At 39.1% G+C, this 72,089-nt stretch overlaps 1 protein-coding gene across 3 annotated transcripts; it reads left to right on the top strand.

The window, feature by feature from the left end:
• Positions 1-25,340: 25,340 nt before the first annotated feature.
• LOC134751970 (calponin homology domain-containing protein DDB_G0272472) lies at positions 25,341-58,408 on the top strand. Of its 3 annotated transcripts, XM_063687491.1 has the most exons (15): positions 25,348-26,641; positions 35,145-35,296; positions 40,945-41,079; positions 42,513-42,655; positions 43,280-43,441; positions 44,160-44,396; positions 45,452-45,652; positions 47,602-47,779; positions 48,847-49,011; positions 49,572-49,697; positions 51,400-51,502; positions 55,887-56,018; positions 56,312-56,443; positions 56,627-56,751; positions 57,824-58,408. In XM_063687491.1, exons 1-15 carry the CDS (start codon positions 25,404-25,406, stop codon positions 58,012-58,014), a joined length of 3,420 nt encoding a protein of 1,139 aa, XP_063543561.1. In that variant the 5' UTR covers positions 25,348-25,403; the 3' UTR covers positions 58,015-58,408. The 3 variants fall into 3 exon arrangements, with proteins under 3 accessions (XP_063543562.1, XP_063543563.1, XP_063543561.1); XM_063687492.1 differs by lacking the exons at positions 55,887-56,018; positions 56,312-56,443; positions 56,627-56,751; positions 57,824-58,408 and adding an exon at positions 54,408-55,366 and having other exon boundaries at positions 25,341-26,641; XM_063687493.1 differs by lacking the exons at positions 56,312-56,443; positions 56,627-56,751; positions 57,824-58,408 and having other exon boundaries at positions 25,342-26,641; positions 55,506-55,949.
• Positions 58,409-72,089: the final 13,681 nt, after the last annotated feature.

Raw genomic sequence — 72,089 nt, 5'->3', positions numbered from 1 at the left:
TAAAACTAAAAATAAATATTTTTAAAAATACGATAAAATGTATTTAGATATGGATAAATGATTTTTTTTTATTTGCATTAATTATTTTAATGATATTGACCCATGTTCTTTCACTGATATGCGTTAAAATTGTTAAATAACAAACGAAACCGTCAACGCCATCTATACGACAGTTGGCCAAAGCTAGTAGCGCCCTCTGAACGAGAATCAAATTTTCTTGATTTACGAGGCACGTTTTTTCCTTAGACTGTATCCATCTATTACGGAGTTATATCTATCTTTGACGCTTCTACGAGGTCTATTGCTCATGAATGAACTAGTATTAAGCCCTGCCGAAAATCATTTGATGAAAGGTATAGTTATAGGCAAAATGGAATTTAATTACAGCAATCAATTTCACATCGAATGAATCCCAATCTATTAGCAGTCGATTTTATCATCGCACATAACAGGTACCGTTATTGGTAATCAAAATCATAGGCCACATGTAAATCGGGTAACTGTCCAAACTAGTTGGCAAGTCGGTCGGCCGACCGGTCGGCATAGTATGTATACATGTATGTAGATTACTCTTGTTTTCAGAAAAAACTTAGGTAGTTACATATGTAACTAAAGTTTTGTCCCATTTTTCTCTCTCATATTTAAAACGGTAAGTCACGAAGTAGGTCACTGGTTCAAATCCTGAGTTATGGATGTTTTCTATATATTTAACATGTATAAAACAAAGTCGCTTCCTGCTGTCTGTCTGTCCCTATATATGCTTAGATCTTTAAAACTATGCAACGGATTTTGATGCGGTAGTTACATCAAATAAATATTATGACCCATGCGTACCAACTTAAAGTAAAGGTCCTTAACTGAAGTAATACTCGTATCTCCCGGCAAGCTCGGTTCTCCATACAAACGTAGTTCCGCTCTCATTTTAAAACGACTAGCTAGATTGCTCTGAAACTTTGTACTTACAATAGGATAAGGTATATCTATGTCTGTAATTAGTTTATGTAGCTTCAAATACCATAGTTAAAAAAATACACCGAATTTAAGTTTTTCATACAAAACTTGTGTCTGCTCTATTTCGTTTGTTTTATAAACTGGAGCTATATAAACTAATTACAGACCTAGATATACCTCATGTCATTGTATGTGCAAAGCTTCATTACAACCCAACACGTAGTTTTAAAATAAGAGCGGAACTACGTTTGTATGGAAAGGTGCCATTCGACCGAGCTTGCCGGGGACTCTTAAGAACTTCCCTAATACCGTTCTAATCGCCGCGCCGCATAATGAGGTGTTCGCACGTGTTCACTTATGTTTTTACACTTTCCTAAAAACTGGCATTCCTTATGTTAATGACGTCCAAAGCTAGTTTTGTGTTAACCGAACAGTTTGAGCGTTTTCACATTGTCCTATTCAATATCGGATATCGGATTCTATACGATTCGGAGAGAAGTAAAATGTATAAAATATGTTTTTCTGTTTTTATTTCTTCATATATTATAAGAAATCCTTATTGATTAAAAAAAAAATGCAAAAAGGCGAGACTTGATGCCATAGGGCACTCTAGCAGAATAGAATAGAATTTCTTTATTTGTCAGAATACGTGTATAAGATAAAATCCGCGTAGCACAGAGAGCCATGGAGCGCGCCATGCTCGGTATCAAGCTTCAAGATCGAGTAAGGAATGTCGAGATCCGTCGACGCACCAAGGTCGGGCGGGACATGTTGCTAGGCAGAGTGATGGCAGGTGGACTAAAATGTTAACGGAATGGTGGCCGCTTTCGAATGAAAGAAGCCCCTGGCGTCCATCGGCTCGTTGGGTGGACGACATCCGGAAGGTTGCGGGTCACTTCTGGATGAGATTGGCTCAGGACCGGGACAAGTGGCGTACTGGAAGAGAGGCCTATGCTCAGCAGTGGGCGATAAAGGGCTGATATGATGATGATGATGATGATGTGTATAAGATGACAACAGAAAAGGTTTACATGTATCAGTATTCAGTCGAGGACACGACATGCAAATAATTGACAATTTAATAATTTTAACATAAAATAAAAGAGTCCCGGGGAAGGACATAGGATAGTTTTTATGTCGGAAATCATCCCTAGAGAGTGAAAATGAGGGTGAAATTGAGAGATTTAACGAATTGTTAATGTAAGAGATGTAACGAAGGTTTTCACGGAAGACCAGCGCCGGGGACCTCATAGGTTCCTTGACATGAAGCTGAGTGGAGACCATTTCAGGAACGCTTTATAACCAGCAATCTATGTTAGCGTCATTAGTTAAGTTTAAATTAAGCGTTTTTGAATAAAGCATCTTCTATTTTATTCTATTCTAATTGCCTGATAATTGATGTCAAGCCATAATCTTATCCTCAAAGTGAATCATTGCTATTACACTTACTCTAGCTGCTGTTACTGATACCACGCAGAAGAAGTCGCGGGCAAAAACTAGTAAATATATAATATAAGTAATAGATGCTTCGGTTTTACAGGCAGGGAGATCCAAAATATTTTTCAAGCTCTATTTATTGACTAATTGTGACGTTTTCAACCAAAAGGTACCACATTGTTGCTTGTCGATAAGGTTGATTTCTAATTGAAGCTATATGCAAATAGCGCCTTACTGACAAGCGACAATAAGTACCCTTTTGGTTGAAAATGGCACAAATTAATTTCGTATGAAGCAGAAATGTCAACTCAACTTGACTCAACTGTCAATGTGTGATTTTTTCCACTTTTAATTTATCTCTATTTATGACAATTATGACTGTTACATTGTAGGTAGCCAATTTGTTTTGATCTAGCAATTGAATAATTTAAAATTATTTATCTCAAACTTTTTACACTACGCGAAGATAAAATATCAAATGTTCCCAAAGAGATACAAACTTCTCAATTTCTCATCAATTTAAAAAGGCCACTTCCTTCCATTTCACGGAATGACGAAAACGTGACACTTCTGAAAACCATTTGTTTATTTTCTTCTAACCGTCCGACTTCCAAAAATACAATCAGCAAACTTCTATAGATAAAATTGAACTTTATACATGAGAATTAAGATACAAAATCTATTAACCCTAATGGATTACACGTACCAGTTTAGGTACAAAAGAGCACAAAAGACAAATGAAACTCGTGGTTTAATGCCTTTTTAATCTGAACTGGATTTTCATTAAACTGTTTCAATTTCGAATATCGTGTGTTGAAGCTGCGTTTGAAATTGTATTTTATTTTTTATTAAATAAGGTTTGAAATGGAAAATAGTGTTTCCATTTCGATTTAAAATATCATTTGTCTTAAAGCCGCGTTTGAAATAGGACTTAATTTATTACTAGATAAGGTTTGAAATGGAAAGATAGTCTGTTCCGTTTCCTTTCTAGAATCTTTGAAGTGTTTCATCCTGTGGTTGTTTTATTTTTGTATTTTATTAGATCAATCAATGAAATTTTCCTGTGAATGGAAAGCGGAAATTCATTAAGGTAATAAAATTGCAGTATTTTAAAGGAATTATAATTTTATCCATTTCTGGAAGAACCCATTCGTATTAAAATGGGGAAATTTATAAAACGAGCTACCGAACACTTAACAACCAAGATGACAGCCGTAATTATGTACAGATGTAGTGCATTAATTGTTTTCCATCGTATTTTCTCGGAAAAGTTCGTATTTGTCATGCTACTTCAGTCAGCCTCAGTACAAGCAAATAGCCAAGACACGTTCGTACGTTTCCGCGCAAATACTTACGATGGAAAATAATTTTTCCCCTCACAAGCTCGGAAAGCCGTCTTTTATCCTTTAAAACAAGCGGGGAAAAACGCATTTTATCCACTAGTGAGGAAAGTAATTTGACCTTGGATGGAGCGTGTTTAAGTAGCTTTTGACAGATAACAAAACTTAAAACGCTCATAATAATGGTTCGTTCGATATTAATTATCAATTAATAAATGGTTTGAGAATTTAATAAAAAATATTTTCTAAGTATGTAAATTGTAATGTATGTTGTGATTTGTGATTATTTGGATGAATGTTTAATTTTAATTTTGTACAACTGTACTTTTTTGACTTTCATAGGTGCATTATGTTAATGCCTAAATTGAAATAAAGAAAATTAATTGAATTGAATTGAATTGAATACCAAATTTAGCTTTATTTAATGATTTTAAGTTCATTCATTCATAATTTAAGAGCATGGCTCTTGTCGGTGGAGTATGCGCCAGTTTTCTCGGTCCTCGGCCAGGTTCTTTAGGTCCCTGTAAGACACGACATTTGCTTTCGCTTTCAGTTGTTGTGTGTAGCTTGCTCGTGGTTTTCCGCGGCCTCTTCTCGCTTCTATCTTGCCTTCTAATATAGTGTTAAAGAAAGTGTCGTGTCTTATCAAGTGACCTATCATTCTGCCTCGTCTATTTTCTATAGTTCTCAGCAGGTTTCTCTTCTCTCCCACAATTCGAAGCACTTCCTCGTTCGTTTTTTTCTCCGTCCAACTTATTCTTTCCATTCTTCTCCACAACCACATCTCAAAAGCCTCTAATCGCTTCCTATCTTTCTGCCGCATTGTCCACGTCTCACACCCATACAAAGCGATGCTCCAGATGTATATCTTAATTAGGCGTTTTTTTGTACTCTTAGAGATCCTAGCCTTAAGCAAATGTTTTTTGGCGTTGAAAGCTGTTTTCGCCATTGCTATCCTTGATACTATTTCCCCTGTACATCTGGAGTCTTGTGTAATTAAGCTGCCTAAATATCTAAATTTGTTTACTTGTTCTATGTGTGTCCCTCTGATGTCAATTTGTTCCTTAACCGGGTGAGATTTTGAAGCAATAAGTGTTTTAGTTTTATTAGTGTTAATTTTGAGTCCAAATTGTGTAAAGATTAAATCCATCTGTTCCATTACTCTTTTTAATTGAGTTGAACTAGGGGCCAGTGCTGCTGCCCCCTGCTGCATCGAAAGGCAGATACAGGCCGAAAGGCAGATACAGGTCGAAAGGCAGATACAGGCAGAGAAAAACCTGGTTGCCCTTAACGCATCGGCGGAAGCAGCGGCTCGGAAAAGAGCCGAGCGTCTAATGAGTCGAGATCTTCCCGCTGGCAGCCAGTTTGGGGAGCAGACATTGGCTGCAATAGATAAAAAAGTGCAGGATGCCCTTAGTGCCATCATATACGTGACTAATACTTCGGGCCACTTGAAAGGCACTCACCAACAAAAACTCAAAGCCTCGGTGGAGGCTATTGGCGGGGCTTTCGCTGAGGTAAGATCTCGCACTGCCACGGAAGAGGTTGCCCGCCTAGAGGTAGCAAATGCCCAGCTTTCATGGCAGCTGGCAGAATTGCGCAAACAAGTGGACGAGATGCGAAACCAGCCTGCAGCGGTGGCTGAGGCCGACATTCGGCGAATTATGGAGGAAGTATCGCGCTCCACCCGCGATCAATTTAACAATTTGCTAGACGCCCGTCTTGAGGGCCTTGAGAGTCGGCTTCTGCCAGAACCTAGGCTGCGCCCTGCGTTAGCAGCCGACAAAAAAGCAGCGGAAGCTGTTCGTGCCGCACCGGATGAGGTAGGTCCTAGTACCTCGAACACGCAATCCCAGGTATCAGCAACACTAACGGCGGTCACTGGTCCTGCCCCTACCGACGGGAAGGCAAAAACAAACAAAAACGGCAAGAAAGGTAAGAAGGGCAAGCGTCCCAGTATGGCAGCGCAGGAAGCAGCCGCGGCTACACAGACACCTGCGGCACCCACCGTTCAACCGGATCCGGTGCCCGCTAAACAAAATTGGAGTACCATAGGGGGCAAGAAAAGTAAAAAGCCGACAGCACAGGCGGCAAATCGGTCCAGGGTACCCAGTAAGACGGCCCCGCGGAAAATTAAACTTAAGCCTCCCCGCACTGCCGCCATTACCCTGACGCTGAAACCGGAGGCAATGGAGAAAGGTGCAAAATATGATGCAGTCCTGGTCAAGGCCAAGGCTAATATCAAGCTGGAGGATTTCGGCATCTCCCAACTGCACTTCAAAATCACGGCAACAGGCGCTCGAATGCTAGAGATTCCCCCTAAAACCGAAAACGCCGTAAAGGCGGCAGATGACCTGGCCGCCAAACTCAGAGAAGTTCTTGGCACAGACGTGCAGGTTCAGCGGCCCGTCAAATGCGCGGAAATTCGAGTTACCGGACTGGACGACTCCGCAACCACCGAAGAGGTAATCGCAGCGTTGGCTGCAGAGGGGGACTGCGCCGTTGATACAATTAAGGCAGGCGTTATGTCACGTAGCCAAAATGGAAATGGATCACTCTGGCTAAGCTGTCCGGTAGCAGCAGCCAAGAAAGTGGTAGACGTAGGCCGTCTCAAAGTGGGATGGGTTTCAGCACGGGTGGTGCTACTGGAAGCCAGGCCTCTAAGGTGCTACCGTTGCCTGGAGGAAGGACACGTAGGCGCAAAATGTGACAGGGGCATAGACCGCAGTAGCATTTGTTTCCGCTGCGGAAAACCCGGACACAAGATTCGAGAATGCTCTGCTGCTGAAGCGCACTGCGCTGTCTGTGAGGCTGCTGGAAAACCGGCGACACACTCGCTAGGCAGCAAAGGTTGCTGTGGCGGGAAGCCCCAAAAGGGCAAAAAAGTAGGTAGAGGAACGACAGAAAATGGATCTTCTCGATCACAACCTCCTGATCGGTCCAACAACCAATCCCAAGCGGACGAGGCGGAACAGATGGACACCGGACAATAATAATATGGCTCTCAAGTGTCTGCAGGTGAACATCAACCATTGTGTCATGGCCCAAGACCTCTTGATGCAAACCATGGCAGAGTGGGATATAGGAGTAGCTATGGTCTCGGAGCCTTATTTTATTCCCAATCGGGACGACTGGGTCTCAGACCACGACAAATCAGTGGCCATCATAACATCCGCTACATCTGGATCCTTTGAGAACATCGTGAGGGGGAGAGGGTTCGTGCTTGCCGTCATAAGTGGCATTGCTTTCATCAGCGTGTACTTCCCACCCAGTCTCACGCTCGCTGAGTTCGAGCAGGTGATCTCACATGTCGGCGCTCTGGTCGGACAGATATCCCCTATACCTGTGCTGGTCGCCGGAGATTTTAACGCGAAATCCACGGCATGGGGATGTCGAGCAACAGACGTCAAAGGGGAAGTTCTCGAAGAGTGGGCTATATCACTAGGACTGGCTGTCCTCAACACCGGGTCGGAAAGCACGTGCGTGCGGCCACAAGGCGAGTCCATAGTGGACATAACTTTTGCATCAAACGCCATGGCACGCCGTGCTCAAAACTGGAAGGTGGTGGTGGATGCAGAGACGGCATCGGACCACCGATATATCCGGTTCGACGTCTCGACACATCCTGCCGCTGGGAGGGGAAACCGACCCGCTGCAGGGGACAGCCCAAGATGGTTAGTGTCAAAAATGGATAGAGAGCTTGCAAAAGAGGCGGCCATTGTCGAGTCCTGGAATGCCAGCACTGGCCTGGCGGAGGCAGCGCAGGTAGAACGAGAGGCCGAACATCTTAGCGCCGCATTGACTCGCGTATGTGACGCAGCAATGCCCAGGGCCAAACCCTTCAGTCCAAAGCGTCGTGTGTACTGGTGGCGACCAGAACTCCGCCAACTGCGGAACACTTGCGTGGCCGCGCGTCGCCAGTACACCAGGTACAGAAGAAGGCGGATCCGAAACCCAGCCGAGGAAGATGCTCTGTACGACACCTACAGGGCCACTCGTACAAACCTAAAGACGGCAATCGCACAGGCCAAGGAGGCAGCTTGGCAGGAGTGGCTAGATATGCTCAATAGGGATCCGTGGGGCAGGCCGTATCGAGCTGTAAGGCAAAAGCTCCGATCTTGGGCACCCCCATTAACAAGCAGCCTCCAACCAGAGCTCTTAAACCGAGTCGTGGGCGCTCTCTTCCCTGAAAGAGGTGAATTCGTGCCACCAGTTATGGCGCCGACCATGAGACCACGCCAAATGGTGACGGAAGTACCGCCGGTGACAGAGGTCGAAATGAGTGTGGCAGTCGTCAAGCTCCGCTCAAAAAAGACAGCCCCCGGGCCCGACGGCATACCTGGGCGTGCCTTGGCAGTCGCACTCAGTGAGCTGGAGGAAAGCGTCCGAGAGTTATTCACCTCGTGCTTGACTCAGGGGCGGTTCCCTGATAGGTGGAAAACAGGCAAGCTGGTGCTCCTCCGGAAGGAGGGACGCCCACCTGATCAGCCTTCGGCCTACCGCCCCATAGTGCTGCTCGACGAGACGAGCAAGCTCTTTGAGCGGATAATCGCGTCTCGTCTAGTCAGAAGCATGCAGCCGGGCTTGAGCGAATGCCAATATGGCTTTCGCCCGCAGCGCTCGACACTGGACGCGATTGCCCGCGTAAGGGAATTAGCAGAGGAGGAAGTCTCTCAGGGTGGGGTTGTGATGTCCGTATCACTGGACATCTCCAACGCATTTAACACTCTGCCCTGGGAGACAATAAAGGCGGCACTCAAATACCACAACGTGCCCGAATATTTACAAAGAATTGTAGCGGACTACTTTGCCGGACGCGTTGTGGTATTTCCAACAAAAGACGGCTGGGGGAGGCGGGAAATGACATGCGGTGTTCCACAGGGCTCGGTGCTAGGGCCGCTCCTGTGGAACATCGGTTATGACTGGGTACTACGCGGGCCCACATTGCGGGGAATCAGCGTTACGTGCTATGCTGACGACACCCTCGTGTCGGCCCGTGGCAGGACCCACAGAGAGGCCGCCTACATAGCCACAGCAGGAGTGGCATATGTGGTACATAGGATCCGTGCGCTGGGCCTAGAAGTGGCTCTACACAAATCCGAGGTCATCGTGTTCCATGGGCCTCGAAATAAACCACCAGAAGGGGCACATATCACTGTGGCAGGAACTTCCATCGCCGTCGGGTCAACGATGAAGTACCTGGGACTCGTTCTCGACGGCAGATGGAAGTTCGAGGAGCACTTCAAGAGCCTTTCTCCAAAACTGCTAGCTGCAGCCGGAGCGCTTGGGCGGATTCTGCCAAATCTGGGCGGTCCAGGAGGAGCCTGCAGGCGGCTTTATATGAGCGTGGTGCGCTCAATGGCGCTATACGGGGCGCCAATATGGGCGGACACCCTGAGAACTCGAAGTGCGGCCCTATTGCGCCGGCCGCAGCGGGCCATAGCTCTCAGGGTGGCTAGAGCATACCGCGATAACTCGCATGTAGCAGCCTGCCTGCTGGCTGGGAGCCCGCCCTGGGACCTTGAAGCCGGCGTTCAGGCCACGGTCTATTGGCGGGTGCTGGCAGCTAGGAGGAATGAAAACTGGCCCGCTCCCCAAGAAGTTCAACACTGGCGGGAAGAAGCACGAGATGTGCTCTTCGAAAAATGGTCGGAACGTCTGGAGATCCCGGGAGCTAGCCGGGACCTGGTGGCCGCTGTTCTGCCCGTTCTAAAAGAATGGGTGGAACGAAAGCACGGCACACCCTCCTTCCATCTCACACAGCTCCTGACGGGGCACGGCTGCTTCGGCTGGTACCTGTGTGAGAGGGTTGGAAGAGAGCCGACGACAGCGTGCCACCATTGTGACGGAGGAGCCGTGGACACGGCCCAACACACGCGCGAGGAGTGCCCTGCGTGGGCGGAGCCTCGCGCTGTCCTGTCCATGGCTGTAGGAAGAGACCTCTCACTGCCGGCGCTGATACGCCGTATGATCGGCAGTGAAGAGGCATGGGCGGCAGTGGCCACCTTTAGCGTCACCGTCCTGACGCAAAAGGAGGCCGCTGAACGAATGCGCGAGGACGACGCCAACTCGCTCCCTCAGCGCCGAAGGAGGCCAGGCAGGCGGCGAAGAGCCTTCGCAGCCCGAATGCTGCCACCCTAACAGAAACTGCGTGACAGAATCTGCGAGTGACAGAACCTGCGAGTGATGGGTCGGGAGCCCCATCACTCGCCTGAAGAGGTTTCCGAGCTGGAAGGCCCTCAAGTGTTCCGAGGTGCCTTCAGCGGAGTAGGCTGCTGGAGCAGCCCCAAATTGATGGGCCCGCAAGGGCAACGCCGGCGGGGTCTCGGAGGTCTGCAAAGTTGTTCCCGTAACCCCGCCCAAAAGCGAGCGTCGGAACACCCCAGGGGTTTTAGTCCGTGCGAGTCGGACATACCCACTCGGCCTCTCCCGGGCCGGGTGGGATCCCTAACGGATTTCCCCTGGGTTAAAAAAAAAAAAAAAAAAAAAAAAAAAAAAAAAAAAAAAAAAAAAAAAAAAAAAAAAGGGGCCAGTGCTGCTATGTCGTCCGCAAATCTAATAAATACTATTCTTTCCCCATTAAATTTGACTCCTCCTTCAGTTTCTTCTAAAATTTTTCTAATGGCACACTCTATAAATATATTAAAAATAAGGGGTGAGAGTGGACAACCCTGCCGCACACCTTGTTTTATCCTTGCTCTGCAACTTTCCTCTCCCACACTAATAATTGTCTCCTGTTCCTTATATAAGTTAAAAATTATTCTTCGGTCTCTGAAGTCTAAGCCTGCCTCCCTTAAAATTTCCATCATGTTCTTCCAATTGACCCTATCAAAGGCCTTTTCCAAGTCGATAAAGGCTATATGTGTGTTTTGGCCCAAGTCTATTCTCCTGTCAACAACCATTCTCAGCGCCAGTATGGCCTCTCTCGTGCCTTTTTTCTGTCGGAATCCATATTGGTCCGGTCCAAGGTACTCTTCCATAACTGGTCTAATTCTATTTTGAATAATTTTCAGCAATATTTTCGATGCCTGTGAGATTAAGCTTAGTGTCCTGTGTTCCTCACATTTTAATGTGTTGGGCTTTTTGGGCAATGTGATAGTTTTACTGACTTGGAAATCCTTTGGTATAACTCCTGTTTTGTATATGTCTTGTGTTATTGAAAAAATCTCTTGTTTAATGGGGTCACATTCTGCATACTTAATGAATTCAATGAATATGCCATCATCGCCTGCGGCTTTTCCATTTTGTATACCTATTAGCGCCTTGTCAAATTCTTCCCTTAGTATATCCGGACCCATTCTATCTTTATCAACTGCTATTTCAGGTTCTATATCTTCTACGTCTAAGCCCTGACCCGCATATAAGTTTTCTATATATCTCTTCCATCTATTTATAATATCTTTATTATTTAGAAGCATTTTCCCTCCCTCATCTAATACCACAGTACGCTTTGTTTTGTAATTCCTACTCATTTCTTTTATATTCTTATATGCTTTATCCGTATGTCCTCTATTCATGTAGTGTTCTATCAAATCACATTTTCTTTCTATGTCTTCTTCCTTTCTCTCCCTGCATTTGCTAGTTATTTTATTTGTAAGTTGCTTGTATTTTATTACACTATCATTATCAGTTTTACCCTTGTAATGTCTTCTTTCAACCATCATGTCTATAATATCTTTTGTTAGCCAATCTTTTCTTGGCACTAACTTTTCCTTTCCTAAGTATTGCTCGGCACTAGTCTTTATGATATCGGTAACCTTATTCCATTTATATTCTATGTCTATTGGTAAATTGTTTGTATTATTATATTCTATATCCTGTTCCTTAATTAATCTCAATTTGTATCCCAGTGTATTACTATATTGCACTCTTATGTCCGGGTCCTTAAGTCTAGTGAGATCAATATTTTTTCTCTTATTCTTTCTAATATTCTTTTTCTTTTCTATAAAATGTTTACTTATAAGTAGATTATGGTCGGAGTTTATATCGGCACCTGGCAAGGTCTTACAATACACTAAGCGGTTTCTATATTTTTGCTTCACAATTATGTAGTCTAACTGGTATCTATTGATGTCTCCCGGCATCTTCCAAGTATAGAGTCTCCGTTTCGGTTGCTTAAATAGCGTGTTAGCAAGTGATAGTTGGTTTTCTTTGCAGAATTGTACTAATCTTTCGCCTCTTGCATTTCTCTTCCCTAATCCAAAACCGCCTACTTCTTTCCCATCTATGCCTTCTCCAACCACTGCATTAAAATCCCCCATAATAATTAGATAATCTTTGTCATTGACCATATCTAATAATGAATCTAAATTATTATACATGTCCTCAATTTCACTTTCTGGATGGGATCCAGTCGGCATATATACTTGGAAAATTACAAGATTTTGCGGATGTGATTTTAGCTTGATTACTGTTATTCTATCGCTGTGATGAATAGTATTCTCCACTTCTCTTCCCCATTTTTTATTTAGTAGCAATGCCGTCCCATTCGATCCTTGTTTAGCTCCCGTGTATATTATTCTGTGGTTTCCACTCCAGTAATCGCCGCTTCCTCCCCACCTGACTTCACTTATTCCCAAAATATCTATTTTATGTCTATCCATTTCCATCTTGAGTTCTTCTATCTTACCTGGCGGTAGCATTGTCCTCACGTTCCATGTTCCTATTAGGCAAGGGTTTCGCATGATGACGACCGATTCAGCCTTGCGTCTGAACCTGCCGGACTCAGACCGCCACGGGATATTACGTCGTGGAAGCCCGTTGTCAAGGACCATACTATTTTCATTGACTGACATCATACTCTTTTTTATGGGAATTTAGTACGGTGGTTTCCCATTGCCTTCCGTACCACAGTACAGTGGCCGGTCTCCCGCCCACTGGTGTCCGGTCAGAAGCCCATCCAGATTCCATATCTTCGGCCTTCTGCCAGTACTAGAGCTGCTGTTGTCCGGCTCTAGGGGAATGCCTATTTGATGGCGGCATTGACTCGCCATGTCACACGGTTGTCTTAGGATCTTTGTGGTATTTTTAAGGTAGGCCTGGCCCCCCAAACCTCCCACCACATCCTGATAACCCTGATTTTAAGTTATAAACCTTAAATTCCATAAAAAACATTTGTTTTTTTAAATGATGTTGAATGTAATTCTAAACGCACAAGTTTAGTCGATGCAATTTCAAAACGCATCGTTAGAAATGTCAACATTGTCAACAAAAATTTTCTCACCGACTCGGACACGTAAAAATACACAACTTCCAGAGTTTTCTGTTATAATATCATATTATCGTAAAAAAATGAGTGATTCCAGTGATGAAGATGATCTAACGCCTGTGGATGTTGCACTTTCCTCGCTATAGTGAGGAGAAAAGTTTTGTGTTACACACGGGTACAAATGTATTTTACTTCTCGTGTGTTTAAACACTCGCTACGCTCAGGATTCTATTCTAGAACCACTCGCTTCGCTTGTGGTTCAACTATAGAATCCTTTCGCTTGCTCGTGTTTCAATTCCACACTCGCGGGTAAAATACATCTTTGCACCCTTGTATAACAAATAACTATTTGTTATACAAGGGTGCAAAGATCTATTTTACCTAAGAGGTTAGCAGTTTGAGCGACTGTCAACAGCTGCAGGGGGATCTGGACTCTTTATATCAGTACTACATTAGGAACCGTATAAATGTTAACATAACTAAATGCGCCCAGATCTCCTTTACTCGTAGTCCCTGCCGAATCAATTTTCAGTACAGTATAGGAGGTGAAGCTATAGAGCGAGTATATTCAGTGAAGGATCTTGGTGTGACCCTGGATTCAAAGTTAACATATGTTCAACATATCGACGATATTGTGAACCGTGCCTATAAGAACCTGGGGTTCGTGTTTCGCGTCTGTGGTGAATTTGAGGATGTCGGGTGCATCAAAGTAGTATACTATGCCTATGTCCGAAGCGTCCTTGAATACGCTAGCTGCGTTTGGTCTCCCCAGTATATAATTCATAAGGAAAAAATAGAAAAAATTCAGCGCTCCTTCTTGCGCCACCTAGGCTTCCGTATTAGGCAATGGGATACCGACTACGAGTCCAGATGTATTCGTCACCGCTTTTTGAGTCTCCAGAATAGAAGAGTATTATTAGACATCACTGCACTATATGATATACTCTCAGGTCGCATTGACAGTCCTTCTTTGCTGTCGGAGATCAATTTCTCAGTGCCATCTATTAGAACTCGTAATTCCGAGCGCTGCCTGTTTAGTCTACCCAGAGTTCATACCAACTATGCTCAAAATTCGCCCATAAATCGTATTCTAAAACTTTATAATAAACAATTTAGTAGTATCGACTTGTTCGACTGCACAAAACCAACTTTAAAAAAACGAGTTCAGTCACTGCTACTGAAATCTAAAAATAACGACAATTGACGAAATCTAACTAGGTAAATAATTACACAACTTAATCTTTCCGTCTTCCATTACACACTCAGTCACAGTCACATACACACACACATAATCACTCAAAACACACACGTACACATGTTATGCAAGCCATATCTAGTTTGTATAGAATGCTTTTTTACTCCCTTCTTTTTTTTTTGTGTTTCCACTTAGTTATTGCATGTTAACTGTACTTTTGTGGACATCTGTTATTGGCTATGTTTTCTGCTCACTATGATTTGTATTAATTTTTGTATTGCTGTTGATGCCCCAAATAAATAAAATAAAAAAATAAAAATATTTCACCTCAGCAGCTCGAACAAGCCTACTTTCGTCACTCGTCGTGAAACAAAGTAGCTTTTTAATTTAGTGAAGGCCATGAACTGCCCCTTCATACTTTTATTTAATTTTTTTTGTTTCTCTGTATTATTCTGTGTAATTCGAAATACATTTAAATTTAAACCTTTAATATGTTCTCACTACTGAGGTGAAAAATTATGTGTGCAACACGAGAGCGAAGTTATTTTACATTTCGTGTTTTTGAGTCCCTCGCTACGCTCAAGATTGTAACTTAGAATCACTCGCTTCGCTCGTGATTCAATTATAGAATCTTTTGCTTTCTCGGGACTCAAAATAAACACTCGCAAGGAAAACCAACTTTCCTCTCTTGTTGCACAAATAACTAATGCACCACATTACATCTGGACCTGGGTATTAGTTAAAATAAAATAAGCCTTTATTGCTGTTTAACACAATAATAATATAAGTTTTAAGTGGGTTACACTATATTTCTTTAATACTACACTATATGTGACGTTTACAATCAAAAGGTGTCGCTTACTGTAAGGACGAAAATTGCTTGTATCTTTATACGGAAAACCAGTCAGAGCGTCGTTATGGCAAGCGACAATGTGGTACCTTTTGCTTGAAAACGACACATATATATATTTGACCCAAATACCTTTCGCCAAATTTCACTTCCCAACAAACTTATCGCAATAGTTTTATTTTCCAAATGAGAGAGAACGGTACATTGCGTCAATATAGGACCGGTTCCATACATCAATTTTAACGGCCCGATTAACTAACTATTAACGGTTTGGTTCACATTAACGATTAGCATTGGCTATGTGACATATTAAATATTTCGGTAAAAATGTGTTTAAAAGTCTGAAAATTTTACCAATTGAATAAAACCAACTCTTACACTGAAAGTTATGTTTGCATTAAAGGCGTGCACCCTGCCTGTGAACCCGATGGTCCTGGGTTCGAATCCCGGTAAGGGCATTTATTTGAGTGGTGAACAAAAATATTTGTTCCTGAGTGTTTTCTATGTATTATAAGTATGTATTTATCTATATAAATATGTATTAGAGTTTTGAATGATTCACGGTTAGTTTCACTAGACTTATATTGACCGGGATATAGACTAACAAGTGTGAATGCGACCGATGGTAACGTTGAAAGCGAACGCACTGAACGCAGCCGACGCGCAAGAATGAGGGTAGACCGAGCGCGGTCTACACAACTTTGACACCCACCCGCTATCTTCAGTCACCAGTGAAGTGAACATGATGCATGTAACTGCGTCGAAATATCGGGAGCTCATAAATAATACAAAAGGTAATCACGGTCTATATCCCGGTCAATATAAGTATGTATATCGACGCCTAGCACCCATAGTACAAGCTTTGCTTAGTTTAGGGCTAGGTTGATCTGTGCAAGATGTCCCCTAATATTTATTTGTTTATTTATTCCACCGGTGTGCGGCACAACACAAGCATATTCAGTACAAAAATGCTTGTGCCGCACAGTGCCGCATACTGGTGGAATTCCGCCTTAACAGTAACAGAATACGAGAAGCGTTACATACCCAGAATGCTGCGCGAGGCCATTGAGATTAAGAAATATCCAAACTTTAATAGGGAAGATGGCTTTTCTCTACCACCAGCTTGGGATCCTGTAGTCCATCTGATAAAGGAGCAAGCGAGACATAGACTGTGAGACCTTAGTGTTGGATGATGCTGGACATTCTGATGTTTTGAAAAGATGTGTCCCGCCGAGTTTGTTGCCGGTCCCATATTGGGATACCCTCCTACAATTTAGGAGGGAATTAAATCTTCTCGGGTCCGTGGTGTAGGGTTGGAGCCGGCGTAGTTTTTATCGCGTATATATATATATATCTTTACTTGAAAATAATTGTAGTCTATAACTAGCCTTATGAACCGATTTTGCATGTACAACCAGCCTTAAAGTTTGTAGTCTATGATTGTTCATTATTTTAGTATGTGGGTATTTTTGCACTTTGTAATTTTTCCTCAGTCACCCGTTGACCACGAACGCTGTAAAGGGTTCGAAACGTCGGGATGTATTATAAATTCAATATACGCGATATAATCCGTTTTCATAGTTTTATTTCATGAGTAACAGAATGTTTTGTTACTAAGGTAAGTACTTACACAAAAAATGGGACTTGTGAAGTATGTGTTACCTACCCGTTAGACCGTTACCCGTTACAAACCTAACTTAAAGGTACTAATGACTTAAGTTCAGCTGGTGCTGGCCAGGGTGCAGGTAGGCCGAAAAGGAGATGGCGGGACGACTTTGACGCATTTTATCCGGATTGGCGAGAAACTACAAACAACAGGGTCGAGTGGAGGAAGCGAGGGGAGGCCTTTGCCCAGCAGAGAGACACTAAATTAGGCTAGTTAAAAAAAAAACTATAATTACTCAAAAGTTAAAACTAATCTCTCAACTATTAACCCGTTAACTATTTCTGTTAACTATTAATCTGCTAATTATTTACAAATAAATGATCAATCAATCAATCGATTTTTTTTCCAGTGTACAAATTACCAATTTGGGGCATTTTCTATGAAAAGGGACCTTATGACCTTACGCCGTACAGCGTCGCGCGACATTGTATTAATATCGGAGCATCGTTTATAATGGCGTAAGCGTCATCGACAATAAGGTCCCTTTTTATGGAAAATACCACATTTTACTTTTGCTCAAACCGGACCGCAACTCGGGACTGCTACGGCCGAGTCAGTGGGTTCAATTTGGCGCCGGTCCAGCGTTTAAATTAACATTTGATTTACGCGTTCGAGTGCGCGTTGCTCCAGACGAGTGCTCCCAAAATAATACTTTCCAGACAATATTAACAATGTATTTATTCACAGCTCTAATGTATTAAGTATTAGCTCTTTTAAAATGAAAGTTATACTATAACATAACATTAACATAAACACATAAACATACACATCTAACATTAACATAACATTTATATAACATTTTTCACTCAGCTTCTGTACGATGATAGTTGGTTGTGCGTTTTTATAACCTTATCTTATACCTATACTTATAAACGAGAAATTCTTGAATATATATATATATTTCGGCGATCTCGGAAACGGCTCTAACGATTTCGATGACATCTATTTTATGGGGGTTTTCAGGGACGAAAAATCGATCTAGGTCTTATCTCTGGAAAAACGCGCATTTTTGAGTTTTTATATGTTTTCCGAGCAAAGCTCGGTCTCCCAGATATTAACGCAAAATTGGCAAAATGTTTATTGAGATGACAGCTGTCACCGTGCCCAAGCTAAGTGAAAAATACTATAATTAGGTACCTATGACAGAGACTAGTAAATATTCAAGACGAATAACAAACACAACATATTAGGCACATTTGTTGTAGTTAGGTAGGTACCATTTGTTGCTGCTGATTGTTTATCAACGAAGCGGGCGGGCGGGATGATATGTTTTAGCCCTAGGACGTTTTAATTGCCAAGTACTTTTATTTAAGATAAGCCATGAAAACTCGGTTTTAAATGGATTTAACTCCCAATTCCATAAATAACAATCCCTTTAGGTACTTCAAATGTCAAATCATATCGAATATGAAAGTTAAAAAAAAGAGCGCCAAAATACATTGTCAGAAATGGGTACGTTACATCGCTTGTTTAACAATCTACTATTTCACCACACCAAGCTCATAACGAACTTTTTCTAAAGAATTTCATAGAAGAAGATTTCTTTAATAAAATATTTAATTTAACTTCATAATTAAGCATTTCATTGCATTAATAAAGATTTTCATTTCATTTCGTTAATAAATAATTAAATTTCATTTCATTTACTGACCACGAGGAAACAATTTTCAAAATTTGCATCATATTAATTTATTAGTTTTTGAATAATACTAATGAGAGCCCTTACGAGCTGGTATGGTGAAATATAGTTACGATACAAGTGCGAAAAGTAGGAAATCGTACAACGTTTTACAGGGGCATTTTTGAATTTCGAGCGCTCATTTTCGTGATTTTCCCTTCAATATATTTATCTCCACTACAAAGCATTTAAATTCTACTAATACTTAAAATTTAAAACGAGTGGTCAATACCACTAGATTCCCAATAACTATTGCTCGTATTTCAAAATTATCAATTCGCCGTATTCCAATTTACCGCACTAGTGCAGTAAAAAGGCGCCATATGTACTGTAAACATATTGGTGACCTTGTGTATGCCCTTGAATTCTTTCAAAACAAATTCTGTCAACAAAAACAGCCTGTCATCTGCGCATCGTGCGGCCATTTCTTTGACGTCATTCCTTTTCCGTTTCAATTGATAGCTTTCTAGAATTAATGTAGAGCGGGTGTTTTGCATGTTTGCAGTTTTATCGTTATAAATCACGTAATATTTTTTTATACCAAGTCGGTGGCAATCAAGCATACGGCCTGCCTGATGGTAAGCAGCTACCGTAGCCTATGGACGCGTGTAACACTAGAGATATTACACGCGCGTTGCCGACCCTTTAAAAATTGTACACTCCTTAATATTGTCTTCGGTTACCGCGATAGTTATTCATGAAATAAAACTATGAAAACGGATTATATCGCGTATATTGAATTTATAATACATCCCGACGTTTCGAACCCTTTACAGCGTTCGTGGTCAACGGGTGACTGAGGAAAAAAAAAAAAAAAACCTTTTTTTGAAGATACTGTAGCCCCTCGGGAAAACCTCGGCAGGGAGCTCATTGCACATCCGAAGCGTCCGCGGGAGGAAGTTCCTCTTAAACCGCACAGTACGCGACCATTTAGGTGCTAGGGTATGAGGATGAACACCCTGCCGATGGCGAGCGGTGCGGCGATAGAAAGCTTAATTATTTTAATTGTAAAAACTAGAAACGGCAATGAAAAAATATTCAATATTTTATAATATACTTGAACCCAACTGGAAATTTCGACTGTATAAGTAAAGCTTGGCATACCATTTTCGCTAGTACAAAAAGGCGGTACATTTAAAACAGCACATAGAAAATTTAAACCTTTTTCTTATTGACAAAGTGGGTATACCAGAGTAATCGTCATCTTCCTCGCGTCGCCCCGGCATTTTTTGCCACGGCTCATGGAAGCCCGGGGTCCGCTTGGCAACTAATCCCAAGAATTGCCGTAGGTACAATTTTTTACCAAAGATAGATATAACTCCGTAATAGATGGATACAGTCTAAGGAAAAAACGTGCCTCGAAAATCACGAAAATTTGATTCTCGATCAGATGGCGGTACTGTCATAGTAAATTTTGTAACCCCAGTAAATTCACTGCCATCTGTCGACACACTTTAAAACTAAAAATTAAGATTTATAAAAATACGATAGAATGTATTTAAATATAGATAAATGATTTTTTTTATTTGCATTAATTATTTTTATGATTTTGACCCATGTTCTTTCACTGATATGCGTTAAAATTGTTAAATAACAAACGAAACCGTCAACGCCATCTATACGACTGTAGGCCAAAACTAGTAGCGCCCTCTGAACGAGAATCAAATTTTCTTGATTTTCGAGGCACGTTTTTTCCTTAGACTGTATCCATCTATTACGGAGTTATATCTATCTTTGGTACTGATGATAATGGTAGTATCCTAACATATTTTTGCTATTGCATGTGTTTTTTTATAATTTCTATAGAAAGTGTCCTGAAAAAGGATAGATGTATAAAGCCCTTTATTAACAGTTCAGTCGGGCAGCCCTTCACCCTACTAAATTATCTATATTTAGAGAGGCAGTGACCTATTAGCTGCGCATTCGCGTCTGTGCGCAGGAGCAACGCAGGAACCTTGACTCTGGAAACCGAGAAATTATTTCGCGTTGTTAATATAATTAGAAATAAAATTTTATTCTTGAGAAAATAAAATGATATGTTTATTAGGATCACCATAGAGAAATTTAAAGCTCATTTTTAGGGTTCCGTACCCAAAGGGTAAAAACGGGACCCTATTACTAAGACTTCGCTGTCTGTCTGTCTGTCCGTCTGTCACCAGGCTGTATCTCATAAACCGTGATAGCTAGACAGTTGAAATTTTGACAGATGATGTATTTCTGTTGCCGCTATAACAACAAATACTAAAAACTAATAATATGAATATGAAAACAGAAAAAAAAAAATTAAGTGGGGCTCCCATACAACAAACGTGATTTTTTTGCTGTTTTTTGCGTAATGGTACGGAACCCTTCGTGCGCTAGTCCCACTCGCACTTGGCCGGTTTTTAGGGTTTCGTAGCCAAAATGGCAAAAACGCAACCCTTATAGTTTCTACATGTCCTTCTATCTGTCTGTATGTTTTTAAATAAGTAAATTTTTAGATTAAAAATAAAATAAAAATTAAACAAAGATCGCGTGAAATTCAAAACCATTCCTTTTTTGAAATAGGTTAAAAACACGCCATCAGATGTATTGCAGCGGACGAGGTGCTCAAAAATATGTGAACAAGCACTCTAACGCCTTGACAATAGAGGCGTGTTCAGATATTTGTGAGCACCTTGCCCGCTCCGATATATCTGATGGCGAAGTACTACGCAAATGTATATAAAGTCCCACTACGATCTACGAATGATATTAATAACGATTTGTATCGACGAATCGTAGTACCGGCGTGTGTCATTGACATATGAATCAATCACATGACCAACCATTTGTCAGCCATATGACTTCATTGTTCTCACTTCAAATAGACGTAAGATGGGTTCTCAACTTCTCAGGTTGACTACCTATGGCTGGACTTCTTGACGCCTCGATGTAGTATATTTCAAACTCTAAAGGGGCCCACTGACTATCAGTCCGCCGGACGATATCGGCCTGTCAGTTGTTCGGAACTGTCAAATTTTTGTTCTAACTAACAGGCCTATATCGTCCGGCGGACTGATAGTTAGTGGGCCCCTTAAGGGTAGGGTGACAGGTATCGTCTCGATATAATTTATAACCTAAACCGCCAAAATTGTCTTGAAAAGATACCTGCCTGCGTACAGTCACGGACTTTAATCGTTGAACCGTTTAGGATTTACTTTACATTGGACGTTTGATACATTGACATATATTGACAACAACATTAGCCCGACGTTTGAATTAACTGATATGATTTCCATAATAACTCAATATTGTTCTGATGTCAGGTGTCTTAGTTGGAATAGACATGTGATTCTCATGCGAGTTGTAAATAAATAAATAATAAAACAAAAACAAACATGTGATATAAACAGAGCTGAAGGTAATTTGGTCAACGATATACGCCGTTACACGCACGTTGATATTATTTATAGGTGCGTGTGTATTGACGGAACAAAAATTTAATATACACTGACATTATAGATCTTTTTATTTGTTTTTGAGTTGGTTTTGTCACTGCAGCTTTTTATTGATATTATTATTATTTTGCGTATGTATTATTATCCGATTTCAGTCACAACAAAATCAAAACTATCCCGCTATCACATCCTATACCTAAGATTAATTTGATTTTTCGTTTCCATTTACTTTCATACTTGAACCCAGCCACTTATGAATTTCAAGGATTTAGTTTCTGAAAACATTTGTTACTTAGTTATATCTACACTTATTTCTCTAAAGTAGACACACCTAATGTGTACTGTACCTAACCACATTGTAATTTAGCAGCGAAAGCAAAAAACGTCTCAAGTTTCTTATTTGCTTAAAAATTACACACATTCAGTTGGCAAACTATCTAAGATTAGAAATGTACTTTCTCGTGCAGATTAGGGGCTACTTAGTTATATAACAAGTCCAGTGTCCGCCTGAGATAGCTGTGCACCGACATGAACAGAACAGTGAGGCAGTGTCATTACACACACGAACACGCACACACAAGCACTCAAAACACACGCGTACACATGTTATGCAAGCCATATCTAGTTTGTACTTTGTATAGAATGCTTTTTTACTCCCTTCTTTTTTTTTGTGTTTCCACTTAGTTATTGCATGTTAACTGTACTTTTGTGGACATCTGTTATTGGCTATGTTTTCTGTTCACTATGATTTGTATTAATTTTTGTATTGCTGTTGATGCCCCAAATAAATAAAATAAATAAATAAATTACATACGTCACATTTTCATAGAAAATTGACACTTAGCTTGGTCTGAGTATCTGACATAGTTGTTATTTTATTAAATAACATTAAAGATTTTACTTTAACCTGTTATTTTGTTCTCTAAGTAGGCCTCAAGGGCTCTAAATAGGGCTGTAGTCAATAAAGCATTTACTCGTTCACGTAAAGTGACATCACTACATAGTATAAAACAAAGTCGCTTCCTGTTGTCTGTCTGTCCCTATGTATGCTTAGATCTTTAAAACTACGCAACGGATTTTGATGCGTTAGTTACATCAAATAAATATTATGCCCCATGCGTACCAACTTAAAGTAAAGGTCCTTAACTGAAGTAATCCTCGTATCTCCCGGCAAGCTCGGTTCTCCATACAAACGTAGTTCCGCTCTCATTTTAAAACGACTAGCTAGATTGCTCTGAAACTTTGTACGGAAGGAAGGTTTATATGTATAATACATCAGCATTGCACTCGTGCGAAGCCGGGGCGGGTCGCTAGTCATATTATAATATTGACATACAATACAAAATACAATACATATCGTTGTTTATAAATACAATAGCTACACCTTAGTTTTAGTTAAGTATTTAAAATAATACAACGAAAATTACAATTTTAAGACGTGCCAGAAAACAAATATTACAATTTTAAGACGTGCCAGACAATAAAAATACTTCAATTTTAATATTTATCATCAAACCCATTTTTGTTCTTTATCAGAGTCTTTGCTGAAAGAGAAGAGTCGTGAAATGTATGAGATCCAATACAATCTACGACTCATCTCTTTCCGCACAGATTCTACCTATACTATAGGTACTTACCCAAAGTAATTCTCTGTGGTATTTTCTATAAAAAAGGACCCTATTGTCGATGGCACTTTCGCCATTATAAACGATGCTCCGATATAAATACAATGTCGCGCGACGCTGTGCGGCGTAAGCGCCACCGACAATAAGGTCCCTTTTCATAGAAAATGCCCCTTCCGTCATCTAACTCTGTAGTGCAGACGACACACATACATAAATCATCAAAATTAATCCACACAGACACACTTCAACTTCCATTCATCCTCTAATATTTCTAGTAAAAACGTAAACCACTGTTTATAATGTGCTGGAAGGCCGTGAAGAACAAGTAGATAATTTTGAACTTCGTCCAACTCTAATAATGTTTCACTATTTTTCACGTTGCATCACTGATTTTTCATGTGACTGACATACCTGTTGAACAGAAGGCCTACCGCGAACACCGTTTACAACGATTTTGACATCACACGCAGTGCAAGTGTTATTTATACGTCATAATTTCATAGAAGTTTGACGTTTAAAATAACACTTGCACTGCGTGTGCTATCAAAACCGTTGCAGACTTTTCTTGGTCTAACAGATGCCCACAATTTGCGAGCTTCGGTGTTCGCGGTTGACCCTTAGAATAGGGGACAGAACTTTTTAACGCCCCCATTTTGGTGGTTGATTGTTTTTTTGCTGATAATGTGTAATTTTGCTGATATTCTCCAGGTACCTCCAGGTAGGCTGCCGTTTTCCCTAAATGATAAAAAATGGTTGTCTGTAAAGTCGGTTTACGGACGATAATTTTGCGTGATAACGTCATAAGAAAACATTGATGAAAAGGCCGTTCCGTTACCGTTACCATATCATGTCAATAATAACTAATAATTACAAAATTTCGATGACAAAAAATTATGGTCCGCGATTTGTCGTAAACATCTGGATGGGTTTAGGATTTTATTTGTTTGAAAGATAGTCGGGTCAATGGTCAATGATCAAACTTGTTAAGCGGTATCGGTCGGAGTATTTGAACTTCTATTTAAGATAACACTTTAAACTCTCGCGTTTTGTACACATAATAATTAATGTCATTACCGGGTCTAACGCGATATTTTTTTTATTAAATTACCTTTTTATTTCTCAATTGACATTTGCTGGGACGTCAGTCTTCCGTGACCACAGCTAGTGCAACCTAGTTGAAACGTCGAAAAAAAAGGTAAAATAATGAAATTTAATCGCGTTAGACCCGGTAATGACATTAATTATTTAAGATAAGATAAGATAAAATTTATTGTATTTTATAATTTTAATTAGACTAACGATTTATATGTGGCATGTCATTGATCCGACACGTTTTGCTAGAAGTGACCGTAGATTTTTGTAGTTCCCGGTTGTTTTTAGTGTTCCGTACCCAAAGGGTAAAAGCGGGACCCTATTAATAAGACTTCACTGTCCGTCTGTCTGTCACCAGGCTGTATTTCATGAACCGTGATTTTCACAGATGTACCTATTTATGTTGCCGCTATAACAACAAATACTAGCCAAACCCTCGGTGGGCGAGTCCGACTCCGCTTGTCCGGTTTTTTTTAAAGTACAGATGATTTTCAAATTAATACCGGAAGTGCTATCTGAATCTACAAAAATGAACTACCAAAAAACGAGACTGTTGAAACCCTTACAAGACAATCCTCATGTGGGATGCTTTATTAATTTTATTACATTAATATTTCAAAACTTTTGCTATTGTTGCAATATGATTCTTAGAAAATGAAGGTTGTTTGACTGTCGAATTTAATGGCTGAGTGTCAAATGTGCTCTCTAGACAATTTCTGATTCATTATAGGACAGCTATTTTTATAGTAACACGTTAGTATGGGAACTAGTTATATGTAGTATCATAAACTGTAATTAAACCTGAATTATTGCCAAAATAATTCCAATAACAACACATCGCATACTATGTTTCTTTCCAGCACATAAATAACATGGAGCTATTCGCGAATTCTGTTTCCTAACAGTTAATATTTGCGCGTTGAACGCGCTGGCCGCTCCAGCATGTTCAAAATATTCAAACGAAAAGGCGGGAAGGCCGAGCCCGACGCCCCGCGGAAACTTCCGAGCGACGCCGGCGCTCCCGAGCACACCTCAGTCGACTCTCGGTCGCCCGAGAATAGCCCAACGAACGACACGCTCAGAAAAGATGTAGTGAACCTACTCATACCCGAAACGAATTACAACCAGAAGTCCGGCGTCAGCGCCATCTTTGAAATCATGGCGGGGAAACGAAGGAAAAACAAAAGAAAAGCCGCGCGTGCGGAGTCTTGCCGCGTGAGCCCGCAGAAAGAGACGCCATGCAATTTGCAACGAAGCTTGTCCGATTGCGATCCGAAGCTGAAGGATGACGTCGTTGACAGAAATACTCCGGCTCAGTCGACTGACGCAGATCCCGCGGAGTTCGTGAAGGCGCTCGTCCTGCAAAAGTACGCCCGTCCCGAGAAACACGTGTCGCTTGTGTACGTGTCCGACGCGCCCGATGACTCGGAGAAGCGCCACGCCGAGGCACTGCTGCGGGAGATCGCGCGCAGCATAGACTGCACCATCGATGAAATCAAGGACATGGGATCTAACGACAGCAAGCAACATGTCTACGAAACCGTAGAAGATACACACAAAATAAACAATAACAACTACAAAGCCGAGCTCCAAGGCGAACTGGATAAACTTCTGGAAAAAGAAAATAACGATAAAGAGAGCTTAGATTCTAAAGACGAAGAGTCGCCTGCATTTAAAAAGAAGTCGAATTTAAAACTGCCCAAGTCTGATACTGAAGGATGCTCAGACGATGACAGATCTGATTGCGGAAAAAAGCGTGTCACATTTAGAAAACATATCATTTTCGATGATGGTGAACAACAAACTGATGACGATAACTCATCCTTTGAATCTCTAACTTCAGAAGAAGACGAGGAATATCTAGAAGATTCTCTGCCAGACAATGACGAACTTCTAGGTGGTGTGGTTGTATCCAGAAACGAAAATGAAAATAAAACAATAATAAACATTAACGAAAACGAAGAACCATTAACAATCAAAGTTGTAGACGATCTCAAAATAATCTCTAGTGATAATAGTGACAGTGGATTCATAGATAGTGATAAACAGGATGACGAAACTAGTGTAGTGAAAAGTGAGAGTGAGAGCGAGGTCAGTGAGAGTGAAGAAGAAATAATAGAGATAATAGAAGAAGAAATTAGCGTAGAATTTGACGACACAGAAGATGTAGAAGACGATAAGTAAGTACTATAAAGATAAGTTTACCAAAAACTAAGATTAATCCTAATACTGTAGGCATTTTGTTTATTCGTGTTGACAGTGACCTAATTTAAAGGGATTATGGGCTATACATTAGAGGCGGCTGCGGTTATTTTAAAATAGAATTCACCGATGTGGAAATGTGGAGCGAAATGAATGCATAATAATAGTTGTAGTTTATTTTAACAATCACTTTCTCTGGTTCTATTTGCGGATAGCTAGGCTCTTATGCAACTTTGTGGTCGTAGTGCAAGGCCTTCTGTTTACTCAGTCAATATTTATTTCCATTTTTCCATTTAGAAAAATAAACACTATACAGTGTGGTAAAAACTAAATAATGGGCCCTGCAGGGAAAATGCCTTAAAATGTATACAAAATTTATATTAGAGTAAAGCGATTTTTTTTTTCAGTTTTGGTTATTCTAATAGTGATAAAATGTTTTTCACCTCAGCAGCTCGAACAATAAGCCTACTTTCGACAATGTAGCTTTTTAATTTAGTGAAGGCCATGAACTTCATACTTTTTTACATTTTTTTTTATGGTACGGTACGGTACGGTACGGTCTGGTGCGGTACGGTCCGGTCCGGTCCGATCCCGTCCGGTCCCGTCCCGTCCCGTCCCGTCCCGTCCCGTCCCGTCCCGTCCCGTATCGTATCGTATCGTAATCGTACATATTATAATACTTTTTTTTTCTGTTTATTCTGTGTAATTCGAAATAAATTTAATATGTTCTCACTACTGAGGTGAAAAATTATGTGTGCAACACGAGAGCAATGTTATTTTACGTCTCGTGTTTTTGAGTCCCGAGAAAGCGAAAGATTCTATAATTGAATCACGAGCGAAGCAGCGAGTGATTCTAAGGTAGAATCTTGAAATAAACACCCGCAAGAAAAATCAACTTTCCTCTCTTGTTGCACAAATAACTATATTATGGCATCTACTCAATCAGAAATAGGTTAATGCCCGCGCAAGAGCAATAAAATTTCATATAAAAAATAATGATTTATTATCATCCAGTACTATTTTGTTTTTAGGCTAATTATATAGGTATATAATGATAACTTGTTATGTTATTGTGTTATTTTAAAAAGGATGTAATGGGATATCCACCTCCATAAGCTTAAAATTTGCCTCTTTTTATCAAACAGAAATGTTAAAATGGATGATAGAAAGAAACGATTATTAAGGCTTTGTTAGATTTAACAAACGTTTATCTAATTAACGCTTTTAAGATTTAATTTAGGCTCTTAATTCAGATGTACCGATATGCGGTGGTCAAAACTAAAGTTAGGATTAAACCAAATTGTCCAAATTATACCTTCTATATTATGTCGCTGTTAACTAACTGACAAATAAATAGGTACAGATAAGTGGTACTGCTTAAATTATTAATTATGTCAGATAAATGTAAACTAAGATTAAATTGTTAATTATATAGTAAATTGCACAATCGAACTGTAATATTTAGTATCTTAGATCTAAAAACACACAAACAGGGGATCGCTCAAATACAAGTAAACTAACTTTAGAATCCTGATAAGAAAGTTGCATTTTATCCACATGTGTGGCAAAGTAATCTCGTGCAAATTTTGAATTCTTTGCTCATGTTGCCTGATAGAATTGACTTTTAAGGGATGATTTTGAATAATGAAGATTTAATGAACGTTTCATTTAAATTTGATACTTATCTAGGTAGGTACCCATTTTATGTCGGATTTATATCCAGTGGAAGAAACATCTGGGATTGTAGGAAGCAAGTACCAATAAAAAATGAACTTTTTTAGAACTTTATTGCCTCCTTATCTTTATTGTACTGTCTGCCTATGGCGAATTCATTAAATAAGATCAACGGGGGCATTTGCTCACGTCACGTCTTCTCAGTCAAACTTGGGCCCCTCCGGGGCAAGGGTCCATTTCGCCCGCTTTGCCACCCTATCGAGTTCGTCTGAGCTCTAAGCCAGTAGTTCCAAAAGTTTTGGCTATCCTGTCGATAAATAAATAATTATTATCGTATTACAATTTCAAACATAACATTATCACGCGTGTAATATATAACCATAATCCTGTCAAAAGGTAGAATGTATTTAGAGGCCTTGTGTTTTGTGTTAATCTAGGGACGCGTACCATGAGCGTACGCAGACAATGCGTCTATTGTTCAGAACTTTCGCTATTTTAATTATAAAAAGTTTGTGTTCTTTAAATACAAGGTACTTGTAGTTATTAAATTGTTTATTATGGTAACTCAACACCAATGTGTACGCCTGCTTTATAAAAGTAGTATTACCACACAAGACTACATGAATGATAAAACAGCGTGGGATTAATTGTGATTCGAAATGATTAATTATTTATCAGGGCCGTGTTGCATAATAAACTACAACTAATATTACAAGCGGATCTCCTTTTCTAATTCCAATAGTTAGAAAAGGAGTTCCGCTTGTAATATTAGTTGTCTAAAAAAATCATTTATTTCGGACAATCCATATATCGTATACTACTCGTTCTAATGTCTTTATATTACAATTTCTGATACAGTGTGAAATTTCATGCTATTTCACAATGTCGTTTTAAAATGAGAGAGTCGAGATGAGAGATCGATTGTATGGCTGCAGCTAGGTTAGTGTGACTTAAAGATTTATAAAATTAAAGATAGAAACTCTTTAACGCGCAAATCATGGCGCATGTCAGTCTCGTCACTCGTCGATATAGATAAATTTAATTTACTTCGTCGCAATAACGTGAAAAACAACCAAGCGATGGTAATAGATAATAGTTATTTGTTATACAAGGGTGCAAAGTTGTATTTTACCCGCGAGTGTGGAATTGAAACACGAGCAAGCGAAAGGATTCTGAAGTTGAACCACGAGCGAAGCGAGTGGTTCTAAAATAGAATCCTGAGCGTAGCGAGTTGTTTCAACACACGAGAAGTAAAATACATTTGCACCCGTGAGTAACACAAAACTTTTCCCCTCACTATAGCGAGGAAAGTGCAACATCCACAGGCGTTAGATTATCTTCATCACTGGAATCACTAATTTTTTTACGATAATACGAAACAGAAAACTCTGGAAGTTGTGTATTTTTACGTGTCGGAACTGTCGGAGTCGGCGAGAAAATTTTTGTTGACAATGTTGACATTTCTGACAATGCGTTTTGAAATTGCATCGACTCAACTTGTGCGTTCAGAATTACATTCAACATAATTTAAAAAAACAAATGTTTCTTATGGAATTTAAGGTTTATGACCTAAAATCATTAAATAGAGCTAAATTTGGTATTTTTTATTAAATTCTCAAACCATTTATTTAATGATAATTAATATCGAACGAACTATTATTATGAGCGTTTTAAGTTTTGTTATCTGTCAAAAGCTACTTAAACACGCTCCATCCAAGGTCAAATTACTTTCCCCACTAGTGGATAAAATGCGTTTTTCCCCGCTTGTTTTAAAGGATAAAAGACGGCTTTCCGAGCTAGTGAGGGGAAAAATACATAAAATACACACGACTGAAACTGAAACCCACTTGCCTGAGTTAACATAATTACTTAATTAAAATTAGCACATATGTGTCCAACCTTGTTACCACTCATTAGCGAGACTAAACAAACATGGCGCCCTTGAAACGTCAAAAAAGCGCGCGAAAAAAAAACTCAGTTTGGCCATCCAATACGTCTAGGTTTATGATGTTTAGATAGCGATATAATGTTTGAAATTATCTATTTCACCTTGTTTACTAGCAATACTGTCATGGTTAGACTTAAAACAAATTAAAAAAAACATGTCATAAATTATAAAATTAAAAATAAACACAACAATGGTACAATGCCTCAAGGGCCCATTTTAAATTTCGTTTACGTAGTACCACTGTATATATCTTGTATGTAAATAAATATTTCGATTTATTAGTTTTTGTAAATAAATATTTTTGGAACACTACAAAGTATAAAACAAAGTCGCTTCCTGCTGTCTGTCTGTCCCTATGTATGCTTAGACCTTTAAAACTACGCAACGGATTTTGATGCGGTTTTTTTTAATAGATAGTGTGATTCAAGAGGAAGGTTTATATGTATAATACATCAGCATTGCACCCGTGCGAAGCCGGGGCGGGTCGTTAAAAATAAAATATAAAATAAAAATCATATTGGATGGGGACATTCTTACACAAATTGACTAAGTCCCACAGTAAGCTCAAAAAGGCTTATGATGTGGGTACTCAGGAAATTAACGATATATATAATATTTAAATACATAGGAAACACCCATGACTCAGGAAATATTGGCAGGGTCACTAGTGTCACTAACCACTAGGCCAGACCGGTCGTTAAAAAAAAAACCTTCCGTGATTCTCACCTGATGGTCTCATCGGAAGATCAGCGCTGGAAGTCGCCAGCAGCATGCTGAGATGGGGCCATTTCGTGACACTTTATTTTCATGTTCTTTTAATGTATGTCTATTGTCTGTGTGTGTGTTTACGAATAAAGTATTCTATTCTATTCTATTCTATTCTAAATAAATAATAACAAAAATAAAGTAAATACTATCAGAATAAATTATATGTCTTATTTATAATTTTGTTTAGTAAATAGAAGTCGGATTTAGCTGTAGTTATTTTCTATTTTTCATACATTTTGATATTATGTTGTCACATAAAAAAATATGATTTAGGGCGTGGTTACAGGCTCGATTTTAACCGGCTTTAAAAGTGAAGGTTTTTAATGGCGGGTAAGGCTTTTCAAACGTTTTGTTTGCTAGTTCTAAAACCCATGTACTTTAGGTAAGTAATTAATAATAGCCAATGGTATGGAAATACACGTATCCCGACCTTTTTGACGCCTCAAGGCCTTAAGTTTGACGCAAATCCCGCCAACACCTCTTGAATCACTATTTAATTTTATCTCCCGTCCAAAATCGTCAGTAATTAGTCTGCTTCAAAGTTTTTATAGATAAATTTTACGATTACGCCTTGGTGGTACATTCATAGTGGCCAAAGATATCGTATTTAACACACCTTTGTTACCGGAAGTGTCCTGATATATTTGGCTACTTTGTTCGTCACTATCTATTTGTTGCTAACTGTATCTTGATGTAAGAAAATCCTCAGCTCAAATTTTGATAAGTATCTTAAATAATCTGGCTCGAAGAACCATTGTTACAAGTGCCTAAACAGTACCTAAGCCTAAACCAAAGAGAATATATAGGATAGAGGGTTACTTTTATAGTAAATTTTGTAGTCACAGTAAATTGACCGCCATCTATCGACACACGATTAATACTTAAAATGGAAATGTATAAAAATACCAAAAACATTACATATACATATATATATATCGATATTTTTTTTTATATTTGTATTTATTATTTTTATATGATTTTGACTCATATTCTTTCACTGATATGTGTTAAAATTGTTAAATAACAAGCGAAATCGTCAACGCCATCTAGCTGAAAATAGGCCAAACGGTGTAGCGCCATCTATCTGACAATCAATTTTTCTTGATTTCCGAGCCACGTTTTTTCCTTAGACTATTCATCTTATACGGAATTATTATAAGTCTGGCCTAAACTTATATACATATATGTAATTCATAAGCCGTGTAGTGTGCGCCGTTGGATACGTGATGGTTACAATGGGGTTGGCCGGTCGAAATAATTAGCAGATGGCGCCAGCATAGCTTGCCCTCTCAATCCCTAGAATTGTGTCAAATTTTTGTTTTTTTTAATGCCCTGGATGCCAGCCCTTTAAGCCAAATCTCATAGAAAAAGGGGCAAGCTATGATGACGCCATCTCTGCAAACCTTTGACAGTTGCCAACCCCATTTAGTGCGTTTTCCTTTAGGCAAAATGTTTAAGTATATTTTGAACACAGTATGCTGGTCCGGTTCGAAGGTCCATAATAATCTTGTGTGATCTAGATCTAGGAATATAGGTATATTCGAATATTAGTTTATTATTTGTATCTCCTTCTGGATTTCACGGGCCTATAAATCCCGGTCTTTTCATAGGTTTGCGTGGGGATATAGATCCAACACGTAGAGGCCCCTTGGAGAGCTTTAATGTCATGTAGAATGCCTGCTGGAACCCGTTCACAGGTGCAACAATAGACACCCATGAACCGGTCGCAGCAGGCATTGGGTTAGTTTATTTATTGTTAAAGGGGCCACTGACTATCAGTCCGCCGGACGATATCGGCCTGTCAGTTAGAACAAAAATTTGACAGTTCCGAACAACTGACAGGCCGATATCGTCCGGCGAACTGATAGTCAGTGGGCCCCTTTACATATTTGTAACAAATGTATGACACTGGGTATCACTAATTAAGACACCTGAACACTTTTAAACAAACAATCGTTTATTTTTATTAACAGTACAATGTGAATTTAATGTGAATAATCAAAAACAATTCTAACAATCTAATCTATCTCACTCCGTTCTGTCACTCACACATCAAAATACCGCCAAAAGGAACTGACTTTTGACAGCTTAAACGTGAAATCAATGACAGTTGTTTCTTTTTAGGTCCAAATCAAACTGTCATATCTTTACAACAAAATTAGCCAAGTTAATATGAATTCTAACCGGTTAAAAACAAACATACATTTTACATAATTCTTTGGATCTTGGGATAGAACCTTACAAATGTTATGTGCAATTAATGTAAGTAGTATTTGCAGCTTTGTATTATTAAAAAACATAAATATAACACAATAGAAACAATTACTCTTTAACAATAATGCGTCCGTCACTGAGTAGTTTTAAATAACCGTTGAAAATAATGGATTTGACGTAACCAAAGACATATATGTAACTCCGTATAAGATGAATAAAGTCTAAGGAAAAAAAGTGCCTCGGAAATCAATAAAAAGTCATTTTCGAATAAATGACGCCACACCTTTGGCCTATACTCGGCTAGATGGCGTGGACGGCACCGTTTAATATTTAACAACGAAAATATGGCGTTCTAAAAAAATAAATATAAATCAACCAGCCGGGCTAGCACATGATTGGCGCGAGAGTATCTCGCCGCGACATAGACTACCCGTCCTCCTTTAAGTCATACAGTTAGTAAAAGACGGGTAGTCTATCTCGCGGCGAGATACTGTCGCGCCAATCATGTGCTCAGCCTACTGTTGTAATATAGTTATCATATTATGTCTGTCAGTTACATTTCTGGTATTTTAATAGCTATTTCAAGTGGTAGTTTCAAGTGTATTAGGCATCTGGTTAGACTTCACTGACTTTAGAGCTTGCAATTGCTTCAATCTGCTATCGATAGGTCGTAAGATATTTATAGACTAATCTGAAGGCTAAAATTCTATAGATAAAAACCTAAAGCTCCTCTTGTTTGATGATCCGTATGTTCTGTGGGGCGTAGTCAAGATGCCAATCGTTTACGCTACTATAACGAAACGCTTTCTGTCTCTATCACTCTTACATATTAGTTATAGAGAGAAAGATAGCGTTTCGCTGTCGTAGTGCAAACTATTAGCATTTTGGCTAGGCAACCTGAATAGGAAAACGTCAACTTGTAATATTTGTAATTGGCCATGTGCGCCACAGTTAAAGCTCGCATGAGGCATAATATAGTTGACAGATTTCATTTAGTTAAATAACATACCTTTTAACGTTTCTTGGGGGCCTATTGAATTGGCCGGTGAGAGGTCAAAACGTGGCCATTTGCCTTCTGTTTTTCCTACGGTTGTCACGATCGAATTAGGCCCCCCTGAAACAACATTGTTTATTATTATTTTAACTTTGAAAAAAGCAACCGGTAGTCCCGATTTCCTCGATACGTTTTTCTCATATTCCTGAATCGTAAAACTACGTAGGAAACGACCCACCCACTCAATGTAGTTAAATTTCCATCATAAACGTCAATGTTTGCGAATGCAGCTTTTAAAATAACAAGATTTTTAATATCATCATCATCATAACGAACTGAAAAGTTATTCTCTTGTCGATGGACTATCTTCCACATTTTCCTATCTTGCGCCAGCTCTTTGACTTTTTGATACGACACGACACCAAAGAAATAGTTCTTGTCGTATCAAAATAAATATCAAATTATTTAACCGCGTTTATTTTCAGTAGGATTCAAAACATGTCTGAACGTGTATGAGTCATAACGGAATCCAGTAAAGTGAAAAAATCGGCGTTGGGAAAACAAGTAAATTACAATTTAGAATTTTATGTATATACCTACGGGTATTTTTCATATGGAAAATACTTCTCAAGAAATATAAGGTTGGGTCCTCCCCAGATTTAGTGTGCGTTGTGCGTATCAAAGGTTTTTCGTAAATTTCGTCGTTTCCTTGTACCTAAACAAAGAATCTAAATTAAGTACATTGACCCGCTATTTTCGCGTAAATAAGCCGAGTTAGCCGTCGCGTCTGTGGATACTACTTTAACCGTTACAGAGTCACTGAATACTGTATTACGTACGTTAATTTAATTTTTTGTATAAATAATTTACTTTCTCGTTCCAGGAAAACCCTGGTGTCCCAAGAAAGCAAGTTCCAGACACAAGTAGCGACATTAGCGGAACTAGCGGACACTCGCAGTGGCGAAGCGGAGCGGGCGCGGGACCTCATAGCGGCGTACAGGAAGGAGATAGAGCATAGAGACCAGGAAATCGAACGTGAGTAAGAGAAAAAGAAGACACTTCTTTAGCAGAACTAACGGACACTCGCAGTGGCGAAGCGGAGCGGGCGCGGGACCTCATAGCGGCGTACAAGAAGGAGATAGAGCATAGAGACCAGGAAATCGAACGTGAGTAAGAGAAAAAGAAGACACTTCTTTAGCAGAACTAGCGGACACTCGCAGTGGCGAAGCGGAGCAGGCGCGGAACCTCATAGCAGCGTATAGGAAGGAGATAGAGCATAGAGACCAGGAAATTGAACGTGAGTAAGAGAAAGAAAAGACACTTCTTTAGCAACACTAGCGGACACTCGCAGTGGCGAAACGGAGCGGGCGTGGGACCTCATAGCGGCGTACAGGAAGGAGATAGAGCATAGAGACTAGGGAATCGAACGTGAGTAAGAGAAAAAGAAGACACTTCTTTAGCAGAACTAGCGGACACTCGCAGTGGCGAAGCGGAGCGGGCGCGGGACCTCATAGCAGCGTACAGGAAGGAGATAGAGTATAGAGACCAGAAGATTCTATCTTACCGCTGAGTGAAAAGGTGAAATAACATTATGCTGCTTTCTGTTCCACTCAGCTGAAATTGTCCAATGAATAGGTAGACATTTATATTTATATACTAACATAGTTTACACTCTTAATTTTAAAAACTCTAAACGCCTGCCTGTGACCTAAAACGTAATGTCACGTTCGAAACGTCTGGCCAAATAATTTAAGCAAAAGCAAGCAAATTTATAGTTTTTAAAACTACGAAATGGTTGATGTAAGTAATTATTTTCTTACAGCTTTTTATACGCCGAAGACACACAGCTCCCTTAACTTCCAGGCGTATTCAGATTTCAATAATTAGATCTGGATCAGATATTATATTCCTCTTGGCTAGGCCCCCAGGAGGCATAATCAAGGTGCAAATATGTGTATTGGCTTCACACGCGCCCTAAACCCCGATACACGTAGTTACAGTACAAGTTATGAAAAAAAAACCGGCCAAGTGCGAGTCGGACTCGCGTTCCAAGTGTTCCGTATGTTACACAATTTTAACAATGTATTTTTTATGTGAATGTCTTTAAAAAACCCGCAGGAGTAGGATCAAAAACTAAGTAATTAAGTCCGACTCATGCTTGACTGCATATTTCTAATAGGTTTTCCAGTGATCTATAGGTAAAGATCTATTTTGTATATTTTTTTCAAAATTTGAGTACCCATAACACAAGCCTCCTTGGGCTTACCGTGGGACTTAGTCAATCTGTGTAAGAATGTCCTATAATATTTATTTATTTATTTATATCGCACTTTCCTCTTAATTATCTTATTATAAATTCCCCATACTGACCCATTTGGCTCAAGTACGCATTATTTTTAATAGCATGTGTACTAAGGCAATCAAGCGGTTGTCAAACTTCCTTGTCCGAAATAGACGGATGCACCGACAATGGTCTGGCGAGGTGCCAACGTGGACAATACTCTTTGTTGCCTTTTGTGTCATTGTAAGCATGGAGACTATATAAAGGAGCCAAATCTCTATGTATGAAAAGTGTCCATCAAAAAACAGTAATTAGGCGGCGCCACCATAGCCATACACCGAAATACTACCAAAAACAACCTACGTAATTTGGTCGGGTTATTTGTTGCCTTATATGGTTCATGTTATACTCATGTCCCAGAGCCTAACTAGCGCCACCGGAGAGATTAGGAACTATTATTTAAAGCTTAACGCTTAATCTCTTATGGCAGAATTGTTGCAAAAGTGACCGCTTTCAGCTTTAAATAATAGTTCCTAATCTCTCCGGTGGCGCTAGTTAGGCTCTGGGATATGAGTATAACATGAACCATATAAGGCAACAAATAACCCGACCAAATTACGTAGGTTGTTTTTGGTAGTATTTCGGTGTATGGTGGCGCCGCCTTATTACTGTTTTTTGATGGACACTTTTCATACATAGAGATTTGGCTCCTTTATATAGTCTCCATGTTCAGTAGGTATTCTGAAGTTCATTCGCATTTATATTGCTACTGTTTTGCGAATATTTTTCACTAATATTTACTCATATTCTTTTTTCTCTTTTCTTATTTGTGTATGATCAAAAATAAACTACAGTTGACGATTTTAAAGCATAAGTATTTACATTGTTTCACGTGTTATTGTCGAATAAATCGAGCTGAAATTGCCGCCAGTTGCTTTTCGGTGAAGTTTGTTAGTGATCTTTATGGCTTTCACGATAAAGTTTAATTTTGCCAAATCCGTGATCGTACTGAAACTGCGGGTCGTTGTGCTTTGTTTACTTACGGTAAGTGATCGGTCGAGTTGACTCTACTACTACTAATCTTAATCTAACTTTGGCGAACACAGTAAAACAGTGTCATTATCAATTTCAATTCAATTTTATTTTATTCATAGACCAACTGAGATCATTGTTGTTAGTACAAATAAAGCTTAAATATATGGTTAGTATTATACACTATAGAACGAATGTCAATAAACTTAATAATAATTAAGAATAAATTAATTATTTAAAATTGAAAAGAAGTGAAATTAAATCAAACAAAATACAATAAAAACAAAATTCAATAAAATTAATATCAATGCCACTAAAATATATTTAAACTTAAAATTTAAAAATGTATAATAGGTACTATCATTAATTAAAATTAAAATTTGATAAAATGTCACTACGTACAATACACATACATCATATATATGAACGTCATACTCGTATGTTCATAAAAATTTGACATTAATGATGTCATTGCCATATTTTGTCATTGCAAATGCTATGCAGAGTTAGCTTGGTCGGACTCTATAAATTAATAGTTTTATAATTCACGAATGAATCACTACATAGTATAAAACAAAGTCTGTCCCTATGTATGCTTAGATCCTTAAAACTACCCAACGGATTTTGATGCGGTTTTTTTAATAGATAGTGATTCAAGAGGAAGGTTTATATGTATACCTAGAGTTGTGCCGTTCCCGGTAATATTCCCCTTACAAAATGGGGAATGTTACTGGGAACGGCACAACTCTATGTATACCTACCCGACACTTGCTGCCGTCTATGTCGAATTTTGAACCTATACATAAAAGTACAAAATAGCTTTAAGGTTCGACAACATTTTTTGTGAAGTACATCCTGGCGGCCTAGCCAAGGTGACGACCGTTGCCCTTCGCCATCGAATCGCTTTGTGTCTCTCTATCACTCTTCCATATTAGTGTGACAGTGACAGTTGCGTTTCGTTCGCTACGTAGCGTTAGCGATTGGCATGTTGTCTACGGGGCCAGTTTCATTACATAAAATACGTTAACACCTGACTCATATTCTTGCTATTCTTTGTCCTACAACAAAGCTGTGGGTAGACGGCCGCTAAAAACATCTTTCCGTTAACCTTGAAGTGACAAGAATAGTGGAAAGAGAAGAAAAGAGGGAAAACATGAACGATTTCACAAATTTAGACTTTAAATCGTCACATGAAGGCTTAATTTAGAATACCTACACAAAAGCAAAAAAAGTTTTTGGAAAGTAACGTTAGACTAATCTGTCTTCAACTTCCCACTAACTTTCGAAGCCAAATGATCTACTGTCCTATTTATTTTTAAATATGATGAATCTCGTGTGTTATGTGAGTTTTATCGTATTTACCAATTTGTGGTTTGTCTATGACTCATAACATTCTTTGAAACATTGGGATGCGGTGGCAATAAACTACTAACGATGTCTTTGTTCTTACCACTGATTATTTGGCTACGTTGTTAGGTATTTACTTACCGCTTACACAAATGCACAAAAAAAACTATTTCACAAGATTATCCACCCGGGATGAAAAGTTTCCCATGTAGTCTGTTAAATGTCTAAGAATTGTTTTTTATAACAATGCGAGTAATATTCAACTAGGTATAAGTTACATTACTTATCTTAAAATTGAAATAAGAAACATTTCAATTATCGTGCCAGTATCCTGTGTACTCAGTGCTATTTTAAATTATTGACAAATTATTCTTCTGTGATGTAGGTATACCTACGTTATTCATAATAAAATTATGACACAATTCATAAACGCAAAGGAAACATTACCATCTAAAGAGCCAAATCATTCTGTTCTCGCCGTGTCCGGCGACAGCGACTTCGTCAATTATTATTTTCCTTATTATGGAAAGCACAACCCATGTAAGTATTGGATGTACCATCTTCCACACAACTGACAATTTGTATACCATATCGTAAAGCATAATCGTCAGTAAAGATTGTAGCTGTTAGTAGCATCTATGTAGGTAGACCTGTTAGTTAGGTAAGTAACTTGCCATTTCAAACGCACCTCAGCAATGCGGGATTAACCTGACGATTTAGTGTTGCCTCAGGTACAGTAATTGTTTTATTTTTAGTGTTACCACTTTACGAAGTCAGTAAAGGTTTTGAATCAGTGCCATCGAGTCGGCTGCACATTTCAGTGGAATTAACAGTGTTTTAATGAATTTCAGGTTCGTTATCACTACATAGTATAAAACAAAGTCGCTTCCTGCTGTCTGTCTGTCTCTATGTATGCTTAGATCTTTAAAATTACGTAACGGATTTGATGCGTTTTTAGGGTTCCGTACCCAAAGCGTAAAACCGGGACCCGGACCCGGACTCCACTGTCCGTCTGTCCGTCCGTCTGTCCATCTGTCCGTCTATCCATCTGTCTGTCTGTCACCAGGCTGTATCTCATGAACCGTGATAGCTAAACAGTTGAAATTTTCACAGATGATGTATTTCTGTTGCCGCTATAACAACAAATACTAAAAACAGTATAATATAAATATTTAAATGGGGCTCCCATACAACAAACGTGATTTTTTTGCTGTTTTTTCCGTAATGGTACGGAACCCTTCGTGCGCGAGTCCGACTCGCACTTGGCCGATTTTTTTAAATAGATAGAGGTATTCAAGAGGAAGCTGTTTATATGTATAATACATCAGCATTGCACCATTTGCACCTGTGGGAAGCCGGGGCGGGTCGCTAGTTAAACATACGTGACGTTTTCAACCAAAAGGTACCACATTGTCGCTTGTCGATAAGGTTGAGTTTTAATTGAAGCTATATGGAAATAGCGCCTTCCTGACAAGCGACAATAAGTACCCTTTTGGTTGAAAATAGCACATATAGGTAACTTAAGCATCCCCACTTTATGTTTATGTTTGTACTCGTTTAATTTTTTTTCAATCTTTTACCTAAAATGCGATTTTCTTAGGCAAATAGTATACGTGTACATTGGCGTACATTGTTCATTTTTGATAACATGTACTAACAAAAATTTTAAGATTGAAAATTGAAAACTGTAAAAACTTTTAATTGGGATATTTATTAAGAGTAGATATTTGGTTTCACGTCTAAAACAAACAGACAAACTTATTTACATTTCCCATATTATATTTACATCCTAAATTGTACGGCTAATGGCTAAATGGGGCATTTTCTATGAAAACGGACCTTATTGTCGATGGCGCTTACGCCGCACAGCGTCGCGCGGCATTGTATTTATATCGGAGCTTCGTTAATAATGGCGTAAGCGCCATCGACAAAAAGGTCCCTTATAGAAAATACCACAAATATGTATATAAGTAATACATCTTTACCACTACAAGTAACTAAAATATTTTTTTTTCTATTTCAGAATTAAAATGCTCGCTAGCATCAGCATACAAGGAATCCGAGCTGGTGAGACAACGCAGCCGCTCTTTGGAGGAGGAGCTGGGAGCAGCTAGAAGCTGTTCTGCAGACTTGGCTGACCAGCTACAGAGGCGAAACGGTGAGTCACCATATCAGCTGATAAATATCTACTGACCAAATAAGTTTTTGGCATAAATTTCATTTTTGGTACAAGCTTTTCTCGCAGACTGTACTTTTTTTCCACAGGCAACTAATACTTATCGAGAAAATTCTAAAAACCCCAAACACAATTAGGTTGCGTTGTTTTATCACAGAGTTCCTATGACCATCATCATCAGATCAGCTCGATGGTACCATAATATTGCATTGTCACCCGACTTACATGCGTATGCAAATTTTCAGCTTCATCGGAAACCGGGAAGATGCTTAAATTAGTTACCCTAGATTCCATTACATAGTTACATACAGGTCGACCTTTTTTTTTGACGGAGTGGTAAATTGCGTTACGCATTCCCCCGGCCTGGGGAGCCATTGGGGGATATGTGGGACTCCCTCCTGCAGCCATCCTCTCCTAAGGAGAGGAGGAGAGGAGGTATACCCACTAAAAGCCACTCCGGCGTCACTCGTCTTACCGTGTTGAAGGAGCGATGGGATCCCTGAGATTCTACCGTGAACATACAGGTCGACCTAATAAAAGCGTGTTAAAAAGCGCTCAGCCAACCAACATAATTTAGAGTTTTGAATGATTCACGGTTAGTTTCACTAGATTTATATTGACCGGGATATAGACCGTGATTACCTTTTGTATTATTTGTGAGCTCCCGATATTTCGACGCAGTTACATGCATCATGTTCACGGGTGACTGAAGATAGCGGGTGGGTGTCAAAGTTGTGTAGACAGCGCTCTGTCTACCCTCATTCTTGCGCGTCGGCTGCGTTCACTTTCAACGTTACCAACGGTCGCATTCACACTTGTTGGTCCGGTCGCGTTCACACTCATTGGTCTGTCCAAACACACTACACTCACGGTGTCACTACGCGTGTTTGATTCGGATATCACTGGTTTTTTACACAAACAAATCACAGGATTCCACACATTTGACAGTTTAAACCCATCTTCACGATTGAATTTTTTATATTTGTGAATCCCGGTCAATATAAATCAACATAATTTAAGCGACGTACCATAAGGTTAGGTGGATTAAGAGAAATACTCGTACTTTTGCGTCCGGGCTGGCGCGGATGCGCACGCGGGCGCACGCACGCGGATGCCATTGTAGGTAAAAACTGCTAGGAGCAGGCAGGAGCTTGTTCTGCAGGCTGATCAGCTGTAGACGCGGAATGGTGACTTACGTTATTATCTTTCTTAGCCAAAATTCTGAATATACGCCTCTCCCTCTGCTGCTAAGAGGAGTAGGGAAACCACGTATACCTTTTTCTGCCCCTCTTAGCAGCAATTATCCTGAAAAAAGATAGATGTAATAACACCTTGTTTCGTTAACATCCAATATTCCACATTTGTTATATAGGTATTAGGAAAATCTTTTTACTCACTAAAAACACCTCTTTTAGATGAATCCCTCCGCCAGCTCCGAGCAGAATTGGAAGACGCGCTCACACGGCGAGCAGAGCTCGAGTCGCGCGTGCTCGCGCTCGAGCGAGACCGCGAACGACTCGAGCAGGAGAAGGCGCTGAGCGAGCAAAAGGCCCAGGAGGTAGGAGAAGCAATATAAATTATAGGAGAAGTGATATATATCAGATACAGTGTGATATGGAGAGTCCAACATACTCGTAAGGAACAAGAGGTCCAAAAGCTCGTAAGGTCTAAATGCTTTAGCTTAACCCGAAGAAGACTAATTTTCAACTGCGACGCAATTGAACGAATTAACCGGTGAGCTCTATCTTAGGCCCTGACTTCACTTTCCATCAGGTGTGACTAGGGCCAATCGCCGATCAGTTTACAATTAAAAAATAAAAACCGGCCAAGTGCGAGTCGGCCTCGCGCACGAAGGGTTCCGTACCATTACGGAAAAAAAACAGCAAAAAAATTACGTTTGTTGTATGGGAGCCCCATTTAAATATTTATATTATTCTGTTTTTAGTATTTGTTGTTATAGCGGCAACAGAAATACATCATCTGTGAAAATTTCAACTGTCTAGCTATCACGGTTCATGAGATACAGCCTGGTGACAGACAGACGGACAGACGGACGGACAGACGGACAGCGGAGTCTTAGTAATAGGGTCCCGTTTTTACCCTTTGGGTACGGAACCCTAAAAACTAATACCAAAAACGTCAAAGTAATAACACTACAAAAGTTGTCTTGTGCCTTTTCCAGGCTATAGCAACAGCCGAAGCCAGCACAGCAAAATGGCGCGCGGCGCACGAAGCGGCGCGCTCCCAGGCCGCGGCGCGCGCAGAACTCATGCTGGCCGACTGCGAGTGGAAGATGAGAGAGTTGGAGAAACGGGCCAGGGAAGAGGAGAAACAAAAAAAACAGGTATGAGGAAGGAGGAGGTTTACCTAGCCACCCAGAGGTCTTTAAAGAAGTCACCCATTCCAGTGTATTTTGACCCATCAAAATTTCATTTGTCTTGACCAGTTTTGATGACTGGTTAAATACGGAGTTTTTAAACTACAGATGACAGCCAAGAAGTCCCAATATTCCTTAACTATTAACAGTTCAGGTGCAGCCACATGTCTTATTGATCCTACAATTAGACTTCGTTGATTTGTGTAGCGAGTATAATAATATTAATTATTAATTCAGAGGAAGAAACCATCCAGAAAAGTCGCAACGCATGACCCAAAGATCTTTAGACATAGACTTATATTGACCGGGATATAGACCGTGATTACCTTTTGTATTATTTGTGAGCTCCCGATATAAGTCCCGGTCCCGGTCAATATAAGTCTAGTGAAACTAACCGTGAATCATTCAAAACTCTAATCTTTAGATATGTTAACCAATTATGCATGTGCACCTGTGTCCAAAGTCCTTATAGCCCTCATTAAACCTGACCTCCGGTAGAAGTAGCCAATGGAAGGAGAAGAAAATTAATGACTACTTATCCCCCTCACTCCAATCCTCCTCCTACAATTTTGTCGCTTTGTAACAAACACAAATACCAAAATGACGGATAACGATTAAGGACAAACGATTCTAAAGGACTTATTAGACTTGACAAGCATTTTTTGATAACGCCATGTTTTTCCAGCTGGCAGCAACAATAGAAGAACTAAAAGCCGCTCCTCTCACCCCCACCCACCTGGCCGAGCTGACCCAACTCCGAGGCCTCGTCTCCGAGCAGCAGCGCTCAGTGGAAGCCCTGACCCTGCAGCTGCAGAAGGTGGAGACCAGGGAAGAGGCGCTGAAGCTGGAGGTGCATCGGCTGAAGGAGCTCCTCGACCGGGAGATCAGGATTAAGGAGGATAAGGAACAGAGACATCACCAGGTATGTTACAGAAGAACTTAAGATCAGTCACCAAAAAAGGCTGGTCTACGAGTACCGATTAGTGGAAGCCCTGATCTCGCAGCTGCAGAAGGGAGGCGCTGAAGCTAGAGGTGCACTGGCTCAAGGAGCTCCTCGACCGGAAGATCAGGATTAAGGAGGATAAGGAACAGAGACATCACCAGGTACGTCACAAGAAATTAAAACTACTTAACAAAGAAGTTTACGAGTAGGTTACGATCAGTGGAAGACCTGACTCTACAAAAGGTGGAGGTGCTGAAGCTGTAGGTGCACCGGCTGAAGGAAATCCTGGATCAGGATTAAGGAGGATAAAGAGCAGAGACATCACTAGGTATGATACAAAAGAAATGAAAGAGGTTCTTACAACTGTTATTGCTGTGAAGCTCAAGAAGGCTTGTGTTGTAAGTACTTTAGACAACGATATATATAATACCTACAAATACTTAAATACACAAAAACACCCTTGTAACACCCTTAAATGCCTAATGCTATGGGCAATGGCTGAAAATAAATGATTATTTAATTTTTAATTTTAATTTTAAATGGCCTTACTAGGATTTGAACCCGGGACCATCAGCTTCATAGGCAGGATCGCTACCCACAATACCCACTAGGCCGACAGGTCGTCAAATGTTTACACCCAGCCACAAAAGTGCATGGCCACTTTATAAATGATCATTCATAATGTGTCCATGCAGTTTTGCAGCTCGCTTTACCTACCTACCATATTCACGCAAAGTTTCGCAGTGATACTGTATTTAGACGACCGGTCTGGCCTAGTGGGTAGTGACCCTGCCTGTGAAGTCGATGTCCTGGGTTCGAATCCCGGTAAGGGCATTTATTTGTGTGATGAGCACATATATTTCTTCCTGAGTCATGGGTGTTTTCTATGTATTTAAGGATATATATAATTATATATATCGTTGTCTGAGTACCCATAACACAAAGCCTCCTTGGGCTTACCGTGGCTCAATCTGTATAAGAATGTCCTATAATATTATTTATTTATTTATTTATTTAGTAAGCATTTTTTTCAGACAATCCAACGCCTCGAGCAGCAGCACAGCAAAGCCGTGGAAACTCTCCGCTCGGAGCACGCCACATCAGCCGCCATGGCGCGCGCCGCGCTCGAGCGCTCGCACGCCGAACGCACGCGCGCCGCGCTCGCACAGCTGCGAGCGGAAGCGGAGAAAGATGGACGCAATGCTGATCGCAAGCTTCGAGAGGTCACTACTAAGGTGAGACTGCGATAGTATTTCCATCCTCGCATGTCGAACGCACGCGCGCCGCGCTCGCACAGCTGCAAGCGGAAGCGGAGAAAGATGGCCGCTATGGTGAGACAGCCTCTCCTTCCCTCTCACTTGCACGCTGAACCTCTTATAAATTTGGGTCATACGCCGTATGGAAAATCCGGCTCTGATTCAAATGTGTGTTTTGTGTGTGTGGCACTTAACATCGAAGGTCGAAGAGACTTCAAAATTCAAATTATATAATAATTGTTTATAATTTGTAAGTTAAACACAACCCGCGCTATTCGAAACCTCAGACAGAGCATTTTTTATAAACTGAAATATAAATATCAATAATGAACAGTGACGTCAGTGACCAAGTCCACCGGTGGCCGAGACGGGAATCGAATCCGCGTCTTCAGCTTACGCGGCTATAACGTCTTGACCACTAGACCACCCGGCCACTTAAAAAACACAAATCAATTTGATTTGTTCCCTAGTTGCAGAGCATTTTTTAGCCAACATAGGTATTCACTTTGTAACAAATTTTTTAATCCCCAGTAAGCTCAGTTCTCCATAAAAACGTAGTTACGCTCTTATTATAAAACGACTAGCTAGATTGCTCTGAAACTTTGTACTTACAATAGGATAAGGTATATCTAGTCCTATAATTAGTTTATGTAGCTTCAGATACCATAGTTGAAAATAGTTATTTGTTATACAAGGGTGCAAAGTTGTATTTTACCCGCGAGTGTTTCAACACACAAGAAGTAAAATACATTTGCACCCGTGTGTAACACAAAACTTTTCCCCTCACTATAGCGAGGAAAGTGCAACATCCACAGGCGTTAGATTATCTTCATCACTGGAATCACTTATTTTTGTACGATATTATAACAGAAAACACTGGAAATTCTGATTTTTACGTGAGTCGGTGAGAAGTGCTTTTATTTAAGTAAAAATTTTGTTGACAATGTTGACATTTCTGTTCTGGCGTGTGAAATGTCAACGATGCGTTTTGAAATTGCATCGACTCAACTTGTGCGTTCAGAATTATATTTAACATCTAATATTTAAGTTAATTTATTCAATAAGTTACATTAGTTGTTTATATACTCTCTTTGAAATATACATGTGTGAGCTGTGGTCACCTATAAGTGGCTAAACATCAGTCAATGTCAATTATCCATGTTGTAATGTACTAGTGTTGATATATTATCCGTTGGTGATCCTTAAATAAATTAAATAAATAAATAAACATCATTATAAAAAATCTAACGTTTCTTATGGAATTTTAAGGTTTATTTACTTAAAATTATTAAATAAAGCTATATTTGGTATTTTTTATTAGATTCTCAAACAATTTATTTAATGATAATTAATATCGAACGAACCATTATTATGAGCGTTTTACGTTTTGTTATCTGTCAAGCTACTTAACCCTTAAATGCATAATGATGTATATATGCATCGTATATTTGATGGTCCGTGGCTCAATATGCAGCTATCCAAAATATTATTCCCTCAATCTATACAACATGACACATCTATTTCAATTTATTAAAAAGTTATACAAAAAATCATGCATTTAAGGGTTAAACATGCTCCATTCAAGGTCAAACTACTTTCCCCACTAGTGGATAAAATGCGTTTTTCCCCGCTTGTTTTAAAGGATAAAAGACGGCTTTCCGAGCTAGTGAGGGGAAAAATACATTACTATAGGTATACGCGAATTTAAATTTTACATATAAAACTTGTTCTTGCTTTATTTTCTTTGTTTTATAAACTGGAGCTATATAAACTAATTACAGAACTAGATATACCTCATATCATTGTATGTGCAAAGTTTCATTAAAATACAACACGTAGTTTTAAAATGAGAACGAAACTCCGTTTGTGAGGTGAAATTCGGCCGAGCTTACTGGGGGACTCCTAACAATCAACAAACCCCTTTTCAGTTCGAGAGTCTAAAAGAAGAAATGGCGACCAAACAATCAGAGTACGAGACGGCCATAGCCCAGGCCAACAGCAAGGCGGACTGGGACATCATGCAACTGCGCCATCTACTTGACCGGGCCGATATGACGCACGCCAAGACTGTAGAGCGACTGCAGGAAAAATTCGATCAGGAGAAAGGTACACCTAATTACTTATTTATAGTAATATTAAATATATTAATAACGGGTCACTCACGTATTTTAAGTCGAAAAACGCTCGATATGTTTCACTCCGTACCGAGGACTGCGGCCCGCAGTCTGCGCCGGTCCGTCACCGTCAACGCAAGCTCCTGATGACACTGCTCCGTACCGAGTGAAACATGTCGAGCGTTTGTCGACTTAAAATATGCGAGTGACCCGTTATTAATATATTTAATATGTCTGTGTCTCGCGGAAGTTTTGTTATTAAATATTTATAGTAATGTTATATTATTTATCTCACATGCCCGCAATGTTCGCGAATTTTTGGTAACAAGATCGGCTACGTCAGCCACTTACGAGCACACCAGCGACACCAACGGAGTTGGTGGCAGGCGCCGGTGGAGTTATTATTATTACTAGCTTTTGCCCGCGACTTCGCTTCACGAATAGCGCCTGGATAAAGTCTAATAGCAATTCTATTAAAATAATTCTATTCTCTTCTCTGTCGTATCGCTCTTGACAGAGCGGTCGTGGTCACGTTGAGGCGTCCGCATCGGTGGTAGAGGCGGACACAGCTATTCGCACGATCTCCCGCCATCTCTCCCTGTTGGCTGTTGGAATTCTATTAGTCTATTTATTTATTTATTATTTATTAAGAAACAAACAGTCTTATAAAACAGATGAGTATTTAAAGTAACATTTTTCTGGCAATAGACCTATAGTTTCCTATATGTAAACGACTATTAATAAAAACTTATTACTAAGTACAAATGACAAACAATACATGCATATTGTACATATAGTCCGACAAGAAATTGCAGAAAATTAATAAGAAGAAGATGGCAATAATTTAGTACGGAGTTTTTTTTTTTTTTTTTGTTTAATTTTATTTAATTTCTACCACTTCATGCCGCACCACATGTGTGACGAGATATATGATGAAATCTTAATTTTACAATCGGGTATTTTTATTTCAAAGACGAATAAGCTAATTTCTTAAACAATCTCAATGAGCTGCTAAATATGCTATTAAAATAATAAAATAAAATAATTCCTTTTTCACAGAAACCCTGATAGCAGAATGGACCGAAAGACTCCGCCTAGTAGAGACGGAGGCGGCCACAGCAGCGGGAGAAGCCAAGGAGCTTCTAGACTCTACTAGAAGCAGCCTCATCGCCGAAAAGAACGACCTGCTGAACAAGATGAGGGATCAGCATCGACGGGAGATGGGTATGTTTCAATTACTTGTTTTCTGGCAAAAAAGGGTGTTGAAACTAATAGTTTTGCTGACCCTCTTCAACACATCATCATTTATTATTTATTGAATCTTTATTGCACGATAGATGATGGTACAAATGGCGGACTTAATGCCTTAAGGCATTCTCTACCAGTCAACCAATGGGTTAAATCAGAAAGATTAAGTAGGTGCAGTGATTTTATTATTTAGGAGTTTAGAGGGAGACCTCTATTATATCTTTAGATTTGACGCTTCCCTTTGGGACATCCCGGGTGAACGAAGGGGCATCCCGGGGGACCGAAGGGACATCCCGGGGGAACGAATTTCAACTGTCGTGAGTCATAAATTTACGGTTTAACTTTAGTCACACTCGCGACATGTTTCGTAGAGCCAAGGTCTCCATTTTCAAACACTAACAGTGCATGTGAGTATTGTGAGTAGAGTTCATGTTGGCCGCGCGTCGCGTACTGCACCGTATTTTTGGCTAAGGCTCTAGTAATGTTAAAAGAATAAACAAAAAACTGAATTTGCTTTTAAATACTTACAATTTCAGACGAGCAATGGGAGCAGTTCATGTCAGACAAAGAAAGCTGCCTCGAGCGTATGAAGGCAGAATGCCGTCAGGAGGGCGAGGAAGACCGCGTCAAGAGGGAGAAGGAGCTGCTGGAGGAAATCGCGGGTAAGAGCGGGACAGAGATATGCAGAGCAAGGGGAGTGTCAGACAAGGAGAGCTGTATGAAGAGTGCCGTCAGGAGGGCGACGAGGACTGCGTCAAAAGAGATAAGGAGGTACTGGAGGAAATCGCGGGTAAGAGGGGGACAGAAAGATGTAGTTGATATCACAGTTTTACAGCGCACGTAGCTAGTTGACTTGTGCTATTCTTATACGCAACCTTATGCAATAAAAGTAACTATATCATTGACATATATCGAAAGACGGGCCTTACGGGCAATAAGAATAGGGCCAGTACAGCGGTGTCACGCACACGAATTCAAGCTAATCGTGCAGTCTAAAGCAACTAGTTGCGAATAAACGCGCGCGTAATGCGAAATCATCAACTAATGGCGTTGTGGTCGCGATAAATCAGTAAGTAATTCATATAAAAATAATTTGACCAAAAATAATAATACAAATAATTTGAAAGAAGTATTGTACAGAGGTTCATCTTAAAGACTAAGAGTAATGTATAATGTACCTAATATCATTATTCCTGTGAAATGTGTAAGTTATGTTCTAGGTATAAGATAATAATAATGTGTTGACATATAAAATACTTCTATTTTACCAATAAAAGTTTGATTGATTGATTGATTGAGGCGTTAGACTGCACGATTGGCTCGAATTCGTGTGCGTGACACCGCTGTACTGCCCCCACACTGGCCCCATTCTTATTACCCGTGAGGCCCGTCTTTAGTTATACGTCAGTACGTAGTGTAGTAGTTGTCGTAAATAGTTATGCTTTTGTGCTATATGGACAAAAACATGCCAAGCTGACTGGAACTGGACTGAATATGGAGCATTTTCTATGAAATGGGACCTTATTGTCGATGACGCTTACGCCGCACAGCGTCGCGCGGCATTGTATTTATATCGGAGCATCTTTAATAATGGCGTAAGCGCCATCGACAATAAGGTCCATTTTTATAGAAAATACCACATATAGTAAGTACCTATAGATTATTAAGTTATTTGATAACTACGACTTGAAATGTTATTTCTATATAAAAATAGTGATCGACAAAAAAGCTGCTTTATGATTGCTCTAAGATTTGGGAATCCTTCGCGATTCACCAGTGAGACAAATCGTCACCCGAAACTCCGAATATTACATAGATACCCTGTACCCTTTAGATCATTTCGTGATGTGACGTGTTATTAGTGACCACTGAAGTAGTGCAAAGTACATTAATATTAAGTATTAGCATTTCCTTTCTCATAGTCAAAGATAGATATAACTCCGTAATAGATGGATACAGTGTAAGGAAAAAACGTGCCTCGAAAATCAAGAAAATTTGACTCTCGATCAGAGGGCGCTACTAGCTTTGGCCTACTGTCGTATAGATGGCGTTGACGGTTTCGTTTGTTATTTAACAATTTTTACGCATATCAGTGAAAGAACATGGGTCAAAATCATAAAAATAATTAATGCAAATAAATTTTTTTTTTATCCATATTTAAATACATTTTATCGTATTTTTATAAATCTTCATTTTTAGTTTTAAAGTGTGTCGACAGATGGCAGTGAATTTACTGGGGTTACAAAATTTACTATGACAGTACCGCTCTAGTATAAGTTAATCTATACTATATATTTATGTTTCAATAGTAAAATATTTTTAACTTGTCTTCTACTTTTGGCTAATACATAATATTTTTTTTAGAATTGAAATGTCAAATTCAATCGAAAAATGTGGATTTCGACACTCTGGCGGACAAGGCGGCGCAGTGCGGACGCACTCTCGAAGTCACTGAGCAAGAACTCAGGTATTTATTATATAATAATCTTACCTGCTGGAGTTAGATAAGTCTGCAGCGATTTTGACAGCCCGGACTGTACCAGTGTTATTTTAAACGTCAAACTTCTATGAAATTATGACGTATAAATAACACGTGCACAGTCCGAGCTATCAAAATCACTGCACTTATCTTGGTCTTATAAACTTGATATATCGACTTTAAATGAGGGAACTGTTGACTATGAAGAAAGGTTGATTGCTGTTTTAGTGATTAATTGTTATTAGGTAAGTAGTCTAAATTATTCATTATTATTTTATATAAGTGGCGCTCATACTAGTCCATTTTTTACAGATTAGAAATTTTATAACCCTAGATGTAGTGGTAACTTTTTTCCTCCATAATTAAATATGAGTAACTATACACTGAATTATAGTGTCGTTTACATTTTATTGTACCGGAATATTAGATATCATAGAAACCCTAGTATTTCGGAAGGAAAAGTTAATTACCCCTAATTTTGTAGCTGAAAAATTGTAATTATAAAAATTGGGGTATAAATTAACTTTTCATATTCTTGTACTATATTTAAGGGGCCCACTGACTATCAGTTCGCCGGACGATATCGGCCTGTCAGTTGTTCGGAACTGTCAAATTTTTGTTCTAACTGACAGGCCGATATCGTCCGGCGGACTGATAGTCAGTGGCCCCCTTTATGTATCAGGAACCTTATCTAGAAAATAACGTTTTATAAGGACAATAACAGTAATATTTCGTAACATTTTTTGGCTATTACGAAATCGAGGCAATGCCATTGGGTCTTTTAACCGCTCCAGTTTCAGACATATAACAAAAGCAATGAAGTAACTTTTTTTTATAAGTGTAAATAAAAACTCCATCGACTCCTTAGTTCTTGGTTGAGCCAATTTCAAAGTCAACCGTTCCGTCTTGGGAAGAAAGCATTCAGATAACCTCTCATTTATCTGAATGGTTTATCCAGGATCCTTGGCCTGTTCGGTCAGCATGTATAAATCAGTGTATAAATATATATACGATTCACGTTCAGTTTTTCTAATAGTTTTCATTGTTTCCTAATTACTTACTCGTTTTCATTCCGCATACTAAAACTGTTTATTCAAATTATACGTACTAAGAAACGATACATGAAAACTTGTAACATTACTACACGTCAGCTAATATAATTAATATATTTGAAGGCCATAATTTGAGTAATTTGTATTAGTATCGTTTTAGAGTACGTACATAAAAATAAATAAATATTTGGTAGCTAAATTTGTTCCCCCGTAAATGTTTGTTAGAACTAATCAAATAAAATATTGTCTTTTGGACAAATTCGGCTACCAATGCATGCATTTCCATTATTGACTAATTTCGTTATCATGCATACATATAATATACACATACATACATACATGTACTTATACATCGCGATACATCGTTGCTTTTACGTAAAAGTTACCACTTATTATTATTCACTGCGACGGGACTTAATCGCGCAAAATAAGTTTTAAATTTACCTCCGACGTTTCGAGGACGGCGTTGTGGTCTCGAATTTAAAACTTATTTTGCGCGATTAAGTCCCGTCGTTGTGAATAATAATGAGTAAAAATCGTGAAAGTTTAAATCAGTTACCACTTAGTTCGAATTTATAGGTATACATAATTAATTAGTTGCCTCTGGTTTGAAAACCAAATTGTTGAAAATTCGACCAAGTGGTACCTTTTCCTGGAAACGTCACATTAACTCATACAATCTATAGTTTCTCATTTCAATAAGGTCTTGTACATTTAGGAACAAATCATTATATCATTTCATCCTCGCTTTATAAATATCATTCAATCATTTCCTTTCAAAATCAGTCCAAAAGGCAGTATTTTAGTGAATTAAATAAAATATGTTAAAATATTTATAACACACATACGTATGTAGTTAGAAATCTTAGTGGTAAAATACTAGAGATTTCAAGTATTGTTATGTGCTTGGTAGATGGAGAATGGAGACTGCTTTAAAAAAACGCACTGCCATTGTAGATGCATTACCTACTAAAATAGGTATACCAATGGGACAAGGTGAAGGTCTACAGTGAAAGGTGTAGAAATTCTTATTCGTTTCGGTTAACTGGTAACAAAATACATCCTATTTTCGCCGATGTCATCGCCATTTTATTATGTTACGAAAATAGCCTCATGGATTGAGAATTAAGAATAAAAATCGTCAAAATTATCTACTATTTTTTTTAGTAACTAAGTATGTAAATGTTTGACGATCATGATAAGAAGATAAGCATAATTTTGACATTGATGCAAAATTATAATGTAATTTTTGTCCTGAAATAAATAAATCTAAATCTATTCAGCCACGGATAAAACAGTGCCCAGTCTGGTCTGTGTCGCCGTATGAGTGTATGTCCAGAAATGTGCCCAGCAATTCAAAAGTGGTGATGTCGTTCCTCGATTGCTTTAATTATTAAGTAAACAGTTAAAAATGGCGGAACGTTGAAAAGGCAATTTAGTGTGTTCTCAACAGAATGAATAAGCATTATGATTTTCTTACATCGAAACAAATTGAATTAAATAATAATTTATTTCAGGCATTTACAACCCAAATTTATGTGTTAGTAACAAACAACGTACAAAAATTAGATTGATGTTAAAACTTACAACTATATACATAATTAAAGAAAAAACGTTTTATGGCTCTTTTGAATTTAAGGCGCTGCCATTGGGACTTAACGGGATCCCTTTGTCTAGGTAAAAAAGTGAGTTAGGTTAGGCTAGAACTGCGACCCTTATAAAACCAAACTGCTACCAGAAAAGTGGGTTAGGTTATGGAGCGAAACATGTCGGGCAACCTTCGACTTAAAATACATGAGTGACCCGTTTATATTTAATATGTAATTGTGGTTGGGATACAGTTGCAGTGCGCTGGGTGCCGCGCTCGCTGGCTGCGGCGTGTGCGCAGTTACCGGCTCGCTCCGTCTCGCTCTCTCCGCGTTCCTCCTCTCGCTCGCACTCGTCTTCTACTTACACATACATAGGGAGAAGAAGGCTTAAATCGCATTGAAATTGCAACACAATTGTTGCGCGACACTTGTTTAATAAATATAATTATTTATTCGATATGATTTGAATAGTATTTCAAATGCACAGAGGTCAAACATTTTTCAAAGAGAATTTCCAGTTTCAGAAAATGTAATTTGTCGTATTTTGGACGATGATGATGAAATTTTAAGACGTCGTGACGTCAAATGTGGCGAAGAACGGCATATTAAATTTATTGCAGGGCAAGTCCGTCATAAGGCAAGAAACGTACGTCGCTAAGACACAATCAGAAAGGAAGAGCTTCACTCTATCTGTAAGTAGAGTAAGTATGTATACAAACGCAAGTTTTTAGCGGCTAAAGAGACGGTCTTCCGTTATAGACGGTCTTCTCTACATTGACTTTAGTTAGAACGATTATCATAAATAAAAAATAAACTAAAAAGCTAAGTATATTATATTTTACTATTGCCTGTATGATATTCGGCAAATACTAGATTTAGAATTGGAATTTTGAATGTTATAAAAACTGCCAAATTGGACTGAATTTTAAAAATTGTGATATTTTCATTATAGTCGCATTTTTTGTACTCATTTATGTATACATATATACATTTATATGTCTTTTACATTGCATTATATCGTAAACATCTTTGTCATCTTTAAAATTACATGTTTTCATTATATCGCTTCAACTTCTATATTTTCTGTTCTGTATTTTGCATTTCTTTGTATTTTTTACGACATTAGAACGGGATTAAATTCAGGCTTTACGTAGCGTACCAAAAATATAAAAAAAAAAAACGTTCTAATGCCGTTGTTTTCTTAATTGGCTTTTTTCTCTATGCAAAATTTTTGAATTTTCTATTATAATCAATATATTGTGTGATTTTCAATTTTATACTTATTTTGAAATTAAATAAACGATTGAAAAATATTTTCATGTTTTTATATCATTGAACTATTTTCAATAGACGTACTCTGAGACCGCCAAGATCAAAACAACGCCCCTGGACCAATTGGAGTTTATATTCATTTTATAGATAATTCCTTATCAGAGCCATTTCTCACAATTCGGTCCATGACATTGCCATTTACATTTAAAAAAAATTAGAATAAAACATTCGTCATTTTTAGTTAATAAAAATACCTAGGTAATTACTGGCAATGCATTTCAAATTATAAAAATAATATAAGTATAGTCAAGCACGACAGCATTTCAAAACAAAAATGTACTCGGTAGTGCAGATCGTCAAGTTTTCAATTCTCAACACTCACGCTCGATATTTAAAATACTCATTGACATACACGTGAACACATTCCTAACCGTTTTTCCCTGGACCCCACTAACATAGAGAGGCACTGTCGAGAGAGAGGGACCTACGAGAGAAGAGGGGGGAGGATGCGACGAAGATGAAGCAACTGGAACGCGCGTCGAAGGACCAAGTTGAACATCTTCAGAGGAAATGCGCTTGCTTGAGGAAACTGTGAGTATAGTTTTGTGAAAAACCTTGCTTTTTTATACTTTTACCAGCATCTAGACCGTTAATTTTGAAAACAAATGTAGTTCAAAATTAAAAATCTATGACTCCTATGCGTTTTGTCCCTACAATTAACAAAAGTAAAATATAAAAAGTAATACAAAAATACGAATAGATCTAGCACGAAAACAAGTGCTTACGCATCTTGCGAAATTACAATAGGTACATTCTCATCTAAAATTAAGATTTAGACCTTTTCCTTTAGAAAACTAACATATGAATCTGGCGCATGTTTTCAGTTTTGACGACATGCGCACGCGACTGTCGGCGAAGGAGCGTGTGACGGAGCAGGAGGCCAAGGCCAAGGAGAAGGAGCTGCATCACCTCAGGGCCGAAGTGGCCCGGCTCACCAAGATACTAGTCGAAGAGAGGTAATTTCATACGAAGTCGTTTCAGTTCAAGACGTAGTTTCATCGGCGAGTTATTTTTAAAGTTTTAGTAGCGCACGGCAGTGCTCTCGCCAAGTTGTGCAAAAAAAGTGGTGTTTCGATGATGTTTGACTCACAAATAAGAAGTCTGTCTGGTTTTATATGATTATTTTATTTTCGTCGCAGCTCGCCAAAGCTCGAAGCGCGCACCAGGGCAGATGGCTGCGAGACGGAACCCAGCAGCGAGTCTTTTTTAGCCGCTGCCGCGCCTCGAGCATGTGAGACGCAACCGAACGCGCCTCGACGAAAGGGTAAGTAAGCTTTTTTCTGATATGTATAGCGCTGTTGGTTTTCCATGTACCAAAAAAAATAAAAATAAAAAAATAAAAAAAATAAAGGGCTAGTCCATATATCACGTTACATTAAAAATGTGGGTTGGGGTGCTGAAATTTCACCATTGGAGACGGGGATCTAAAACTAGCTTATGTATGATTTATGAATAGAATAGAATAGAATAATATTTATTCAGGCAACACATCATTATTACATTACAAAGATACATTAACAACAACAAAAATTAAGTGAAAAATACAAAACTAACAGATAAGGATGTGAGGCTGAAATGGTCTCCACTCAGCAATGCAGTTGGCACGACTAAGCGTTGTCAACGGCGCTGGTTTTCTGTGGAGCCAGGAGGTGGAGGTGTGCGGAATACCCAATGAACTTATTTCAATGATATGTTTTCTCTCTGTGGTCGCTCCCTCATAACTGAGGATCGTGGTCATCAGTGGATGTGGATGCTCCACACCTGGTTCTTGTAATCTGCCTCCATCAGTGCCTGTCCATCGCGTCTCTGACGACCGAGCAAAAGCTGGTTGAGGATGGGGCCCCTTTTACTTGATCGCTCCATCTAGTTGGAGACCGTCCCCGGCCTCGTTTGCCCTCCGTGTTTCCAACAATGATCAGCTTTTCAAGGCTTTCATCTCCCCTCCTCATTATGAGGCCGAAGTAGGACAATATGCGCTGCTGGCAGACTGTGGATAGGCGAGTTTGGACACGAAGCTGTGAAAGGATCGATACATTGGTGCGCATGGTGGTCCAGGGTATCCTCAACATACGCCTCCAGCACCACATCTCGAATGCATCGATCCTTTGCAACGATATTTTAAGGCTCTCTTTTTTCGCCTATCACATCATATATCTATCCACAGTACGGCTCAACTTATTTATGTCTTAAATTGTATTAAGAATTGTTCATTACAACGCGTCTGTTGGCTTAAAAAAGTCAGCCGAAAAAAGTCTACTGATAGACGTAGTATTTTGCTAGTCCAATCCACCATCCAAAAATACCTAAAATATTTCATTCTCATCATTGAATTCCAGGAGGTACCCTTCGAACCCCCGAGTTCCCCCGCAAACGCCTGACGCTCCCCGAGCTGGCGCCGCTGCCGCCCGAGGCGCGCCGCTCCGCCGTCGAGATCCAAAATGGCCGCCGGCGCGCGCGCAGCGTCGACCTGCCCGCCGTCCAGGTGCCTGTGCGAATCAAACAACTCGAGGAGAAGAATAGGGATTAACCTTACAGGAGGATAAAATGAAGGCTAGTTTTCTACAAATTCACTTAGGTTTTAATTAAAAAAAAATACGGCAGTCGATGATGAATTGACGAAGAAATCTTACATCATGCTCTATCAGGGTAGTTAGATCGAGTTAATCCTACTTATAGGTAACTAAAGATGTGATTAGTCTAACAAGTGCCAATTCAACAATCTTCAGAAGCGTAAAAATGGACGCAAGCTTTTATTTTTGAGTTAATTGTGAAATGGCATAAATTCACTTGCTTGTAAGAAACCCTCCTGTAGGAAACTAGCCTATTTCTCATAATGCAAGAGTATTGCCACTGAGAGTATACATATGGCCAGAATTACACTTGTAAGTTTTACTAACGTAAGTAGGGACACAGCTATACTACAGAATGAGATATGAATATCGTTATCTCATTCTAGCAAATAGCTTTGTCCCTACTTACGTAAGTAAAACTTTCAAGTGTAATATTGGCTAAAAAAAATATCGTTATAACGGCCACCAGGTCAGCTACAGTTAACAGCTAGCAATCGTTTAATTAATGCAAGGGTGAGGTAGTTATCGTGACTGTTATATTTAAACTCCTTGGTTGGGCTCGACATTTTTTTCGGTACGGTCATGTAGTTAACAAGCTCGATCTGAAATCTATTTAGAGTTAGACCAAGATAAATCTGCAATGATTTTGATAGCACGCGCAGTGCAAGTGTTTATGTTAAACGTCAAACTTCTATGAAATCATGACGTTTAAATAACACTTGCATTGCGTGTGCCGTCAAAATCGCTGCCCAGGTAGCAAAATGACGTAAAATGACGTCAGCGACGTCATAATGACGGCATTATTACGTCATTTGACGTCATTTTGCTACCTGGGTGCAGACTTATCTTGGTCTAACTCTAACTCTGAACGCCACGCCGATCCCGTGCGTCATGGTGAATCTTGTTGGAATTCAAGAAGGTTCATATTTGGACGTAGCCACTTGCGTCAGTTGACGTCTTTGGCGGTTGTAGGGCTTAAAACTCATTAGTTAAATTTAAACTGTTGTGAGACATATTAATATTAAATAATTTCACGGTTAAGACTCAACTGTTTTAGTCACCCGCGCGACATGTTTCGGAGAGCCTAGGTGTCCTCTCTCAAGCACTAATAGTGCGAGCAGCGTTCACGACGACCGTGTATTGCGAGTGACTAAAACAAATGAGTCTAAACCGTGAAATTATTTAACTCATTAGTCTCTATTCGTCTCGGTTTTGTATTCTCTAAATATTTTGTCTAAGTTCATGTTGGTACAGGGAACGGGGTAAAGTAAAGCAAATGGTAAAGAATTGTGCAATATATTACGCTAGTGCGTTCTCTTCTAAATCCCTGCTCCCCTTGGGTGTGTATTCATTCTCTAAACATTTGATCTAATAACCTTATTCATCGTTGAGTAGGGTTATTAGATCAAAAAGAATTAAAGGCATGAAAAAATAAAATTTGCTATTATGTACTTTGAGAAAGAAAGATGTAACAACAACCAAGTTGAAGAGAGGATGGGGTAGAATAGTTGGTAGGCTATGGATTGTGCAATATTAGGTACATTTCGCTTTTCGCAGCTCGTCCGTTTTTTCTTTCAGAACTTGACTGGCACACTACCGTGCGCCTTTATTAGCACAAAATTATCTTAGTGAGATTACTGTAACCCAAAGCTTCAATGCGAAATATGGCTTAAAACAAAATAACGATCTCCATTACCCAGGTAGCAGTGACGTCAGCGACGTAAAAGTGACGTCATAATGACGTCATTTATACGTCATAAATACGTAACGGACGTCATAATGACGTATAAATGCTACCTGGGTATAATTTGAGGTGTATCGATTTAATTTCAGCTTACTCTTGTGCTCGTTTATATTTTTTCCTCAAATAGGCACCTATAGTATCTTATATACCTTACTCCTCATACATATAATAATAGTTATATTGTTTAAATGTTCTTAACGAAAATGATCGACTGAAACCTATGCATTGGTGTGCAATATTTAAATTGTAATTAAGTACTTAATACTCTTTATTGTTTATTCAGTAGCGGTAACATCGAAGAGAAAAGGGTAGCTCAAGTACATACTTTTAGAAATAAGTAATTTAAGTTAAATATTTAAGTGTGTTGAAATCAACCTTTTGGTGTACGTACGTATATTACTCGACTTGGCGTAAGCACTACAGTACCCTTTCAATATTTACAAAATAGGTTCATTTTTAGGGTTCCGTACCCAAAGGGTAAAAACGGGACCCTATTACTGAGACTCCGCTGTCCGTCTGTCCGTCTGTCTGTCACCAGGCTGTATCTCATGAGCCGTAATAGCTAGACAGTTGAAATTTTCACAGATGATGTATTTTTGTTGCCGCTTTAACAACAAATACTAAAAAGTACGGAACCCTCGGTGCGCGAGTACGACTCGCACTTGGCCGGTTTTTTATTTTAGTGTTCTCTCTTACTGATCTAGCCTAGAAATTTTAGACATGTCAGATGAGATCAGGTGAAAGAGTGTACGTGAGTGACGTTCACGAAGCTTGCGCGCCGCGTACTACTATACTGCACTCCGCGCCATTACATATTGGGGGAGGTCCTGCGCTCTCGTTGTAGGCGGGCACGGAATTGTAGAAATTATTCTTTTCTTGATGGACTTGAGGGCGGTGATGCCCGTAGCCAATGTCACGTAAAAGGGTAGGAACAAAATAAATGCTCTTAGAGCACGACGCTGTTCGGTGGTTGTTGTAGTTGTCTCGTAAAACCGATAGCTGGATTTTACGAGAAGCACGTGGACTACCGGCCGTTGACTCCAAAATGGTGGTTAAACACGCTTTGAGATTAATTCTCCATTCACTGCACACTACCACATTAGATTATTGTATAATAAAGCTATCGATATTACACTAAACAATATTAATGAGCAAAAAACAAAGGAATTAATCACGAGGCTACTATCAAGATGGCGTTCGAACCGGAAGTCTTGTAGAAATTAAACAAACTGTCATTGCAAATGCCGTGCAGTCACCTTGGTCCTATTCTATATTTCTCAGCAAATATTAATAAAAAGTAAATTTTGTACTATTATCTCTCATGTTGTATTCTATTCAAGCCTGACCAGTAATATATGATCATTGTTCATGTTATATTTGTTTTTTATTATTTTTATGACATGTGTAAAAACTGATTATGAGCCAGCTTGAAATAAATGAATTTTATTTTATTTATTTATTTATTTATTGTCAAGAGGGATTCATTCTCATGTATAGGGTGACAGTTCAGTATAGTATGAAAAAATTAGTTCCAATGAAATTCCGCAACATGGCGCGTGATCAGGCTTCCTGGTCAGGCTTTTTCATGAAAAAAACAATTGAAACGATGTACCTATATTTAATTAATTAGGTACATACGAAATATCGTCCGTTTAAATTGCTTGATTTAATTTATCAATTTCTATACAGATATGTATAACGGGTCGCTCGCGTATTAAGAATGTCGAATAGACCTCGAAATGTTTTCGATCCATTTTGAGAATTTTCATCATGAGCCAAGTAAAAATATGTATCCATATATCTTTTATGTGTATCGTAAGTTTGATGTAACGTATGACTCGAATAAACCAATATCGTAAAGTTGTATTTACTTGTTCGTTTTGTAAATATTTTTTTTTTTATAAATAAATATAAAACATAACCGTGTCTTGTTATTTTATAACACTCTTTAAGCTCAGCCCTTTCCATGCCCAGCACATTTCTAGGCCGGTTTTAGTAAGGCCACAATTAGCCTCATGCATGAAGTTTATATTTGAACGAAATATGTTTTATTCGGATGTTTGTTACCGTTATATCATGTTACAAATGCATTTCCGTTTTTAAATTACCATTTAATTACTCAAAATTATAAATAAAAAGTACAAAAATTTGCCCGCGAAAAGCTAGTGAGCGAAACGCTCGAAACGCCACGTGACGTCACGCGTTCGACAGATTAGTGTCATTAGTAGCAAACGTCAGTTGGGCCGCCCAACGTGTGACGTCATCACGCTCTGTCGAATTCGCGCCAAAAATTATGAGCGTTTCAACCGCTCAAAAATTTTCAACATTTTAAATATTTTTTAATAAAATAATGTTAAGGTTTACAAAAGTATTTTTATCATTTCCGGTGTTCCAACGATATAAATTATGAATCCAAAAATAAAAATAAATTCATGCATGGAGCTAATTAGACTATCATTAGAAATATGATCATAGAACGAACCATTGAAATATGAAGAACCTATAACCAGTGTTGGCAGAAACGTTAATGCAATTAACCAAAACCAGTACAAATTGAACCATAAACTGTAACCGTCCCTTACGGTTTACGGTTCAATTTGTACTGGTTAATAGTTAATTGCAATTAACGTTCGGCCAACACTGCCTATAACAGTCTGATAACAACAAATGATTAATTATGAATATAACGCTAATATGGGTCAGATTAGAGAAACTGGTACTGGGAAAAAGTAAAACGCAGTCATTTTAAAACACAATATCTATTTTGTAAATCGGAAGGAACAGATTTGACTTAACTGTTCTACTAAGTGAAACACCGTTGTAAATAGGTATACATTGTAACAACAAATGTAGGTACTACTGTTTTCCATAATAGTTAGTTCGACTTGCCGGGAGAACTACATTGCCAGATGGTCCCATTTTTAGTGTTTGAAGGCACAGTTTTCGTGACTTTCTGTCCTCTTCTGTTACGTAATGTGCGACTATGTGCGTGACTTAATTGACAGGGGCGTAGCTAGAGGATATGGCGCCCAGGGCAGTCACCAAATTTGCGCCCCCTGACGACTGACAAAAGTTTCCCTGCTGCTGCCTTTTGCCCATTTTGGCGCCCCCTTGGATGGCGCCCTCTGCCCCCCCCCCTAGTTAAAGCCTGACCAGGAATATATGATCAGGCGCCATGTTGCGGAACTTCATTGGAACTAAATTTTTCATACTAAACTGAACTGTCACCACATACATGAGAATAACAGCGCCCTCTTGACAATGATCATATATTTCTGGTCGGGGTTTACGCCATTGGTTATTGATATTAAAATATCACTTTGCTAATCCGCGAAAAGATAACGAGCTAGTCATACAGTGCTAACTCGTTATACTTACTTGCGTATTTTTACGTAAAGGGTACGGTTACGTATTTTGGATTTCCGTAAAGTAGGGTGAAAGTAGGTAACGCCTGGTGGCCGATTTTTGAATTTCGACAGCTCAATTTCGTGTATTTCGTTCAATAATATCTCCACTACTAGGCATTTACATTCTACTAATAGAATTGAAAATGAGTGGTCATTACCACTAGATTCCCAATTTTTATCGCTCGTATTTCAAAAAGTAGCATTTCTCCGTTTTCCACCGATTTTCGAGTAACGAAATCGAGTAATCGAAATTCAAAAATCGCCCCCGTGATTCTATTAATTGCGTGACTTATGATTTGGCCGCACGTACGTCCGCGCGCCAATTCCGTGCATTCGGAGGTCGAGGAAGTGGGAGGGGCGCCGCGCTCGTACGTCAAAATGACACCACTCGGTCATGACGCCCAACCATTCCTATCATTCCTCATCCGTGCACGGAATTCGCGCGCGGACAGTACTTGGTCGGCTTTATTTTTATTTTATATTAGTGTTATTTTGGAGGGTAAACGTCACTTTTGCATTAAAAATGTGACTAAATGAAAGGTAAGGTAGGTACACTGATCCCTATTGTCCTTCCGCCTTAGCCTCTTCAACTAGTGTCTCCCTCAGTTGTCGACGCAAGATCTTCTGCATGTCGTTCTTGGGGAGCTCAGAGATGAACCTCACGCCGCCAGTCAGTCGCATGTACCAGGCGACCTGGAATTAGATTAACTTTAAAGTAGTCGCGCATACTTAACATAGTTTTTTCTTTAAAATAATGGATAAATCAGTTTGTAATATTTTTTAGTTTCCAACCCCCTACCCCTCAACTCCCAACCTACCGACCCTTCAGTTGTTCCCCCACCCTAACCTCAACTCTCAACCTCAGACCCCTCAAAACCACTGTCTGCCTTCACCTTCCCACGCCGACCCCTCACCTCTCAGTCCCGTTAGTCATTTCCACTACTTACCTCTAAAATCCAAACTGTTTACATCCAAAATCATAATACCTTTTTTTTTTGGTGTGGGAATGCTGTTACGCATCGTCCCCCTGATCTGAGGTGGGCCTATTATGGGGGGGGGTATGTGGGACGCTAGTCCTCTTTCCATTGAGAAAAGAAGGGGAAGAGCCTACCCACTAAACCCACACCGGCGTTTGTCACAATATGCCGTTTGGGGGGGCGTCCTGGGATCGCGAACATTCTACCAAGAAAATCATAATACACCTAGTTGTGAAAGTCCATTCAATGAAATTGGTGGTTTTTGAGAGGAAATTACCTACTTAAGTCAAATGAATCCTCCGCCAAAAGTCCTCTCCCATACAATTGAAGTTAAGCATTCATTTAAAAACGACATGCTTAAATTTCATGAAACTAAACTGACATTTTGACTCTGAAAGTAGGTCGTTGTTGTTCTAAAAAGTGCGCAGAAAGTGATACGTTTCTGCTCTAGTGCAGAAAAGTGGTGTACTCCTCTGCGTCCCCGTCCTACGAGCATCTGGGTTGAACCAAAATTGAAAAATAGTGTCTTTATTTCCCCGCCTGGAACAATTGGTAATCGTTCTAATTTTACTAATCCCGCATTGAATCTTTTTTTTATCAAAAATTATGTAAGTAAATTGTTAAAGTAATTATTCTTGATTTCTTTTGTTGAATTGTATTTACTCGATTTCATAAGGAGGGAACCAAAAGGAATACACCAAAATTTTTTTTTTTAAAACCTTACACGCGTAAATGTGCAAAGGCAGAATCTTTTACAGCCAAAGTTAAACGTTTGTACGATATTAAATGGGTTTTAAAGTTATTTACCACTATATTCATAAAATAAAATAAAATATAAGATAAATTGCTTATTTTATTGATTGAATTCTAATTTAATATTTTCATTTTTTTAAATACTTTTATTATGTTGGCTAAATGACTGGGATGCCATTGACTATTTGGGAGTTTTAGAACGAAAAAGTAAAAAATTAAAAAGTAAGAGGCAATCCCGGTCCCGCTTATTTTCGTGTTATTAACAAATCATTTTAAAATTACTGTAGTTTGTTAAAATATGTGTGTTTTCGTAAATATTGCAATCTAAATGTTTTTCGCTGGGGGTTATTTATCTTCACACATGAAAAGTGTCCGATTGCAAGTACTAAGGAAAAAAAATCATGGCCGTAGGTTTATTAGGTACTTTAATTACTGATTTTGCAAACTTGCCTTGTCTTATTTGGTTTCCTCGCATTCGATATGAAAAGTAGAGTGTTTAACTCGGGTGAAAGGCACCATTTCCGTCTCGCACTATTGGCGCTCTCACTGCGTTCGAGCGCCAAACTACCTCGACAGAGATGGGTGCCATTCAACCCTTGGTTAACAATCTACTATTTAATAAAACTTCTACTTCTACGTAAATTATAAGATGTAATGTATTGAAAATGTTTGTTTTGTGTTGTGTCCCGCCGAGTTTGTTGCCGGTCCCATATTATTAGGATACCCTCTTCCAATTGAGGGGGGATTTAAATCTTCTCGGGGCAGAGGTGTAGGATTAGAGACGGCGTAGCTTTATTTGATGCTCATAAGCGCATTGTAATATGCCTACTTGAATAATAAACTATCTTTATATTTTTATGTCAATAATATGTAATACCACATTAACAATTAATTAACATATAATAACTAATAAAATAAACTAACTAAAACTAAAAAACCAAACTTAAAAATAAATACTAAAAACTTATCACTAAACCGGGATCCTTGGGCAGGGTTCCCAACACGCAGGCAGCATTCCCGCGCTGTATTGCACTGGCAATCCTTTGTGCGAGAAAGCTGCCCGCGCGAGGGTTGCCCGTTGCCTCCCTCAGGCACTTACTGAGCTCCTTGTGGAGCCCGAGTGCACCCTTGCCCCAAGGTCCGAGTGTCTCGACGCCAAATGGTGAGAAAACGTATTGAGCGCCGGGACAACTATACTTAGTGACCTTGAGGCGTTCCCGGGCGTCCGCCGCGGCTCCCGCTCGTTTGCTGGTTGCTGGGAGGTAGGACGCCGCCAGCGTGTCGGTGCAAGTGGCGTCCCATATCTTTATATTTATCTTATCTTTATCTACTTTCTGTAATTAGGTATAGGTACCTACCTAATTTCTAACAACGAAAATTTGTACTAGACAGATAGGTAAAATATGTTGTTACTAGAATATTCATGTCCAATTTATTTCATGTTATTACACTTATTACAGAATGTCGTTTTAAAATAAGAGCGTAAAGTCGATTGTATGTCGGCGGCTAGGTTCGTGTGATTTTTATTTGCGTTTACCTGAGGGTCCACGAACTCGACCAGCTCGGCCTCGGTGGCGGAGGCCCCGGGGCGCAGCACCACGAAGGCAGTGGGCTTCTCGGTGACCTTCTCAGCCGGCTTGCCCACCACGGCCGCCTCCAACACCGCAGGATGCTCAAGAAGGACTACCTCCACCTCTCCTGGGGATACCTGCAACACAGATTATTTAATAGTTCTTCCTGCACAAAAGTTCCGTAGTCAACTTCGATTTTCGATTTTCTAGTTTCGCAATAGACGCTCAGACTGTGGTAGTAGCGCACTCTACGCAGACTTTCGCGTAATATTCCCTGTACACATTTGTTCGCTGCCTTTGTTACCTTAGAAATAATGATGTGTTCTTATAAATTTGGCCACTTTAGCCTTCAATATCTATTTGATGCTGACAGTACTGTCAAAATGCATTCGCGTATCCACAAGTACTCCGCATTGGCTACTGAATGTCTGGATATTCTTTTAAGCGATTTAAGAGTTGTTCCCATCCGGGGTTTCAAAACAAATGTAAAAGTGCACATTGTATCTCACCGTATATCCAGTAGAAAGAATGATGTCCTTCAGCCTGTCCAGAAGATAGAAGTGTTTCTGGTCATCGTAGTACCCCAAGTCTCCCGTCATGTAGAAACCTTCCTCGTCTATTGGCGAGGTTACACCTGCTGTGATATATATAGGTACACATTTTAAAACAAAATTCGCTGTGTCTCGGTTTCTCCAGGATTGGCAACATGTGGTCAGGATCCTAACCTGATGATGTCAATGAGATCAATTGAGTCCAGTCAGTAACATGCACTTTTTAGGGTTCCGTACCTCAAAAGGAAAAAAACGGAACCCTTATAGGATCACTGTCTGTCTGTCTGTCTGTCCGTCTGTCACAGCCTATTTTCTCCGAAACTACTGGACCAATCAAGTTGAAATTTGGTATACATATGTATGTTTGTGACCCCAAGACGGACATGTAACGTAAACAAATTAATTTTAAACATGGGGGCCACTTTTGGGGGGTAAATGAGAAAATTAAAAAATAAAGTAAATGAAAGAGCTCATTGTAAGAATTTAAAATATATTTTTTTTATAATTTTAGGATAAATGATTTAGAAGTTATTCAAGAAATAGGCAAAAAATGACCATTCCCCCCTTTATCTCCGAAACTACTGGGTCTAAAATTTTGGAAAAAATACACAAAATAGATCTTTACCTACTGATTACAAGAAAGCCTATTAGAAATTGCAGTCAAGCGTGAGTCGGACTTAATTACTTAGTTTTTGATCCGACCCCTATCTATGGGTTTTTTAAAGACATTTCACTCACGTTTCACATAAAAATACATTGTTTAAATTGTGTAATATACGGAACCCTTGGAACGCGAGTCCGACTCGCACTTGGGCGGTTTTTTACCTAATGGATAGATAAATAATATCAAAGTGAGTATATAGTAGGGAGGGTTACTGTCATAGTAAATTTTGTAGTCAAAGTATGCTTCCAAATTGGCGGTACAAAAAAATATTTTTCCCCTCACTAGCTCGGAAAGCCGTGTTCTATCCTTTAAAACAAGCGGGGAAAAACGCATTTTATCCACTAGTGGGGAAAGTAATTTGACCTTCGATGGAGCGTGTTTAAGTAGCTTGACAGATAACAAAACGTAAAACGCTCATAATAATGGTTCGTTCGATATTAATTATCATTAAATAAATGGTTTGAGAATCTAATAAAAAATACCAGATATAGCTTTATTTAATGGTTTTAAGTCATAAACCTTAAAATTCCATAATAAACGTTTGTTTTTAATAATTATGTTAAATATAATTCTGAACGCACAAGTTAAGTCGATGCAATTTCAAAACGCATCATTGACATTTCATACGTCAGAAATGTCAACATTGTCAACCAAAATTTTACCTACTTAAAAACTTCTCACGTAAAAGTAAAGAATTTCCAGTTTTTTGTTATAATATCGTAAAAAATGAGTGATTCCAGTTGATGATGATCTAACGCCTGTGGATGTTGCACTTTCCTCGCTATAGTGAGGGGAAAAGTTTTGTGTTACACACGGGTGCAAATGTATTTTACTTCTCGTGTGTTAAAAACACAACTTTGCACCCTTGTATAACAAATAACTATTACCGTATTCTGATTTTCTTAACCAACTTACTGTATTATACGGTAAGTTGGTTAAGAAAATCAATATTTATTAGCCGCTAAATTTGGGTATGTTGACAGGAGAGACGTGAACGTATGACTCACCTAGGTATCCCTTCATGACTCGTGGGCTTCGAACGCAGATCTCCCCGCGCTGGTTTGGTCCAAGGATTGCTCGAGTGTCTACGTCCACCACCTTTAAATATGATAACAAATAGTCATATAACTTTAAATTTTCTTGTATATGATAAATAAATTTCTAAACTTGCCTTAAATGTGTTGCCAGCAGGCGCTACGCCCAGACTGGTGGTTCCCACTGAAGTAACATCTTGCGAGGTTATCGGACTCACTTCAGTCGCGCCATACAGGTTTTGCAACTTCACATTAGGAAATCTGCACACATGTTAATTAATATGGTCAGCGTCCGAAGGAACTTTCGGTTTTAGTAGGTTTTAGTCTAGGAATAACTCATGTCTCGGCCGAAGGTTCGATTTGGAACAAAACCGAACCTTTGGTTTCATCACAAAATCCGGTTATGATTAAGTACCTATATAATTTATTATTTGGATAAAATTTGGCTGGTTTCTCATTCTGCGCGGGATCCGGGCGGCGGGATAAATACGAAATCATAACTTGTCCCAAATAAAATTTGCTTATGTAATTGTCCCTTGAGTTACAAAAATGCCTTACTTTTTCGTAATTAAGGGAATTTTAAGAGCATCTACACTGTTTATCTAGTTTTCTAATACTTGCTATCCTTATTACCAGATCTTGGTATCCGGCAGGGTTTAATCGGTGGAGGTCAGAGTAGCAGCCCACCAGAGGGGATTTAAGAGCAACCGACAGTGTGTACATTTTTAAAACTGTAGCAGACAAGCGTACCGGATCGCGACCTTGGTCTGGTCCGAGACCTGTTCGATTAAGTGGAAGGTAGTTTGCCGTACGTCCGGTAAGGAAGTACGTCATGTACCTACATGAAGTCAGAGCGAGAAAAAGATATGCTGACCGGATCAAAGTCGCCGTCCGGTACGTCCGTCGATTACAACTTTTGGTTTTGTTGGAAATTTGGGTGAACTTACTTCTTCGAGAATGCCTCCAACAGTGAAGGCAGAAGCGGTGCAGTACCGATCGTAATCACCTTTAAAGAGCTGAGATCGTACTCGTCTGTATTAGCGTTGACCAGCTCGTCAACTAAGGCGGGAATGGTCGGTATCGTGTTCGCCTAAAACAATTTAACGGCCTCTTAACCTTGTCGGTAGCATGCCTAAAAGCTGAAGGTTGAACTCAAATCCCGGTAAGGGTGTAGGTAGGACACAATGTTTTGCTAACATTACATTTGAGATTCTAGGCACAAGCCGCGAGGCGTGGGACTCGCCAGTTGTTCCCCGCCTCTCGACTTGCCGGTTTAGTTTTAGTTTCTTGTCATAGTAATAAAATAAATAAATAATTTACATGGCGCAGTCGGTAGGATACGAACCTACGCTTCCAAAGGACTTGAACTTTATGGGCATTTTTCAAGTGATTGGAAGTTCCAACATAATGCATCATCTCCAAGATACGCTCAGTCGAATGGTCTTGTGAAACGAAGAACAAGATTGAAGATTGTGTGGTTTGTGGAAGTGTACAAACGATAAGAATATATTAAGAATAACTACTTACACTAACTCTGACTTCAATCTTGCCCTTCTCGAATTTTTTAATACACCACATAACATAAGGGCGTTTTTACCGAATCGTGCACCATGACGAAAATGACACCATTCTAAAAAATGGAACCCTAAAGGGTTCCGTACCTCAAAAGGAAAAAACAGAACCCTTATAGGATCACTCGTGCGTCTGTCTGTCTGTCTGTCCGTCTGTCACAGCCTATTTTCTCCGAAACTACTGGACCAATTAAGTTGAAATTTGGTATACATATGTAAGTTTGTAACCCAAAGACGGATATGTAAAGTAAACAAATTAATTTTAAACATGGGGACCACTTTTGTAAATGCGAAAAATAAAAAAATAAAGTTTTTCAACCTATATCGTGTTACATATCAAATTAAAGAACTCATTGTGAGAATCTTAAATATATTTTTTTTAATAATTTTAGGACATACAGTTTAGAAGTTATTCAAGAAAATAGGCAAAAAATGACCATTCCCCCCTCCCCTTTATCTCCAAAACTACTGGGTCTAAAATTTTGAAAAAAATACACAAAATAGATCTTTACTTATAGATCACAGGAACACCTATTAGAAATGTGCAGTCAAGCGTGAGTCGGAATTAATTATTTAGTTTTTGATCCAACCCCTACGGGTTTTTTAAAGACATTTCACGCACGTTTCACATAAAAAATACATTGTTTAAATTGTGTAATATACGGAACCCTTAGAACGCGAGTCCGACTCGCACTTGGCCGGGTTTTTTTAATATCATTTTTAGTGGGAATGTTGATATCCAGAATAACGTTTTATATATATATCTATATTGTTCAAATTATGAAACATACATACATACATTATCACAGTAATAAATTTTTGAACGCGAGGGACATAATAAAAACGGGGGGTGTCCCTAAAAGTGAAAATACCTTTAAGTAATGACATACCTTCACCTGCAGAACTTCTATATAAAAGAAAACTTCGTAGCATAGTACCATGTGATGTGCGTCTACCCGTGTCTAAATCTAAATTTTTAAGACCCATTATTTGATTCTGACATTTATTTATTAACTAGTTGTAAATGTTGTAATCCACCCAATATGTTGACATAATGTAATTTATTTGCTTTACAATATCTTGACATAGTGTAATTTATTCTATAATTTTTGAATTGCTCTCGATTATTCAAATATAATATAATATTAAACCTCATCTGTATAAATATGTATACTTGAAAATACTATTAATTATTTTTCCTATTGCATGCGTGTTGCTTTCTGTAAATCTTTGTAAGGGACTCGGCAGGACAGGCTCAGCCTAGTGTCAGAGTCACTGTGAAAAATTTGTTAACAATGTTTCCTGGCAATAAATATTTTTGTATTTTTTTTGTATTTTGTAAATTTCAGCAAAATATTCTAATAAAAATTGCATGTAATTAAATCATCTAAGAAATCCTCTCATGGATTTAGCATGCCATTTTTTTATTGATTGTTTTTTATAAAAAGGGACGTCATATATGAAAGTATATATATATATATATATGTATATATATATATACTTTCATATATATATATATATATATATACTTTCATATGTGTGGGTAGATGAATAAAGATCTGTCTCACAACCAGCTTACGTGTGTGTTATTTAAGTATTCTATCTTCACAATACATATTTTACATATAGTTTGTCAAAGGACTGTCTTATTTCAAACATAGACAGAGAGAATCATACTATCTTTATCTTACACTAGTACTAGCACCCGAAAGAAAAGGATGAGTATAGTTTTTTTGTTCTTATTTACTGCCAATTTGGTT

The sequence above is a fragment of the Cydia strobilella genome, chromosome 24 (genome assembly GCF_947568885.1).
Source record: "Cydia strobilella chromosome 24, ilCydStro3.1, whole genome shotgun sequence".
Taxonomy (NCBI): Eukaryota; Metazoa; Arthropoda; class Insecta; order Lepidoptera; family Tortricidae; genus Cydia; species Cydia strobilella.
Note: the sequence above shows the minus strand (reverse complement) of the source record. Positions and strands in the feature narration are given on the sequence as shown.

Coding starts and splice junctions, on each gene's coding strand:
- LOC134751970 (XM_063687491.1), top strand. CDS start 25,404: ATGTTCAAAATATTCAAACGAAAAGGCGGGAAGGCCGAGCCCGACGCC. Junction 41,080..42,512: donor CCAGCTACAGAGGCGAAACG/GTGAGTCACCAT, acceptor CACCTCTTTTAG/ATGAATCCCTCCGCCAGCTC. Junction 51,503..55,886: donor GTCACTGAGCAAGAACTCAG/GTATTTATTATA, acceptor CCACTAACATAG/AGAGGCACTGTCGAGAGAGA.